General features: G+C 46.6%; 1 long non-coding RNA gene across 1 annotated transcript; it reads right to left on the minus strand.

The window, feature by feature from the left end:
• Positions 1–6,965: 6,965 nt before the first annotated feature.
• LOC144175076 (uncharacterized) lies at positions 6,966–57,697 on the minus strand. The gene is made up of 7 exons (XR_013323604.1): positions 57,562–57,697; positions 55,195–55,255; positions 42,043–42,224; positions 33,831–33,908; positions 27,086–27,217; positions 21,390–21,503; positions 6,966–7,394 (listed from the first exon to the last, which is right to left on the minus strand). It is a non-coding gene; the product is annotated as an uncharacterized LOC144175076 (long non-coding RNA).
• Positions 57,698–60,948: the final 3,251 nt, after the last annotated feature.

A 60,948-nucleotide genomic window follows, 5' to 3' on the forward strand; every position in this document is an offset into this window, starting at 1 on the left:
AGGCATGCGCGTTCGTTTGTCGTTAGTTACGTCCATTACATCACTTTCGTCATTGTCGGGCAAGTGTTTGCGTCAGCTAGGAGGCAGCTGTGGAAGTTGGCTGTTCAGTTTCATGCGTTGCTTTGGGCTCGGAATTCGGGTTTCGTGCGGGTGCGATAGCATTCGGGAAACGTATGGTCTTCCGGGGCGGTGCCTGGCATTCAAAAGTTCCTTGAGGGATCTTGAGGACGATTGGCCCTCTTTCTGTACCACTTCTTACAGGTGGTCGCGGTGATTATCGACTAGTGAGGTCATAAAAGAAGGTTTATCTTGCTTCTTTGTTCTGATCAAGCCTCTGGAAACGCGGGAGAGGGCGATGCGAGGCACTTAGCTGCGCACTCTCGCTGACTCTTGGGCTGCCTTTCCTAAAGCTTAATCATAACGTAAAAGTCAAGTAGCTAGAGGTGAGCGCCGGGGAGATGAATGGCTGGTGGAGAGAGGGATTCAGAGTTCTTGTTTCTGTGTACCAAGAGCGGTGCGTGCCAGGGCCTCTTCGGAGCTTTTTGCACCGCAACTATAAGATGCGCCGGGAGCTTGGCCTCTGTTGGCTGCCCTGTTCATTTAGGCCAGAATTTTGTCCAATAAATATTGTATGAAGGCTTTGTTAAAGGGGCCATGAAGACAAAATGCAAGTTTGCTTTATTCGGAAGATTTCGTGTTTTATAGTGTGCTTTACACTTGTCCGGATGCGAATGATGTTTTATTCAATGACAAATTAATCAATTCAGGTTAAAAGTTTGATTTTCCCGCTAAATCGTGTGTTTTCGTGGTCTGCAATGACATCACAGGAAACGACCGCTCTGCAGCCGATTGGGAAGCCTGGTTTACCGTTAGTGAACCTAGATGGCGCCACCATATCTTGGCAAGCTGTTTGTTTTCCTTTGGTCTGTTTTTGTCCGTATTTGTACCTGGCTTGTTTTTGTTCGGGGAGATAGTTGTTTCTTAAAACAAAGAGCTCGCCCGACAAATATGGTCACGGCAGACACCGTTGCTTGCGCCTATCGGCCAGTGTCCCCTGAGACTGCTCCAAAGCCCCGCAGTCCTCTGCAGATAAAGCAAGCATAGTGCGCGCAGTACCAACTGCAGTACTCATCGATACTTCTATGTTCACGCGTGCTTTCGTAACTTCCACTGTTTGTCCCACCCATCTTATTGCTTTGAAAAGAATGTGTCCTAATTTAAGCGCAAATAGCTCGTTCGGCAAGCTTTTAAGCTCTGCCTAATTTTCGTTTGCTTTTGCTGGCCCTCGCCAATCGCAGAGCTGGCTGGTATGCCATCATAGGTTCTGTTGCGGGAAATGAGCGAGTGAGTCACATAGCCATTCCCTTTTTTTCCTAATTATAAGCTTATTTGAGCGAAAATTACTTTGAAACTGGTGTCAGTATGATTCTAACGAGGCAGTCTTTTGAATGAACCAAACCTGTGTTTTGTCTTGATGGCCCCTTTAAAATCTATGTTTAGCTACCCCTTGCACTTTAGCATTGCACTTTAACGCCCCCTCAATTTGGCGTCGTTTGTGGTTAAGTTTTCACAACGACTTTCTCGATAATTTTGTGTGCGTTTATGTGCAAAAAGAGGTTTGATAATAAAGTTACGTTGTTTTATTTTTACTAAATTGGTGGCACTTGCTGCCTACGAATAAATGATTTGCATTGTTTCGTGTGAGCCGTTTCAAGTCGTCCGAGTTGGTTTTTTATTCTGATTCTGAGGGAAAGCATTTTCGTTCCGGGCGATAAAAATGTTCAATTATTATATTCCCAACGGGAAAGTTCAAACACTGCATTTGGTGTAAACAGGGAGCCCGTATGAGTAGGCAAGAAAAGAGATAGAGATTGAAATATTGAGGGGCAACAGTTATCATGACATAAGTTGAAATTTAAGCATCAAAACCAGGCTCAGTACTTCACATTTTCTAGTAACTCAAATATAGAGAAAACTCTACAACACTGCTAGAAATAATAATGATGACTGCAACGTGAAATCGCTATATGAATTTGTCTAAATAAAGTTGGATATCGTAACCACTTTGCAAAAGTAAAAGCTCCAGCCCAGTATGACTGAATAGTTGTTGCTTGATCTAAATATTTATTTTATTTCTTTGCAAAAAAGGTTGTGCGAGTTATGGCTGTTATGATTTATTAAAATAGAACGTATTTAATACGGAATGTTTCTTGTCGGTATTTTTCTTCAGGGATATGATAACGGTTTGTATAATTTGTGAGGGGGATTCTTAGGGTGTAAGGGGGTTGTAAAGTTTACGTAACCCCAGGATATAACAACCATGTGAAGGCTTTGTCACACCATTGGATTCCGAAATACGGCATTTAAAACTTGGTGAAAGGGATACCAATTTAAAATCTGAAGACGCTTAGTAGACCTCAATCTTTCTTCGAATCAGCTGAGTAATGGACCTCGAGGTCCTCCGGCTGCCAAGCCGTCGAAAGAGAGCGGACAGCGCACGTGTGATGAGAATGAGGCCTTTAATCGAACTGCTCCGCGTGCGGCGCGAGCGCGTGCCACCGCTCGGTCCGTGCTGGTGAAGACTGATGATAATGAGTGTCATCTGCTACAGCGAAGAAGAGAAAGAAGTTCCACACTCTCCCCCACCGACAGATGACGTAAGTGGGCCAGAGTTGAACGGTCTTTGTAGAGCCGAGGCGTTTCTTGCACTAGGGGCTTCGAACCCAAACGTTCGGAAGGAAAGCCTAGTAGAGTCTTACTAAATGGTTGTCGGGTGCATGTCATTCGAAAACTGCGGTTAGCTTGGGCCAAGAAGTCTGGTACTCCTCCATGTCGAATCTCTTCATTGGCGTACTGGGTCACGATTGCTGCAAAGTCCGCGTTCTTCGGCAGAAGTGTAGGGAACTGTGCGCCATATGTGTCTTTGCTGAACGCCTTTCCCCGAACTCGCAATAAATCGTCGCGGTCGACAAAGAGTCGCAACTTCTCGATTGGAGTTTGCGAGAAAAGATGCTTCTAGCTAATACAGTTCCCCTCCACGTCAAAGTGATCCTCTTCCACGACAACGAGATAAGGCTCTGCCCGTTGTACTTCGGTGGTTCTTTAATCCAGAGATGTTAGGATCGTTTCTTTATCATTCTTTGTGTGCTTGGCATCTTTGCTTCGATGATGTGTTGGGCTCGGAAGCCCCATCTTCGTAACGCCAATGTGATCCGCCGGGTGAACCACTGCTTTCCGCGGGAGCGCAATCTCATGTCGTTCGTCCATCTCCGGGAGTGTTTTTTCAAACCGTGACAATAGCGTTTCGGTGTCAGAGCTTTGTTTGTCCTGGCAATTTACGCCGATGCTTTGAAAGACTGAGTCATGGTTCAGAAGTTTCAACTCATCGTCTTTCACCGTCGCTGTAAGCACAGTAATGCTTGCACAGTGAGTCCTGTTGCCTCCTAATGGCATTGGTCCTTGAACCGTCCAGCCTAGCAATGTTTCCACTGCTTTTAGCGTGGTGGTCAGCGATTTTAGATTGCCTGTTACTAGACTCCAGTAGTGGTCCGCACCACAACAATCAATGTTTTTATTTCGCCGAGTCGTTGTGCGCTGAGGGCTCGTGCGTCCAAGTGCATTTCGCTCATCATCTCGATGACTTGGTCGTCCGGTATAGGAATATGCTGGTTGCAAATCGCCTGAATTTCAAGTGCTTCAATCTGCACGGGCCTTTCTGTATTTTCCACAACGATGAGCAGGCGTACTTTTCGAAAGGTTCGCATCAGTTTTTGTCTTCCCAAAACACCAAATAGTCAAGGTCTCCTTTTCTATGAATTCGCAGCCTAATATCTTGGACGCATCTACAGTTATGAAACTGCGTTGGCTTCCACCATCGAAAAGAATTCGGTGGCTCAAGGATGCGGAGCCCGCGGCGGTTGCTGTAAAAGTTTGGAGGAGGATTGTGAGGCCAGTTTGCCGAGACACCAGGCTGACCGGTGTAGAGGCCATGTTGCTGCTGCTCGGAGCCTCTGCCGTGCACATGGTAGTTGCATGCTTTCGAGCACACTTGCCGCACCGCACTTGACCTCGGCAGTCCTTGGCCAAGTGGCCCTTCTTCGGACACCGGAAGCATCGACCTTCCTTGGCGAGCAGCTGCTTCTTGGAGGTAGGGCTCCATTCTTCGCAGTCGCATGCCTCGGAACGATGTTTTGTCGTCTGGCAGAACAAGCACCATTGAAGGCTCACTGAGCTCTGCAGAGATGGCACGGTGTGTGCGTTCCGAGATCGTTGTGTGGGTGGCTCTTGGGGTGTCACGGCGACGTCCGGTGTTGTCACAGCTGTTTGACGCTCCAAGGCTTCTCGACAGCGAACTTGATGGTCGAAAAACTCGAGAAGCTTCTGGAGTTCTTGTTCGGGTTGTGCCGTCTCGTTCTGTTGGCTAACTACGGCTTGAGTGGAGCTGGATGTCGTTGAAGTACACATCGGTGACTTAAAGAGTTCACCCGCCGCGGTGGCTCAGTGGCTAAGGCGTTGCGCTGCTGAGCACGAGGTCGCGGGTTCAATTCCCGGCCTCGGCGGCCGCTTTTCTGATGGAGGCGAAAAGCAAAAACGCCCGTGTGTACGAGATTTCGGCGCACGTTAAAGATCCCCAGGTGGTCAAAATTAATCCGGAGCCCTCCACTACGGCGCGCCTCATCACCTGCGTTGCGTCGGCGCGTTAAACCCCACAATCAATCAAATCTTGAAGAGTTCGTGGTCGGGCGGTAGCGTTCTAAAGAGAACCTCCCGTAGCATCAAGCAGTAATTAGCGGGACTGGTGCCAAGGGCCTTCAGACTACGTACATGCACTTGTATCTGATCATAGATATGTCGAAGTTGCTGTGAGTTGCTAGACGACGAAACCGGTTTCTGGTCCAGAAGGCTTCTGAGATGACCTTGGACGGTGATTCTTTCGTCTCCGAAGCGCTTCTTCAGGAGGTCAACTGCGTCCTTGTAGCACTCCTCGCTGGCCGGAAGCCCAGAGATGGCTGACGCGGCTGCCCCAGTCACAAGGGTGTTCAAATAGCTGAATTTATCTGCAGTGCTCAGTTCGCTGTTGTTGTGCACAGACGATGAAAACTGCATCCAGAAACGCTGACAGTTCTTTCGGTTCCCGTCAAACTTGAATAAGCCAAGCTGAGGCAGCTTAGACTTACTGGCGCTCGGGGATTCCGGGGGCCAAGGTCGCCGGTGCCACGTCGGTTCAAAGAGCTTGCGCGGCTCCGGGCGTCGATGAGGTAGGTCTTGTCGCGAGATCCCGGGTTTCCGGCACCATGTAATGAACCTTGATGTCCTCCGGCTGTCAAGCCGTCGAAAGAGAGCGGAGAGCGCACGTCTGATGAGAATGAGGGCTTTAATAGGACAGCTTCACGTGGAGCGCGAACGCGTGCCACCGCTCGGTCCGTGCTGGTGAAGACTGATGATAATCAGTGTTATCTGCTACAGCCCACAAGAGAAAAAAGTTCCAACAAGCTGCCTATTAAAGTTTTCGAAAACAGAGTTGTTTTCATTGCCTAATGCTAAAAGCGAAACGCGTGGACACCAACAGCGGTACGTATAACGAACGAACGAACGAACGAACGAACAAATCCTCTGCCATGAACACAGCTGATATTAAGGGTATGTAATTCCAAACATACATTGGCTCGAAAGCGGCGCTAGCAATCACAGCTTAGCAAGTGCCCCTGTATTAAACCTGCAGAAAAAATTGTTTCCGTCCTTATTGGCGTTATTACGCCATACTAAATGCAATAAGTTAAGAACACAAACTTGAGCACATGTGTTTCTTCCAACCGCGTGAATTTCGAATTATCAATTCATTTGATGTCCGAGGCCATTGGAGCTCGTTTGAGCTCTGCCTCCATTTGAGTACTGAGTCCACTTGAGGCCAGGCTGCATCTGAGCCCATATGAGTTTTGAGTCCGAGTGACCTCAGAGACAAAGTGAGTTCTGAGTTCACTTGAGTTGTAGCGGCGACCTAGCTCGCACACGCGTCTGGTGCCGCACAGAAGCAATCCCCAAGAGTGATAGTGTTGGGCTGCGCCATCACCGATGAGTGCAGCGCCAGCCATGAGCTGAGAATAAACATGGACCTTTGTTTGGGATCACCGTGCTATAGCGTTCAAACGGGTTCATTCTCATCTCTCCTTGGCTATCGCGACAGAGTTCTGAACCCGAGTGAATTGTGAGTTTTGCGCTCGCTGTGAGTTTGAGTTTAATTGAGCTCAGATGATTTGTTCAGCAATGACTGAATTTTAGTCGGAAGAAGGTAATTCCACAGAAATTGTGAGTTTGAGCGAGCCGGTTCAATACTGCCGAAGTATGTCGCAGACCCGAACGTTCTGGAGCTCCTACTTGACTCTATTAATGAGGCAATCTACGCGTCAATGAGCGACTTATTGGTAAGTGGTTATCTGCCAAGTCTTTCTTACGGAGAATCCAGGTATTGAATACAACAGGACTATCGTGCATTCGTGAAGTGGAGTATAAATGAATAAATGAGGTTTCTCGTTATGAACAGTTTGTTCAAGTAGTTTTCAAGTCACTTTGTAACATGCTTAAGGTTTCTTGTTATGAACAGTTTATTCAAGCAGTCTCCAGGCCACTTTGTATGATACTTAATTATTCACTGCTTAAATACGCAGAAACACATCATTCTATAAGCAATGGTCGTAAAACGTTTGTTGACTGTATTGAGTTTCAAATAATTCCCACAGCAAAACACTCAATCTTACCAGCAAGCGATCACTGAACGCATTGAACCCTCGTAGTGCACCTCAATCAGTGGACCCCGGCGGGTCATCGACTTACGTTTCGTAGGACATAGAACTTGCTCTGTTTAAATAGAAGCTTCAAATATATTTAACGTGTGTACGTATGCATTAGCGACTGGTTTGTCACGGTGCAAATCGTCCGAGAAAGCCTACCTTGAGTGCGTAGAAGTTTTATTTATTCCATGCCTGGAGATGAATGAGGTGTATTACAATTTTGCAAGGGGTGGTTTCCAGTGACGTTTTTCGCAAACTAACATCAAACAATCATTTGTGAATGCACGAAATATTTATTTCTGCATTTCAGGATTGTAGAAAAGGATTCTGCTCCTGCTTGTTTGATAAAAACGGTACTCTGCTTGAGTTCCCACACGAAGGCAAAGCACCATACAACGACAGCATTTATGTTTGCACAGCATGCTTGTGGTTGTGATTCTGAACCCCCAAAAAATGTTGATTTTCAGGCTAGCAAACAGGAACAGCTTCCACTTTGTCACGGCAGAGGGTTTCATTTCCTGACTTTTTGCATGTGGTTACGTTGTACGTTGCGTTTACCCAACCACGAACTGGTCCATCTTCGTACGTACCCGGGTGTACCACGTGCTGAAAGAAAAAAAGTATTTGCAATACAGTAGCCGACCGATGTTTCAGACCTAGAGGGGAACGAAAAATAGTCCGAATGAAAGAGTAGTCCGAAAAATTGGCGAGTCGCAAAAGCGAACTTTCTTTACGGTAAATAGAACTAACAAAGCCACGAATGGTTCCTTGCCTTACACTCCTCAGTGTGAGGAGCTCTGCTTGCATCTCCGCAAGCGTCACGTTTTCGTCGTGAACACTGAATGGCCACAACACAGCGCTTTTGATGGTACGCACAGTGCAAAAGGTATTTGGTGAGCCCCGTGAACCACAGTCACACAATGGCTACCGATCAAGTAACAGAACAACGTGCACGATGCCCCACACAGGACAAACCTGAGGATGATGTTGCTTGTAATTCGGCGTCATCTGGTGCCTCAAAATTTCTGTCTAAAAGAACTGACCACGTCTGACACGTTTCCGGACTTCGAGATTGCTTCCGCAGCAGACTCCATTGGGAAATATGGCCTCCAAGATCAAATTTGTGCAATCCTCATTCAATCTGAGGCTAGCCAGGTGGACTAGGATTTAGAATGGCGTCGTCCTGGAGTCGCACCGTGTCTTTGTTGCAGAAAATGGTTTCTGTATAATCGAACTTCTGGCTTTATGTTGTCCGAAATATCCGTTGTTCACATACATCACTCCTATGGAACAACTGGCAGTTCCTCGGGAAACTGCGCAACATCCAGCAGGTGTGAATATTTCTAGTCCGAAAAAACCGTCGGCTAATGTATTGCGCGTAATTGCCGTGTTCAGGACTATCCCGTCTTGTAGCACCAATTATAACAAGAGGTAAACACTTATCAAAGAAAGCAGATATGGTTAGGCTAGTATGTGAACTGGTGTTCAAGGAAAAAATTGACCCCGTATCTCCTCACTTCACGGAAATTTGGGGATACGATAGCCTTCGGCGACCTCTGCCAGGTGACTCGCTCTCCTCTCCTACCAATATCTCACCCTTTTCTCTTCGTGTCTCGGCCCTCCCATTGCACCACATGGCCTGGATGTATGCCACTCAAATTTCTTGGGTTCGCTCTGCTGCCACGAAATCTGCTAGGACCTCTTGTTGCTGTTCGACTTTGTGCTCCAGCGGCGCGATCCTGTCTTGAGCGCAAGTCATTTTTGTATTTTTTATCCCTGTTTTTCATCTTGTGATTTCAAAGACTATGACCACATCTATTTTAAATAAAAGAACACTCCTAGTATCAGTTGTGCATAAATGTTTTGCAACAAGTGCGCCTCACGTTTTCTCTATCTCAACAATGTTGATAAGTGTGAAGTGTGGTAGCAGATTTAGTACTGTAGAAAGGTTTGGACTAGATAAACATCTCAATCGAGAATTCTCTTAAAAGGACACTGAAGTAAGTTGTAAAAATAGCGGGACTACTAGCGCAACTTGTATTCTGGAGTCTATAGGCCCTGTTTGGACCCCTGTCACCGCGTTTAGGCGACTTTATTCAGTAGAAAAATCAATTCGAAAATGCTGCCCTCCTCTTTGCATCCTCCTTGCCGATTCCCTATGACATTTCATGTGACGTCAGAATAAGATACCTTCACCGGGCTACGCTACTGCACGGCTCGCCCCGATCCTCCGACAGAATCAGTCGGCCAATTGTTTAGTCGGTCGGCGGGTCGCCGCAATTCGTTCGCTCGTTCGAAACTAAGCCATGGCATATTTGTGCCAGGAAGGATATGCTTTTAGTTTGTTAGTTTGTAGACTGTAGCAATCTCTAAGTCCAGGTCACTCCACACAAGCGCACATGCGACGCTTCACTGACTGTTAGGGTTGTAGAAAAACATAAGGCCAATTGTAGGCGGGACAAGAGTAAGCGAAGTTATTACAGGCACTAAATAATTATAATCAACTGTAAATGCTGTCGTACAAAGTAAAACCAAGGTGCAGAAATTACTTTCATGTGCTCGGTGAACTAGCACAGCGGTCAGCAGCACGACCACACATCTGCGAACTCTTTTCCGGCTAAAGGGAGCAGTCGCAAAACTTGAGATATTGTAGGAATTTCGGGAAGGCGTACTGCACGAGCGCTATACAAGAAGTAGTCATCTAAGCTGCTTGAAATGCTTAACCTAATAAAAATGTAAACGGGCTATATATTGTCACGAAGTCAAGGACGACGCAGTTGTTTGGAAAAGAAACAAGTTTACTGGAGCGAACGTTTGCTCCCCTAACAACTGAAAAAATTCCCCCGCATTTCTCCGAGGGGGAGAATGTGAAAGTGCGAATGCACGGTTGTCGGCCCGCTTGCGGCGCTTGCGCTCGGCCCCCGCAGCCCACCGCCTAGCCGCCTTCTCTTCCATCGGGTTTGTAGTATCACGTGTACACCACGCAGTTATCAAGCCGCTATAACGCCGCTGAGTCGCGAACGCACGCCGCTGACGACGTAGTTTGAATGCGTTAAAGATATAAGGATGCTCACACTGATATCAGCGTGGCGTCCGTGGCTTAGTCGGTAGCGCGTCGCGCTGCGGCCGCAAAGTCCTCGGATCGAACCCTGGCGCCGGATGCTGTTTCTTTTTTAAATATAGAGGAGCACTGCGTTTGGATGGTTTGGGGTCGCTTATAAAGTGCAAGGACACAGAGGCGGCGAAGCTACGGTCATCAAAGTGACGTACGTGCGTCGGCGAGCGTCGCAGAATCGAATGCCCCGGCGTCCGCACTGCAGGCTTTTTATCTTTCGGCGCGCGTGGTTCTCGAAACGTCGATTCACATCGAGAACATAGTAGATCCAAGAAGATTATTCTGGGCTGTTCACGTTAGATCGGAATGCTCTCCCTATCACAACAGATAACACATGCGGCACAGAAAGAAAGAATGGAACACGCGCTTCCCTGGGCGCAGAGATAACACAGACGGGCGCAGCCGGGCGGTAAAAGCAAAACACAAATAAACAAACCCAATATATGGTTCGCGGCATTACCCCCCCCCTCTAAGAGTGCATCGGCCCGATGCTAACATAAGCGACAGTCGAACAAATGAAAATAAAAGTTCGTCATTGTCCGTAGAAAGGTTTTAAGCGAACCACGTGGACGACTTCAGGCCGCGTGCGTTGTCGTGATGTGCCGGAGTCACCATCGGGGATCACTTCGTAGGTAAGTTGGCCAACACGTCGTAGAATCTGGTAGGGACCGAAATACTGTCGCAGGAGCTTCTCACTCAGTCCGCGTCGTCGGATGGGAGTCCAAACCCACACACGATCCCCTGGTTGGTACTCGGCGTCTCGGCGTCGGAGGTTGTAGCGGCCCGCATCCACCAGCTGCTGGTCCGTTATACGAACTCGAGCGAGCTGGCGGGCCTCCTCCGCACGTTGAAGATATCCGTGGACATCGGCGTTGAGGTCGTAGTCTTATACGTGCGGAAGCATGGCGTCGAGCATCGTAGTCGGCCTTCTACCGTAGACAAGCTCGAACGGCGTCAGCTGCGTCGTCTACTGGATAGCCGTGTTGCACGCAAACGTGACATACGGGAGTACTTAGTCCGAAGTCTTATGTTCGACGTCAACGTACATTGACAGCATATCTGCGATTGTCTTGTTCAGACGTTCTGTTAGTCCGTTCGTTTGGGGGTGGTACGCCGTCGTTCTTCGGTGATCCGTGTTGCTGTAACGTAATACTCCTTGCATCAGCTTCGCTGTAAATGCCATTCCGCGGTCTGTGATTAGGACTTCTGGGGCTCCATGTCGCAGCACAACTTGGCTTATAAAGAACTTCGCCACTTCTTGTGCAGTCCCCCTCGGAAGAGCGGCGGTCTCTGCGTAGCGCGTCATGTAGGCTGTCGCTACGACAATCCACTTGTTCTGTGATCGTGTCGTAGGGAACGGGCCTAAAAGGTCCATTCAAATCTGTTGAAATGGTCTCGATGGGACGGCGATCGGTTGCAGAAGTCCGGCGGGTCTTGTCGGCGGCGTTTTTCGTCGCTGGCAGTCACGGCAGCTCCGGACGTAGTGGGTGACGTCAGAGGTAAGGCCGGGCCAGTAGTACCTCGCCTTGATTTTTCCAATAGTGCGGGCTGTGCCCAGATGTCCGGAAGACGGGTCGTCGTGGCACGCTTCCAAAATTTCGTCACGAAGGTCCGCGGGGATGACGAGAAGGTAATTCGCTCTTGTTCCGGGGCTGAAATTCTTCACGAGGACGGAGGTTCTCAGGCTGAATGCTGGTAAGCCGCGTTTGAAGGTCCTAGGAACGGCAACGTTGCATCCCTCGAGGTACTCGATTATGACGCGTAAGTCGTGGTCGGCACGCTGCTGGGCGGCTAGGTCGCTCTCCGTCACGATCCCGAAGAACGCGCCTGTCTTCATCAGAGTCTTGTGGTGGGGGGTCGACGGGGGCGCGGGACAGGCAGTCGGCGTCGGAGTGTTTCCTGCCGGATTTATAAACAACTGTAACGTCGACCTCCTGCAGGCGCAAGCTCCACCGCCCAAGACGGCCAGAGGGGTCCTTCAAATTGGCGAGCCAACACAGCGCATGGTGGTCTGTTACAACCTTGAATGGCCTTCCATACACGTATGGGCGAAATTTTGAAATCGCCCTTATAATAGCCAGGCACTCTTTCTCAGAGGCAGAATAGTTTTTCTCCTCCTTCGACAGACCACGGCTGGCATAGGCGATTACCCTTTCGCAGCCGCTTTGCTTTTGGACAAGGACGGCACCCAAGCCTATATCACTGGCGTCCGTGTACATTTCCGTTTCGGCATTTTCGTCGAAATGAACGAGCACGGGCGGGCTTTGCAGGCGTTTTTGCAGCTCGCAGAATGCTTTTTCTTGGTCGTTTTCCCAGCTGAAAGGGGTGCTATCTTTCGTCAAGCGCGTGAGTGGCTCTGCAATGCATGCGAAGTTTGCGACGAAGCGCCGGTAGTATGCGCACAGCCCGAGAAATCTTCGCACGCCCTTCTTGTCTTTCGGCCTTGGGAAGTTCGCAATGGCTGAAGTTTTTGCCGGGTCATGTAGGACTCCCGCGGCGTTGACGACGTGGCCCAAGAACTTGAGTTCCCCGTATGCGAAACGGCACTTTGCAGGCTTCAGCGTCAACCCCGACTTACGAATGGCCTCGAGTACCGACTGCAACCTTGCGATGTGTTCGTTCAAAGTCCGAGAGAATACCACAACGTTGTCGAGGTATACGAGGCAGGTGTGCCACTTCAGGCCAGCTAGCACGTGTTGTCGTAACTTTCTTCAGCTTCGACGCGAATGAGCCGCTCATTACCGAGTAGTCGGCTCCCGTGTCGATGGGGGCGACTACGTCAAAGCCGTCGATGGACAACTGGACGTCGGACGCCGCTTTCCTCGAGTTTCTGGTGCGTCGGGGCGTTGAATCTCGGCTTGTTCGTGTTGACGGTCGGGCACCATGCGTCGTCATTCTCGTCATCTTCTCAGCGGCAGGCTCTGTCGTTTCGGGTACGCGTCGCGTCGTATCGTTGTCGGGTTCGGGAGTCACGTCCGGGCTAGATCGAGTCGTTGGGCTGCAGGTACGGTGTTCGGTGCGGCATGCGTCGTTGGAGGGTTTTCGTTTTTTCGCCGTTCTGCAACTTCACCTCCAGAAGTTGCTGCTTTTAGTTTCCCCCGCGTGGGCTGGGGGACCTACCACGTGAGAAGTCAGCGGTGTTATGGTGGTTTGACGACTGGTACCGGTAGGGCGACGGCGAGCGGTTGAAGCAGGCAGGTCCTCGGTTCGTGTTGGACAGTTATTCGTCGATCTCAGTAGGGCGCTGGCCGGGTCGGGATGATGATGATGGTTGGTGTTTAATGGCGCAAGGCCGACGAGGGCAAAGAGCGCCAGAGAAGTTATTTAATGAAAACAAGTGATTACCACAAAAGGTAGGTATAAAATGTGTAAACTGGACATAGTAAGATCAATAAAGATAATGGTGATCGCTGGTGTATAGGGCCAGATGTGATTACGCATGATAGGAAATGAGGCTTAAAAACTTAACATCTGACAAATATTTAAAAACGCGTTTCACAGAAACCATGGCATCGTCAGCTAAAAAAAGAGATGGGTGTAGGGGAATTTGTCTGTAGAGTTCTCTGAAGTGTTTGTGTCGTGTTGTGTCAAGTGCCTTGCATTGTATGAGTGTGTGGACTACGGATAGGCCCTCCCCACACCTGCTACACAGGGGTCTTGGAGATCCCCGTGAGCAGGTGCGAGTGCGTTACATGCGTATGGCCTATCTGTAACCTAGCTAAGGTAACTTCAATGTGCCTGTTGTGTGAGTCAGTAGTGTATTGTCCCAAGTGTGGTTTTATTACGTGTAGTTTACTGTCTGCTTGTTCGCTCCAGTCTGCTTGCCAAGTTTTACGGAGTTGTTGTGTAATGTGTGGCTTGAGGTCTGTGTAAGGTAGTGTTGCCATGTCGACTGTGTTTCGGAGTGCAGCATTGGCGGCCATTTCATCCGCCACTTCATTACCGCCAATGCCAGAGTGGCCTGGCACCCAACACACAGTCACCCCAAGGTTTGAAGAATAAGCTACCATAATCGTTTTGAAGACAAGATTAATGACATGGTTTTTTGATGACTTTCCGGATGATAATGCACGGACGACGCTCAACGAATCTGTATAAATGACGGATGTAGGAATATGATGTTCAACTATGTGACTTACAACTAGAAATATGCCATATGCCTCTGCTGTAAAAATACTTGTATTAACATTCATTGTTCTACATGCATCAAAATTGGGCCCATGCGCAGCACAAGACACCGCAGTGGACGTTTCAGATGCATCGCTGAAAAACTCTGCAGCCCTGTATTTATTCTGCAGATGCATGAAATGCTGCAAAATCCCACTTCTTGGTGTCCTGTTCTTATTGTATTGTACGAAAGACAAGTCACATGCCACAGGACGAAGATGCCATGGTGCTACAAGATCAGTTTGAGATGATTTGAATGTGTCTAAGAGGGAGACGTCATGAATGGTCACCTCGTCCCTCACTCTCTGCGAGAAAGGAACAGGAATGGATGGGCTGTTTAAAAAGAGTTTAGTTGTGGACGTATCATTAAAAACCGGTTTAAAGGGATGGTTATTCATTGATGAGATTTTGGAGGCATATAGGAGGTCAACATAAGTTCGCTGGTACGCTAAGCACCATTTGTCGCACTCTGCAAAAAGACTGTGGACAGGACTGGTACGGAACGCCCCACAAGACAGGCGAAGCCCTAAGTGAAGCACTGGGTCGACCATTTTAAGTGCTGTTTTTGTGGCTGACCCATACACAACGCTTCCGTAGTCCAACCGTGACCCTACCAACGCGGCATAAAGTCGAAGCAGGAGTTGTTTGTCTGCACCGGACGCTTGGTGAGACAGGACTTTTAGAATATTCATTGTTTTTAGGCATTTTTGTTTAAGTCGTTTTATGTGGAATATGAATGAGAGTCTCTCGTCAAACACCACACCCAAAAACTTGTGTTCTCTTTTTACTGGAATCGAGTCACCAAAGAGTTTTATGTCGGGATCGGGCAGGATGCACCGCCTTTTTGAGAATACAACGCAGGTACTTTTAGAAGGATTAAGTTTAAATCCATTTTCATCTGCCCAGCGAGAAAGTTTATTTACCCCAAGATGGACCTGACGTTCACAAATGGATGTTACATGATTTGAAAGATATTTGAACGTCATCTACATACATCAAGCAGGATATGGTTGGTGGCAGTGCCTTTCGGAGAGAGTTCATCTTAACTATAAACAAGGTGCAACTCAATACGCCACCTTGAGGCACGCCATTCTCCTGCACGTGAACATTTGAAAGTGCCGAACCGACCCTGACACGAAATGTTCGTTCAGACAGGTAACTTGAAAGAGTATTAAGCATGTTACCTGTCACACCATAGGATTTTAAGTCTGCAAGAATGCCATAACGCCATGCCGTATCATAAGCTTTCTCTGATATCAAAAAATACGGTCATGCAGCACTGTCTGTGTATAAAGGCATCCTTAATGTAAGATTCCAGTGCAACTAATTGATCGTGTGTGGATCGCCCTGCCCGGAAGCCTGCCTGGCAGCTCTCGAGAAGACCATTGTACTCAAGAAAGTACACGAGCCTACGGTTTATCATCTTCTCGAGGAGCTTGCACAGGCAGCTTGTCAAAGCAATGGGCCGGTAACTGGAAGGAGAGGAAGAGTCCTTCCCTTCTTTTAGGAAAGCCACTACTATGGCCTCCCTCCAAGAGCGAGGAATGTGCCCCGAAAGCCAAATCTTGTTATATAGGTGGAGGAGTGTTAGAAGAGTGTCTGAGTGTAGGTGCTGTATCATTGTATATGTGATGTTGTCTGGGCCTGGAGCTGAGGGTTTACAAGTGCTCAAAGCGGTCCTCAGCTCATGAAGTGAAAACTCCGAGTTATAAGAGGAGGTTGCCTTATCATTATCAAGTAAAGACTTCTTTTCAGCCAATTGTTTGTGTTTAATGAAAGTGCTAGTGTAGTGTGCTGAGCTGGACACGTGTTGGAAGTGTTGTGCGAGTGTGTTAGCCTGGTCTTCCAGTTTGTCCCCTGTTGTACTAACCAGGGGCAGGCTGTGTGTCTGTTGTCCTTTTAGTTTGCGTATTCGTGTCGAGAATTTGCGGGAGTCAGTGTAAGAGTTTATGGATGTTAAGAATGAGCGCCAACTCTCTCGTTTTGCCTCACGGCGCACACGTTTTCCTAATGCCTTGGCCCGTTTGAACAAGAGGAGGTTTCCCGACGTGGGGTACCGACGAAGGATACCCCACGCCTTGTTCTGGGCCTCTCGCGCCCGCCTACAGTCCTCATTCCACCACGGCCTCCGCTGGTTCCGCGGGGCACCAGAGGCGTGGGGAATGGACTTTTCGGTGGCGTCGAGGATGTGCGCCGTGAGGAGTTGGGTAGCTTCTTCGACGTGTAGGTGTCCTATGGATGTGTGGTGTAGTTTGGATGTCTCTCTAAATGTATTCCAGTTAGCTCGTCCTTCATTGAACCTAATATGGGAAGATAGACTGCATGGGCCTTTACCTATGTATGTGAGTGAGGTGGGGAAGTGGTCACTACCGTATGGGTCAGTGCCCACACCCCACTCGAGGAGAGGAAAGAGAACTGCGGAGCCAATCGCCAAGTCAAGACATGAGTATGTGTTGTGTCCTATGTTATGGTATGTAGGCTGTTTACTGTTGAAAAGGCATGCTCCTGAAGATGTAAGGAATTTCTCTATGAGGCGACCTCGGGCATCCGTGCGAGAAGAGCCCCAAAGAGTGTTGTGAGCATTAAGGTCGCCTGTCAGGATGTATGGTTCGGGTAGCTGGTCAACCAGCGCCTCGAAGTCAGAGTTTAAAAGTGAAACATCAGGAGGAATGTATATGGAGCATACCGTTACCAACCTATTAAATATTATCGTTCGAATTGCCACAGCCTCAAGGATAGTGTTCTAGGTGACAGGGTGGCATGCTAAGGATTTGCGGGCGATTATGGCCACACCGCCAGAAGAGTGTGTGCAGCCAACCCTGTCCTTTCTGTATACCAGGTAACTATTCAAGAAATTTGTGTTCTTGGAATTCAGGTGTGTTTCCTGAACACACATTACACTTGGCTGATTAGCATGCAGAATCTCATAGACGTCGTCAAGATTATTTAGAAGGCCTCTGCAGTTCCATTGAACGATATTTTCTCTTCCCATTATTATGTATTAGAGCTACCGGAGTGTGACTATTTATGTAGGGTCTTTCGGGGCTTGGACTCTTGGACGGGGTTTCTTTACCTCCTCTGGAGGTTTAGATGGAGGGACCCGTTCCTTCCGCTGCGAAGCAGACAGGAAGGGTCCCACATCCAAGTCATCATCTGATTTGGAAGGGGTACCCGGCGTACCGGACCCCCCGGACCTGGCACCCTTTGCGGTGCCCTTCGTTTTGGCCGCGACCGCCGAGGGCGTCAGGAGCGCCCCGGGTGGCACAGGCGGTGCGGCGGAGGTGGGAACTGCTGCGGTTTCCTCCAGCTCCATCTCCTCCGGGCCCTCGCATGTGCTTCGGGCCGGTGGAGAGGAGGAAACAGAGGGTGCAGCAGCATCCCCAACGGACGTGGATGCCACCACAGCCGCTGCTGACTTAGCAGGCGGTGCGGTGGCGGGTTGGGCCGCCAGAGGCAACCCAGGGGGGGCGGAGGCGGGACCAAGTCCGACTCGTGGTACTGGGTCCCCGCCGAAACAAGACGCCGCTCCGCCCCCCGGCGAGCTGCGTCGGCGTACCTCCCCAAGGGGAAAGAGGCGAACCTCTTTCGCGCCTCGGGGAAGGAGATGTTCTCAGTTACTTTCACGTGGATGATCTTTTTTTCCTGGTGAAACTTCTCACAGCTACGGGAGTATGCCGCGTGCGGCCCCTGACAGTTTGCGCAGGTGAAGGTGGTGGAATCACATTTTTCAGTGGGGTGGTCGTGTGCGGCGCATTTTGCGCAGGTCTGTTTGCCGCGGCAAGAAGTCGTAGCATGCCCGAACCGCTGGCACTTGTAGCAGCGGCGCGGGTTAGGTATGTACGGACGTACACCACACCTAATGAAACCAGCATTGATGTGATCAGGAAGTTTTGAACTGCTGAATGTTAAGATAATGTGCTTTGTGGGTATTTCTACATTGTCGCGACGGATGGTGATTCTCCTGACAGCTGTTACGCCCTGATCCTTCAGGCCTTCTAGAAGGTCGGTATCTGTTTCGCTTAGCAGATCGGGTTGAGATATCACCCCCTGCGAGCTGCTGAGGCTGCGGGGGGGTGTGACAGGGATGTCCAGATCTGCCATGCGGGTTTGGGTCAGGAGATTTGTGGCCTGCTGCTGCGTCTTGACCTCAACCAACACTTCGTCTGTTCGCAGTTTCTTTGCCTCGAAAGATTTGCCAATAATTCCTTCAAGGAACTTCGAGACGAGGAATACAGATTGGGAGGAGACGGGTTTGGATTTGTCTATTGACTCAAGGACCAAAAAACGGGGATAGTTGTCATGTTTCGGAACTTTGATAGTTGGTAGGGGTGGAAAGAAAACTTCGGTGTGGCGCCTTTTCGGGGGCCGATCACGTCTGGGGGGGGGGGGGGGTTGAAAATTCCATATGATACATTGGAAAGCAGGGTGACGGGGGTACTTACTCCTTTGACCTTACCCTGGTAGTCAAAGAGGTCCCGGAGCTCCCTGCCTGGTAGACAGGCAGGGAGCCCATCGGCCGGAGCTTGACCAAGGTTCCGACGGCCACCGTTTACGGCTTCTATCCTTCACCTTAAAAACACCTCGCCACGGTTGGACACGGCTTATGTTGGGAGCTCGGGGTCCGCGGTGTCGCTGCTCACCGTCACGATGAATACTCAAGGTGCCCCGTGCGGGGTGGCCGGGTCGGGGGCGTGATGCGTCGACGAAGAAATTACGCAGTCCGAGTCTCTTGTATGGGCAGCGACGGTAGATGTGGTCGGCTTCTCCGCAGTTGTAGCACAGAGGACGGTTATCGGGAGTTCGCCATACGTCCGTCTTCCTCGGCGTCTGGTTTCGGGCTACCGGGGGTCGGGCGGGTGACAGTGGGCGGCGGTACGGCGGGGCCTCTTGACGGCGTGTTGGAGCAGGGCGGGGTCGACGAACAGCCGCGGAGTATGTCATAGCTTGTGGCTCTCGGGGTACCTCGGATGGCGTAGAAGTTCCCAACGTTTGTTGCACTTCTTCTCTAATCACGTCGGTGAGGGAAGCGACTTGGGGCTGCGGCGGCGTTGGGAGAAGTTTCCGCAGCTCCTCTCTCAGTATTGCGCGGATAGTCTCTCGTAGGCTGTCGGCCGGGATCCGCGTGCTGCCAAAGTCGTTCGCATTGGCCGCGCCAACACAGTTGCGGTCATACTGCTTAGCACGCATTTCGAGGGCTTTCTCAATGGTGCTGGCTTCGGTCACGAATTCGGCGACGGTTTTGGGCGGATTTCGGACAAGTCCAGCAAACAGTTCCTCCTTCACTCCGCGCATTAAGAAGCGCAACTTCTTTTCTTGCGTCATTTCGGGGTCCGCGCGGCGAAATAGCTGCTTCATCTCCTCAACGAAGATCACGACTCCTTTGTTGGGGTGTTGCGTGCGCGTTTTCAACAAATGGGCGGCTCTTTCTTTCCGCACGACGGTAGTGAAGGTCTTAGTGAACTCGCTTTTGAACTGAGCCCAGTTTGTCAAGGAGCTCTCGTGGTTCTCGAACCAAGTGCGAGCCGAATCTTCCAAGTAAAAGAAAACATGCCGGAACGTTTCTGCGTCGTCCCACCTGTTGAATTTCCGGACGCGCTCCAGTTTCTCCAACCATTCTTCTGGGTCTCCTGCGGGGGCTCCTCGGAATGATGGCGGTTCCCGTGGCTGCTGCAGAACGACGGGAGGATTGGCTTGGTTGGGCATAGTACTGGTTGCGACGTCTTTCTTCTTCGCTTTCTCCGGTAGTAGACCGACCTCGGGTGGTAAATCTTGCAGGCGGAGGCTGGCTCTTGTTGGACTGGCTTGGCGGCTTCCAGAGGTTGTAGTGGGCATGAAGGGTGCGTACCCAGCACCTCCACCAGATGTCACGAAGCCAAGGACGACGCAGTTGTTTGGAAAAGAAACAAGTTTATTGGAGCGAACTTGTGCTCCCCTAACAACTGACAAGAATACACAGGCGGCGAAGCAGCGGTCAACAAAGTGACGTACGTGCGTCGGCGAGCGTCGCAGAATCGAATGCCCCGGCGTCCGCACTGCAGGCTTTTTATCTTTCGGCGCGCGTGGTTCTCGAAACGTCGATTCACATCGAGAACATAGTAGATCCAAGAAGATTATTCTGGGCTGTTCACGTTAGATCGGAATGCTCTCCCTATCACAACAGATAACACATGCGGCACAGAAAGAAAGAATGGAACACGCGCTTCCCTTGGCGCAGAGATAACACAGACCGGCGCAGCCGGGCGGTAAAAGCAAAACACAAATAAACAAACCCAATGTATGGTTCGCGGCAATATTATCTAAATTATATTTCCGCCCCTGCCATCGCTGATTTATTGCCCAGTGTTCTGGAGCGCTAGGTACATTGTTTTGCAAGTTGCAATTGGAGTTCCCGATAGTGCATGTTTTTTTTCAAGGTGATTTATTGGTCTTTGTTGAAGGTTTGCTATTGTAAAGTGACCATTTTTGAGCAGTAACATTTATTGCTCTGCGACCTAGTTCGCAGAAGGTGTGCAGACTGAGACAAACGCGCTAGCGAGTTCTCGTTGGCGTGGTGTTGCCATTAGCACCGACTGCTTGCGGGCACAGTCCCGAATCAGCTGAGCGTCGGCCTGGTGCGAACACGCCTCTTGCGATACAGGCATGAGGCAGGGAAGCTCAGTATTTGGGGATAAGGGCAAAAAGTCAGTAAGGAATACATAAAATACGTACATTCTAACGGCTAGCACCCACTGCATACATTCGTATCACACAAAGTGGTTAGAGATTTTTTGTGCTGCGCCAAAGCTCCAAGGTACCTTTTTGCTCACGCACGGTTTTCTAATATTGCGTAGTACCCATCAAAATTGTTTATTACTGAATGGTTCCATCATTACTTTCCGCCCGTGTCAGTAAACCATAGCGGTCATTCCCTGTCTCTCCGTGTCAAATAACGACGAAGAAATTAGTTATTTTTCTCTTTCATGCGCAATTTATTGTTGAGTCTCTTTTATCATGTTTGGTCTTTCTGCTGGAGTGTCGCAAATGACCACTTCTGCCTATGGCCTTGTAAAAAGGCTGGCAGCATTAGTAAAATACATGTCGAATGAATGAATAAATAAATAAATGCTCTCGTTCAACCAACAAAATTTCCAAGCTTCCTGTCAGGTCAAGTGGAGCTACTTTGGCACTCGGTATTTCGGCACCGGCTGTTTTGAGCTGGAGCTTTGCGCGCACATCAATTTCCCGAGGAGCCTGAGGAACATCCCCACCTTAATTTTAAGCACAGAACAGTTTTAGAACAGGCATGTTCTTTTTCAAATAGGCGACCAAAATAAGCTTACCAGGCAGAGGGAGCCCTCTGGGTAATAGCCAAACTCGTCATGAAATGTCTCATTCCGTGGATTTGGGCCCCTACACAGGAACGCGCAACCAACGGGTGGATTCCCGTTCGTATCCTGAAACAATGTTTTGTGTGAAAAAGTTTTAGCCAACATTGCAACTCTAGTTCTCGTTTTAGACAAACTAACCATAAAAGCAGAGTAGTTACGAATCAGTTTCTTTTGGTTGAAAGCTATGGTTTTCTGTTTTTGTTCCCGGTATTACGTTGACCAAACAGTTCTTCAATACCCTGACAGAACGTGCCGAAAAACCAGGCAAGAAATAAGGAAATAGCTTTTATTTTTTGAGTCAACTAGATTTTTTAACTTGTATAACCCCCTGTTGGCTTCAGGCGTTCAAGCACACGAGAAGGATATTTACAATAACGAGAGACATATAACGCACAACACGAGGAACACCCAATGTCATTGTTTTTAGGCATATCACTAGTCTGATGGGAGTGTGATAAGGCTAGTATTCGTTACATTAAGGCGCATTGAGTTCATTACGGGAACATCTCTTAGCGCGAGCTGATTTGTTGTAAACTCTGTGTTACGCGTATTTCTTTGTGCTACTGGGTAGCGAAATTCAGAAAAAAATGAACCCTAAAATTAGCTCGTAGTAGTGAAAAAGAAACCAGGTTTCCTAACATTCGTACATAATATCCACTCCCGGTTTGAACAAACTCGAGAGACGTTCTCGTGCTCTCCGACTCCCTGTGCTGATTCACTGGTATGGAGGACTTCCATGACGCTAGAAAATTAAGCAGGATGCTTGGTGGTGACATATGCATCACAGAAAAGTCGTAGTACTGATACCTTACTTGAAGAAAAGGTGGACCCGTGGCTCGAGTTAGGTTAATAAATGATTAGCAAGACAGAGTGAGGGCAATACAAACGACACAGTACTACTTTCATTGTCGGCTTTTCGTAGGTCCTCCAGGGTTATCTGATTATTGTGACTGAAAGCGATCTGGTCATTATTAGACCAAAGGCCGACATATATCTCCAGTGCAGTTAGTAAATGGGAAACTGCGCAAAATGGATAGCGCACAAAATGAAGAAAAGATAGAGCTAATAAAATAGGAACAGCGGTGCAGACTGCTCCTTTAAGCACGTAATCCGTTTTGTAAACTGCGTGGAAGACGTCGCATATTTGCTTCCGCTGTCCCGCGCGAAAATGCTTTTAGGCCATTTGGGAATGTGTTTCAATGAAAATAGAGAAGAACACGACTGCAAAATTTAGCATCACGTACGTACATTGGCATAATATATAATCACATAAGTTGCCACTTAGGTCTCCTCTGTCGTGATTTCCGCCGCTGCGTCCCAATCTTTACGAAACAAAGGGGATTGCAAAACGAAAACATAAAATAATTAGAGAAATCATTGATCCCCGGAGATATACCTAAAAAAGAATGTTTTAGCATGCTCTTGTTGCCCCTCTCCCAATAAGATCTTCATTTTCTGCCCCCAGATTGTTATGCACGTGTTTGGGGCGCATGACAACGGGGCTGTGTGACGGCCGCTTCGTTTATCTGTAGCAATCTTGTTAGTCGTGTTTTCATTTCGATTCTTTTTACTGTCAACGAATTTATGTGACCTTCCGAAACATTTGAATTCAGTTGTTAGTCAGAGGTTGTGGCTGTCGTTTTCTTCTGTTATGGCTTGTTCCCCTCTTTGTTAAGCATGAACCAACTTCTCAAGCCTCCGTCCTAGCAACCTCTATTTCCATTGAGGTAAGGCAGTATACGCGGAGTATTTAGGGTAGTCGGACTAGGACCCTTCCAGCGAATAAGTAACACTTTGAGCTTGTATGAGGCGTACTTTGGTTATTGTTGGTAGAGGTCGAAGCAGACTGATATTTATGACGCCTAGGGAGATTAAGATATTCGAAATGAGGCAAAAACACAACATGATGTGGTAAGACTTTTGACTGCGGCAGCTGTACTCATTATGATAATGGGCATGGCGTGAGGGTAGTTTCGGTGTGTGCTACCAGTGCAAATCTTCAGGTGTGTAAGATAAATTTGGGAAGAGCTTTTTATGAATGCATTTCCGTATACAAAAACCGCAGATGGCGCCCCGAGTTGCACGTTGCATTCAACGGTCACACACCAATATTCTCAATCGCCTAAAGCACCGCGAAGAAAGCATACAAAGACGCCATCGTTTCAAAAGGGCCCCTAAGTGACCTTATTGTATGAAGACGACACCTTTGTCAGTTCAGGCGCGACTGAAGCTCAGTAGAAAGTCGTTTACTGGTGTATTAAAAATGAAAAGCGTGTTTTTGCAAAAAAAGAAACATTTTCATTACAATTTCAATACAATCTCCGCGTAGGGCTACAGTAGATCCAGAAAACTTCAACTTTTTGTTTCCGCCAAAAATGCTGGAATAGAAAATTGCTTTATATATGCTTTCACAGAGCTAATAAAACAGAAAGGACGGTGCAAGTCAGCACGTAAACCGTTTTGTAAACTGCGTTGAAGGGGTCGTATATTCGGTCTCGCTGTGGCGCGGGAAAAGTATGTAGGCCATACGGGACGACAGAGGGGGAAAAATCATGACTAGAGACAAAGAGTACGCTGCCAAGCCAAATTTAGATTTTTCGAATGGGAACAAAAGAGACGAGGGCAATTTGGGATAACACGTAAAGTGAGTAACTAGACGAAAGCCGAATTGTGGAGATTTTGCCATCGCGACCACGAATTCGGAGGCGGGGGAAGGGCGATTGAGTTGTCTTCGTGAAGCAGTTTCTCAGGGACAGGTTTTGTGGGTATTTTCAGTTCTTTCGCACTGCTCCAAAACAGTGCATATTACCCATATGATGCTATTTTACTTCAAGCTATTGTTTTAGATAGTAGAATTCATAAGAACGAACTTTCATGTTGGCGTCCCGCAAAAATGGTGGCCATTGCGTACGCTGCTGAGAAAAAGCCATTTAATTTTCTTCAAAGTGCTTTTAGCTCATCGTGGCCGTGCACTGCCTATTGCTGCGCATCGGGGTGTAATGACAAATTGACGTGCCACCGATATAACAAGCGGACGCAACTAAACACCGTGAACCAGGACTGAACGACACGGACACGGAATCTGTAGGGCTACGTGGTGCTGCATAGCTTGAGTAAAAAGCGATTATGCTTTGAACAATAGCAACAAGGACTAGACAGACAAGAACACCGGACAAATCACAACAAAAAACTGATTCGGTAACACACATTCATCAGTTATACACGTGCTTGTTTGAAAAGAATAAGTACAATAGAAGAAACCTAACACACGCGTGATAACCACCGTACAAGGGTTACGTTCAGCGCATGCTTAGGTCCTACGGCGACGGGACTTCTATTTCCCACTTTGATGAGGTGACGGATGGTGCGCTGACGTAATGTCCTCTTCCAGACACCATAAGCTAGGCTTCCAAATCTCTCGCTGCCCCTTGTCTCTGAGACCTCTGGAGGTTGACGTTTTCCTATATTTCGGCGCGCATTCATATCTTGGAAAACGCGGCTATAGTCAAGCAGAAAATTTTAATGGGCAATTCTTCGCGCACGATTCTTGTAAAATGTCAATGGTCTGGGAAATGTGAAAACTTCTTACTCGGCGGGCGTAAAAATGACTTTTACGAGGTTTATCCACAAGCGAGTGTTACTTGTTAGGGCAAAAAAATCTGACGTCCCTCCATACAAAGAGCAATTAAAGTGGCCGACGGCTCAAAAAAGGGTAATTGAGTTTAGAAATTAATTGGGTAAATTTGTTCTTTGGATTCATTCAAACCAGAGAGCGGTGAGATCTGAGGCTGTTGCCGATCCTCTAGATCAGGGGTTGGCAACCTTTTGAAGCGGAGAGCCAACTTGCATCAATCCTATACTGCGGGGGCCGGAGGGTAAATCGAGGTGGTGGGGAGTGAAATTAGGGGAAGTGACAATGATGTACAGAACTTGAATAGGGGAGACGATGCCAAATGGAAGAGACCTTTCTCTGTTCGTAACCACGTTTAAGGTGAAAACTGCCATTTAGTCCTCGTTATCCAGATAGGAAACGACTAAGGGAGGTTGGAAGTTCTGACAACGTGCCGGGACCGCATATCACTGCCCCGCGCGGGGCACGCGGCCCGCCGGCCAAGGTTGCCGGCGGCTTCTCTAGATCGACAGAGCTGAGCGAATCTGTCTGACTAATGACGGATCTAAAGAGCGCGTTTAAATCTTCAACGCTGACACCTGTGCTGGAAATGTGATGAGGCCCACGTGATTAGTTTGAGGATGTTATTTACAGAAGTAACGATTGATGTAGTAGCAAACTGCGTTAGCGCCAAGGTCCTGTTTGCATAGCGATGTCAACGTGGGCATATGCTCAGTAATAGTAATGAAGAGAAGAAAGGCGTGTGAGGAGAAAATTTTAAGTGTGAACTTAATGAATTCCGTGTGGCTTTCCACTTTAAAGCGTGCATTAGAAACTCGTTCTGAGGCCTACATATGTAATCTGAGGATGCTGATTGCAGAAGTAGAAAGTAGGGGACTAGCAGAGTAACCCCATGGTAAATGTCCTTTTTCCTTTGGATTGAAAACGTGGGTATGTGCTGCCGGGATGACAAGAAAGGTGCAAAAGAACAAGAGGACAGGTTCGGCGATCTAAATACTACAAAGTGCTTACGTGTTACCGGGATTTTCTCCACGATGTGTCCAGTGGAAATCATGATTGTGGGTCTTGCGCGTGCTTCTTTACGTCTGAGAAGAATTAAATTATTTTCTCGAAAACATGCAGTCTTTAGCACTGGTTCACCGCTTCGTCTTGGAGTTTATAGAACTTCGCTCTTACTTGCGCAGCCATTGAGCAGTTGATCGCTTTCAGAGCTCAGTTTCTAGTTTTGGCGCAACGTCGGTCATGCAGGCTTCATACGTACGTCGGACGATGCTTGCCCAAAATATCTCATCTAGCTAAACGTACCAGGGGTATCTGTTTGAGATAACGGCAGCAGAAAGAAGATTACGCCCCCTTTTGTTGAAAAATTTGACTAGGTAGCAAAAACGTGGTTTGCCGTTAAAGCGTTTCCTCTGTTGGAAAGTAACAGTGTAATTTTATAATGTATATTGCAATATAAAATAACATAAAGCCGCAAGCAAGTCAGTTCTTGCAGCAGACTGCAATGAAGAATGATTTCTTTGAAGACAAACAGTACAATTAAGCTTGCTCAAATTAGGTATAATTTTCTGCACCTGTGAACTATTCGGCAGCTGTTCTATACTGTTTGCTACATTATCGAATTACCACGTTCGGAGTACCTGCTCATTTGGCCATTTTCTTAAAAAATGTTTTACGGCAGCGCCGGGTCTGGTGTTGGCCCTACGCCGTAAAGGGTAGCTGTTCTATAATTGACACCTAGGTGATAGCGCGTCAGGCAGCGTCGCGGTGGGCCCCCGGGACTACGCCGTCAGGGCTAGCCGCCTTGCTGCTGCCATACTCCGAACTGCCTCGTCCTCTTCTTCCTCGGCGATCCTTTCCCATGGGCAAGCTCTCCGTCATTCATTCATCGGATTGTCCAACACACTGCATTGACCCTTCACTACAGCTTTGTTGCGCCATAGCAAGAACTCAAACTAACTTACCAAAGAACAATGTGGGGATTTGGGTGTGTAAGAATGACCTTTACATTACTTACGTTTTTAGGAGTGCGAAGATTATCGTACTTAGCACCAACACAACCCAAAGGAATGTCATTCAGTACGCAAATGCCATTGTAACACTCGCCATGTTTAGAGGTCATTTCTTGATTGTAACCCAAGCCGAGTGCCTGTAGTGCGGTATTGAGAAAGCAAAAACTACTATCATTTTACATGTACATTAACATATAAATTACTTCATTGCAGCATTTACAGATTGTTGAATTATTATTGCGGTTCTTCCCCTTTTTTCACTGAATTATTCACTTTGACGCTTTCGACGATGCTGCACGATTAGTGCAAAAAGTGCTGATACCTAGAAATTGAAGAAATTCCGCAATAAAGACTCTAGAAATATTTAGCTATGACATGCAGACCTTGTGATAACCGGAACAGGGATGTACAGTCTCTATTATCTTCGTTATTTTGCAAGTTCTGACATCATGCCCTGATACCATTCCGATCTTACGTTTGCTCGTCCATGGGTGACGGCTCCATAGGCATGCCCGGCTCAATGGATTATTTTTCGAAATCTTCTCTCGTATTGTATATTAAAAGGCATTTTTCATTCATTATTGTGACAATAATAGATAATAATTGATCTATCAATACATAGAGATGTTTGTGCACAGATGTGTGTATGCGAAGAATGCTGGCGCAGTAGCAGAAAATCACATCCCGGAGTTTATAATTCCTTTTTTAGCCGTCAGCCTAAACAACTTATGGTGGCGTTACTACGGGCAGTACCTCGTTATTAACCGAATATGGAGGAGTAAATATAAAAGTTGGCACCAAAAGAAAGCAACGTTGTTTTTGTTTCCTTTGTTGTCGGAATTTTATATGAGTGGAAAAGAGCACGCTTTCTGTGAAAAGAATAGCAAATTTTTAAGCAATATCTACCAGTTATATCGTTTTTCGTATGGGCAGAGAAGCAGAAATGACAATCAAGTTATGTTTTTCAGGCCTGCTGCACGAGTGCTTGAGTTATAAAGTTTAAAGCTTGTTGTGCGGCATTGGCACTTTCCGCATTCGACCTACACCAACACAATATGCTACCCCAAAACAGTTAGCTGAAAAATTCCTGCAGTAAGTCAAATAATTATCTACAAATGCGTAGCATTTTTATGCCGCTTGTCTTGAGCGTGCGTTTTTTCCAACCAAATTTCTACGTTTTTCGAAATACTGTCCCGCCAAATATCTCCATTTACGTTATTCTAACGATTACAGGTGGAACTTTCGTGAAATGCGCTATATTCTGTAAATGCAGCGCGGCAAAACGTTCGCCATTTTCTGTAATTATATTACATTTTCCTAATTTGTTTAGTTTTTGAAAATTTCGTTCTGCTAATTATTGCCATTTACACCAATATAACTATTACACGCGGAAATCTCACGAAATCTGCATTAGTGTGGAAATGCCATGCGTTATACGGATTGCCATTTTCCGTAATTTTCTAAATATAAATTTGTTGTTTAGTTTTTCAAAATTTCGTACCGCCAATGATCTCCATTTTTGTTATTACAATAATTACATTTGGAAATTTCCCGAAACTTGCATTATTGTGAAAATGCAGGGCGTGACACGTTTTGCCATTTTACGTAATTGTTTTATGTATTTTTTTGTCAAAATCTCGTTCCAAGAATTATTTCGATTTACGCTATTATAACGATTACAGCTGAAACTTTAGCCAAATCTTTATTATGGTGGAGATGCCATGCGTTATAGACTTTGCAATGTTTCGTAATGTTTTAATACTTTCTTATTGTTTAGTTTTTCATAATGTAGTCTGTACAATTATCTTCATTTATGTCACGTTACACAGGACCGGGGTAATTGGAGATTAATGGGAGAGGCCTTAGCCCTGCAGTGGGCGTAGCTAGGCTGGTGGAGTACATTTGAAATTTTTGCAGTAAATTTGAAACTTTTGAGTACATTTGGTACATGTGAAACTTTTGTAAAATCTGCATTATTGTAGAAATGCAAGGCATTACATTGTTCGCCATTTCCAGTTTTATGTTATACTTTCCTTATTTTCTTAGTTTTTAAGAATTTCGTTCCACCAATTTCCACCAGCTCCCGTTTTTGCTTGCACTGTGTAGACTGGCTCAAATTAGCACATTTTTCATCGTTTATCCGGTTGACAAATCGGTAATTATTTTACAAAGCGTGAAAGAAGAAAAACTACCATGCGCGGTTTGCGGCGGCCGCACAAACTAAGCTGTGACGTTGAGAGGAGGGGGCGCCGTGATTGGACGATGCCCAAGGTTAGCAATCAAACAAGTTTCGGTTTCGGTTTCGGTCTGTAAAACAACATGTTTGACATTCGATGGCGTCGTTGGATGGGCATTCTCAATATCCCAGTTATCGTAGTACCGCGCTTCTGCCATGTTGTCGGCTGTAAAATGCATAAGATAAGCCTCCCAAACGGCTCGGAATCGTAGCAATCACTAGCCGAGTCCTATGCAGTGGATGAACGCCCTCCGCGTCCCCGCAGACGCTCAAATGCATGCGCTTTTCCCCCATATTAGGAGCTTGCCTCGCTCATGCCTGTATCGTAAAAAGCGTGTTCGCACCAGGCCAAGGGTCTGTTGATTCTGGCCTGTGCCCACTGCCCGCAAGCAGTCGGTGCTTATGGCAACAGCACGCCAACGAGAACTCGCTAGCGCGGCAGTGCCAGCCTGCGCCAGTTCTGTGGACTAGTTCGTGGAGCAATGAACGTTGCGGCCCAAAAAAAGGTGAACTCAGTATAGAAAACATCGGCGAAAAACGAAAAAGTTAACTCATAAAAAAAGCATGTACCCGCGGCGATTCCAACTTGTGACTGGCAAAACACTTGCGGTGACATACCTTGCACCCCAGACGACTAGGCCACAGGCGGCCGCTGGCGGCGACGGAAAAGATAAGGTATATAATGTATAACCAGTTTACACTTTTATTTATTTTAGTATTTCAAGCAGCTTAGGTAACTATTTGTTGTATTGCGCTCGTGCAGTAAGCGTCCCCCGAGTTTCCACAATAGCTCACGTCTAGCAATTGCATTTCGTAGACGGGAAAGCGTTCGCAGATGTGTAGTCGTGCTGCTGACCGCTCTGCTTGTTCGCCCAGCGCAAAAAAGTGCTTCCCGCACCCTAGGTTTACGCTGTACGGTAAAAATATCAGTTGATTTTATTTCCTTAGTACCTGTATTGACTTCGCTCACTCTTCTCCCCCTTCAAGAGGCCTTATATTTTCCTACTGGCGTACCAGTCAGCGAAGCGTCGCATGTGCGCTTGTGCAGCGCTTGTGAAGCGACCTTGACTTGGAGCTAGATACAGTGTACAAACTAACGAAGTAAATAAAGGCGCATTCTTCCATTCCCAAACCTGTTGTGGCTTAGTTTCAACTGATCGAGCGAATTGCGACGACCCGTTGGCGGCCGGCGGACTAAACGGTGGGCCCACTGACTCGGTCACGGAAGGTCGGCGAGCCGTGCAGTAGCGCAGCCAATTGTCAGCTCCTCTCCTGCTGACGTCACACGAAAACGCCGCAGAAAATGGGCGAGCGTAAAGAGAGGAAGACAGCATTTTCGAATTGATTTTTCTACTAAATAAATTCGCGTAAACGCGCACAGAGTGGTCGAAATAGGGCGGCCCAGGGACTCCGGACTACAGTTTTCGCTCGTAATCCCGCATTGTTTACAAATCACTTCAGTGTCCCTTGGACATTTTTTTCGGAGTTTTGTAGTAGTGGTAGGTTTGAAATGTTCGAGTGTCAGGGTCGACAATTGCTATGGTGTCAAACGTAATTGATCACCTGGCTTCGACGTGAAAGTAATCTTGAATAGCCTTGTGTGAAAATTACGTAGAAATCCGCTAGACAGGGGAAGAGAATTATCAATCAGTGAGCAGTATCGGAGCAGTGCTTTGCAGAGGTAGATGACGGTGGTTGGACTGACTGCCTCGATGTTACCTCGGGGAACCAAAAGAAGGGATATCGTGGCTATAGGCGTGACTGCCTATCGCCGCTGGATGGCTAATTTCCCCATTGGGTAGAGGCGAGCTATCCGTGGTGTGCAGATGGATGATAAGGAGTAGGTGAAGTGGTGATCCTCATTGCTTCGATTGTGGTATTCATAAAACGAGACCAGTTCCCCGTTTTCATGTACCATAATTCAACGTGGTATGTGTGATTGAGCTGGAGGAGAGCACTTACGAGTATTCAAACCACCTCTGCGGGAGAGCCTACCCCCGCTTTTATGAAGATGCAAGGATCTAAATTCAATATTTCAAAGAAGCGACGGGGTGTTTCGTGAAGCTTTTACGTTACTGATCCAGCGGTGGTAATTTTCATGCCAAGGCTGCGCAGACAATTTCTGTTGGAGGCTCGCCATCCAGGTGAGCGATATGGGTGGTGTTGCCGTTTTGTCACGTCTTCAGATGGTCGACACCAAGTAGAAGTGAGACCAGCACGTTTGCTTTTCATGACAACCATAGTTAAATCGTCTGACGAACTTGTTGCCAATAGATGTCTGCTAGTGTTGACCAGAGGGTGTCGTCATATCCATTAATGACGCACTTGACATGTCTTATAGCACGTACAGCGCAAGGTAGCGGTAAAAGATGTTTGTTGCAAACTACTGTTGCCAAGGCACAGCCTTTCAGTACCCAGTGACATTTAGTAAAGAAGAATATAACTTGTACCGACAGTCTCACCGGCTATGTTCGTTGTTTTATTGAAGATGATAAATGACGCCAGAGAAGTCGGGAATCGAATCCATGCTTGAATCTGGTGAATAGCTTCGCGGCAGAATGCAGTGGGCTATCTTAACATTTTCCGCAAGAATGGAGAGAATACAAGACATGCATGCTCCGCCCAGCACCGAAGTAGAGCGGGCTTGCAGGTGGTACACGGCGCCGATGTGGGGGCGAAAATAGTTTTAACAGGATGGTAGTTACAGATACGCTTAAGCCACCATGTGAGCCTTGATGCTAACATATTCCCTGTCTACTTAGATGAGAGATATGCAAGGGTATGTGGTATGTAAGGACCAAGCGTCGCAGATGGCTGAGCACATCATCTGTTTTTCCTGTGTTTTGGGCGTCCATAACTTCAGCATTCTTCATAGACGTGTGTACAGGTCCAGTGGCTCAAGCTTTGTAGGCAATGTTACTATGACCTGAAGTGAATGACCTGCGTAGCTCTTAAATGAAACGCTTTGTATCGGAAGCGACCATGACCCCGTGCCTCGTGTGCGGCTGCCCGTCGATTATTTCGGGCTTTTCAGCTATGTTATATGGGTAAACTAAACAAGAAGATTCCTCTGCAGTAATAGGCCAGTCTGCCGAAAGAGGAGGGACCAGTGTGCATTCAATGCCAGGAGGGGGTGGCATTTTTCGGAAGAATGGCTTTAATTCCAGTGCTGTGAGTTCGTGCAAGGAAAGCCACGATGCAAGATGGACATCGTCCAAGAGTTTTCGCAAGCTGCGGCCTGGTTTGGTTTCCAGAGATGTGCGCCATATGGAGGCTATCATTTCTGAGGGGCTAAGTGGTGCACTCAAGCCGATACAACAGGTATAATAAATGCGGCGTTAATGAGGTCGAACTTGTTCTGTCAAAAGAAAAAGTTCGATCTTGTTTTCTTGGTTGATAGTTTGTGGGCAGTAGTCTCGTGCACGTGATGGCACGCTGCCCATAACTAGAGTAGAAGTAGGGCTAGCCTAGTGCAGGTTTTAGATAGGCAGAAGATTGCCGTTTAGGTACCAGGGAATTTGGGATGAATAATTCATGTCACCTGTCCTTCTGTTTACGCAAATACGTTAGGACTGGAACTCGCACCTATCAATGACCTGGGAGTATCGATGAAGTCTGTAGCACTGGTGCTACACCAAGACTAATATAAAAGGGGATATAGTCACCCACCAAACAGTGAAGGCTGCAAGTACCGTGAGCCACCACTAATGTACGTTCGTAGAGCAGGACGGTAAGAGGGGTTGGGCTTGCTGATGGCTGGATAGTTATTGCAAACCTGAAAATTCGCTCCAAAAATGTTTGCCGTGCCAGCTTCACCCAAAATTGTTCTTTTGGGGAGCCCAGCATTCATGCGGAGTGTGAAAGTGTCCAGGCACCAATATCGGGAATCCCAGGACGTTGCTTCGGGGAGGTGAAAGCCAGCCTAGGCGAATTTGATTTGCCTGGCCCCTGCTTCGATGGGCGTAACAAAAAACGAGGAAAGGCGTGCGTTCGGGCTAGTTGGTATTCCATTACGTTCATCTCATGCGCACAAAAACACACGGACACAGAAGACAAAGACAAGCGGTTGTCCTTGTCTTCTGTGTCCGTGTGTTTTTGTGTTTTTGTGCGTCTAAGACAAAAGTTATAAAAAAACGAGGGAAGGATACATAAAAAAAATTTTGCAAAATTTATTGTGGTTCTTTAATCTTGCTTTGACGCGATAAACTGAGGTAATTGTCGAGTGGTGCTTTGATGCTTCGTCAGCGTCTCAGAAATACGTCATGCTGCAGGAATTTGGAGACTGAAACTTTGCAATGTATATGTTAATAAGTATCTTACGATAAAATGAGTAGAATAACTGGAACAGGGTTTTGGTGTAGGCACTTGGAGTTAAATGAACTAACGGCGAGCAAAGTTATCCTAAAAGCGCGACTTCTATTAAATGCATGTCTTAATTCATAAGAGAGCAAAGGTCGCAAATATATTATCTGCGGATATTTTGCGGTACAAAGGTGAGAAGCATAAATACGTACAAAGCAGGGGGTCCCGTTTTTGTACCATCCCAATTTTCCTTCATCACAGCTGCATGTGCAGTTTGAAACAAATTCGGCCTGCATAAAACAAAAAGAAATCAGTGATGTCCGAGAATTTTGTACATAGGCGAAGAGAGTAGCATATGTATTTTTTTGCAATCTTTATTTTAGCAGCGATGGAATAAAAATAAAACAATCTCAAATCGTTTATAAAACAGTTAAACTAAAATTCGACCAGCATTTTCTGCGAAACGGTGTGTTAAGGCAGAGTACCTCATCTAATAATGAAAACCGCCAGCTCGTTTATTGTTCTGTTTAGCTTGTTTCGCGCTGTAGAGTTTTGTGGTTTTTATGTCGACAGGGCGGTCATAGTATACGACATCTGGAAAGTATATCCACTGGCACGCATTTGAGGTTTCATCATTTTTCTAGGAAGGGCAGGGTATCGCGTACTGCCCGCACATCAAGGGGATATGCGGGAGCCCTTGTAGCAGACTGAGAGATTGCAGCCTGCGAAGTATTGTAAAGTATGTTTCCGTCTTCGCTGACTGAGGAGCATCTTTTTCAGCTGGCGGGAAGAAGAGCCCGATAGTTTGGTGAGCATACGGAAAGGGTCAGTGCAGTTAAATGTTCTCCATAGGTAGACGGGATCTGCAAGGTCACTCAAAAGTTAGTCACCGGGAAAGTATAAAAGCAGAAACGCTACACAGTGTCTACAGAAGTCATAGGTAAGCGTTTAATTTGTTCCACTTCGACACTTCCGGCCTTAGTGGTGGCATGCATCCATCAATTAACGGTAGTGCTTGGTGGCGGCTCGTAATGTGCTTCAGGAAGGCAGGAATGCACTAAAAAGGGTACCGAGCAGAGTGGCAACATTGGCGTACATTTTATTGATGCCGTTTATGGATGTTCAAATTTTGTCACTTCTATTTTTTTATTTTTTTTTTGTTCACGGGGCTTGGACGAACGCCTTTAGGTTCTGAATGAGAGCGACAGTTGGTTCACGTAGCTATTCGGTCGCACACACCTAGGATTGGTCGTTCAGGGGGAGGCACAGTGTGAAATAATTGATGCCCCCTTGCCACTCTTTCTCATTACACCAGTTTTTTCACACCTGATTTTTTAAAAATAAAAGTGAGGTGTGCGGTATTTTCGAGGGTGGAGTGAAATTTCGCTTAATACGGGCTCGGCTCAGATTCGTAGCGGCTTGCGCATGATACTTTGCAAATAGTTTATGTAAATAAATTGTACATTCGTAGTATACCATAGTCTGTCACCTGCCTTCGATCACCGAGCCAGTTCTCTATCACGAAAGATTGATCAATGTAATCTTAACATCTTATAACATTGCTGTAATAAAGAACCAATAATGTATTTCAAGTCATCTGAAAGAATACTGAAAAATGTACGACTTCTTGAAATTGCCAAATAGATGCCTAAAAATATTGCCTATTGCGCAATAAGATTGCAATCTAGAATGCATAGGCCGTATTCTGAGTTGCTTTCGGGATTAACAAATATTTATTCCCTCACATAATCCTCCCTGCCTATTGGCGGATCTCTTGAATGACTACATACTGGCAAATGTGGAGGAACAACTGATTGATTGTGGGGTGTAACGCGCCGACGCAACGCAGGCGATGAGGCGCGCCGTAGTGGAGGGCTCCGGATTAATTTTGACCACCTGGGGATCTTTATCGTGCGCCGAAATCTCGTACACACGGGCGTTTTTGCTTTTAGCCTCTATCAGAAAAGCGGCCGCCGCGGCCGGGAATCGAACCCGCGACCTCGTGCTCAGCAGCGCAAGGAGAAACAATTTCAGTGGAACTGTGCAAGTTTTATAACCACATCGTGAACGTAGAAACATTAATTTTTTATCAACAGACAGCGTATGCGCGTAATCTAACCAGACAGCGTATGCGCGTAGTCTCCGGTGCTTTCCGTGCCCGCTGAATCAGACCGATCTGCTCTTCATAGCAGTTACTGGCCAGAAGCGCATCCTATTGCTCTGCATTAGGGCTTCTGATTTTGGGGACATCCGTTGTGCTTTGGCGTTCCGCAAAGCACGCAGTGTTTTCTGTTCTTCCGAAAATTAATGAAGAACTGAAACCGCCGTACGGTAAAGAGTCTAATTAAGAAACTGTTAAAATATGAAATGCCGCAAAACTAGTTAAGCTACCTATTTATAGTGCCCTGGAAAGATTGAATGAAGAAATCGGACTAAATGCAAACTTCTCAAATGCGAGCACAAGCGCATGTAAGTTGCCAGAAGATCCAAGAAAAAGTAGAGCACGCGAAATATTTACAACACGACGGTCGGGCGTGACGGCAATGCTTCGAAACTGGCTTTTTTTAGTCTCCCTTGCCCGCAGCAAAATTCTGAGCAAACTGAACCTATTGGGTTGCGTCAATCAGTGTTGCGATTAATTTGAAATTCACGATCAATTTCCATAGAAAGGGATAGACCGGCGTATATGAAGACTCTATCACGACGTCTGGGGATTTTAGCACAACTGTCGTTCGTATCGGGCCTGCCACTGATACCTTGAAATTCCGTGAAGTCGAAGACGGGACATCAGAGGTAGACTGAACAACGCAAGCAGTTATACCACACAAGAAGGTCTTAAACATTGAAAAAGCGAAACCACGAATTAGACGTACGAAATCAAATAAGAAACTGTTTACTGAGAACTAATTATACAGCGAGAAATAACAAGCAGTGAACACTGGGGCGACCTTGTCTAACCGCACGCACACAGCAGTTTTCGTAAATACGATTCAGGAAAGTAAGAGCTACTTCTAACAACGAAAACAAATTGGTAGAAATTTTGTACGACACACCTCATAACTCTTCGGCTTACGACGAGCAAGACGTTCCGCGGGTACCAGAATCAGAATACTCGCATTCATTCCTAAAACACATGGCAGTGGGTGGCACGCGCTTCAATGACTCACTCGCACCACAAACCAGATAATTCGAATTATAAGCAGACTGTCAAACCGACGCCATGGCCTGGAAGAAAAAAGCAACCACTCGTCTCCTGCATGCGCTTATTGTAATCCGCAGAACCTACACAAAACATTGCCTCGCAATCTACAGGCCATCGCGAGAGCAAGTATAAACCCTTTCCTGACGAGTCTAAAAGAATGCCCTGAATCCTCCACCCATTACTTGTATGGAGAAACTACTCGTTCTGCAACTCACAACATGTAAAAGGACCTGTTGTAGCACATCTCCTACAACAGGTTCTCCTAGCACATCTACAACCCAATGAAAAAGACTGGAGTTTACTCCCACCAGCGGGCAGGTTCTCGAGCACTATGGGTACCCCATACAAACGACAGGCTATAACCACACGATGACACCCACAAACACAAATTATACACACAAAGATGGCCGCGTATCTGCTCCTTTTGCTGCAAATGTCGACGAAAAACTATAGTCAACTGGCGGCCCTGCTATGTAAACGACTCCCTTCCATTTCCCGCTCACCTCTTATGCTGTTCCTCTCCCGTCTCATTCCTCCCAAGATAACACGCTACATGTTTGCTCAAGTCAATTTGCATTTATCGCGTTCGATTGTCCCAGGCTGGGTGCCTTGATGACAGCGCTGCCGTACAGCGGAGGCGCGCGTGATCCGAGGCACCCTACTACAAAGTTTAGAGAACCATGTTGTCCTGCTGCACGTGCATTCTAAGCAGAATGTAGAACCTACGTAAGGAGAGCTTTCGTTACTGCTGCCGTTTGATTTCTTCATATTTTGCCAGGAGCTATAGTGGTGCGGGCAACAGCAGGCGATGATTTTCTGTAGTTGATGTCGTATGTCATTTGATATCGCAAAAACCAAGCATCCATACATTTTTGTTAATAAAAGAACCCTGCAAATACCACTGATGTACTGAGTTTCTGCCTCCCATTTGCGTAACGTCTTGCTCCTGTTTGACAACTATAAAGATTGCCAGCCGGCTTAGATGTTTAGATTTGGCTGTTGGTATATAGGTCTATTGCGCAGATTCAGTTTCACTTTGGCCGGGTGGCTGAATTGAGTGACAGACTAACATACATACAGGCAGACCAAACTTTCTGCGTTTAGGTAGCCCAAGAAAGACTATCTTCTCCAATATTAACGTAACACCCTCGCCCAGAAACCTGTACCCTGATTACGACCAGGGGAGACGACAAGCCCATGCCTGTGTGCTCCAAATCAAGTTCCAAAAATACGAAAACTTCGGGTTCAGAGAAGCAGCCACCTATGCAGGGCTGCCAGCTCAGGACATCAGCATTATTTATAAGGACATGCAAGAAGAAACAGCTGTGACAGAGAATACACAAAGCTCTCTAAAGGACAGGAAAGAGCATGCAGTAGCGCCGGTAATGACACCAGTTCGGCAAAAAATTGTGTCTCACCCTCAAGCAGCCTTCCACAACTTCGGCTGCGGCGGAATATTCAAAATTGCCTAACAAATGCTGATCAAACTCTCACCCAGCTAACTACCCGGGAAAGTAGTGGTATCTGGACACCATACACAGCCCCCTAGACCGGAAGGAATGAGCGCATGCATGATCCGATGTTCTCACAATAATCGATGTTCGATGTTCGAACATCGACATTCTAACCGAACCGAGCATGACACTAACTGAACATGACACCATGCCACACCACTGTGTAAGCCGCTAAATCGCTTCGTCCATAACGCAAAAATCCAACGAAACACGAGGCAGTACGCCGGAGCCTATTGCAAACAAATACATACCAACGTCTCGGCCTCGTGGCTGCGATATACTCTGAAATCGACCACCAACAGAGATTTTCACTGCGTGCTTTCGAAAAAGCGCTGCTTTGTAACATGTCACATGAGCCTGTCCCGAGACTAAGACAATATCAGTAAACGCCAATCCAACAGAACAGTGAAAAGCCGTGTCTCTAGCTCGGACCAGGAATACCAGCGCAGACTGGTGTATAGACGCCTAGAGATAGCCGCAACTACAGGTGCACTGGAATGACCGCCCCTCTCACTTCGGATGCCGAAGATTTACTTTTGGACGCAAATAAAGTTTTGCCTTCCTGTCCTCCTCCGGCAGAGCGATCGTGCAGGATACCGGGAAATCATGCGTATAACGCTTGTGTAGCACAATCACGCCGTTGCCTAAAGAATAAACTCACTAAATTTAAGCTTTGTTCACACAAACATATAAAATTATATAACCATCACGTGGAAATAGAAACTCGTCATATTCAGTTCTTCAACAACATCGGCCGTGCAAACAATCGGTGTTGTTTGTAGGCAATGCGTTAAAGTAGCGTTCACATTTTGATCGGTAACGTAGTCGCACAACCCTGACGCTTCCGTGATTTTACGTGCAAGGAAGTTTACTTCAGACAAATTCAAAAAAGTAATATGATGTCGATTTTACCGTGAAGATATAGAAGAGATGACATGGCACACATGTCAGCATATATTTTATGCACGCATCTGTGACAGCATAAATTACTCGTGAATAATAAACATTCTCAACGAGAGTATGGTGGGAATATAACTGCTGCGGGGAGTATTGAAAGTGACATTTGAAGTGCCTTCACCTTTGTAATTTTAGATGGGACAGGCGGTGGTTCCTTCGCTGCTATAGTACTACGAATTCCCCCTGGGAGCCCTTGAACTTCCGGAAAACCTTCATGGTCACGGCACTCAAGTACCCCTGGGCGCCAGTGCGTATGATGCCCATCGGTACTTGCTGTGACGATGAAAATTACGTTGCGCTTTATGGAAGCCTAATACTGGTACCTCTTGAGAGCCATAACAAGTGAAATGAGGCGCTGATTGCAGAAATATGTGCAACAGCTAGCAAAAGTATCGCAATATGAAACGAGTGCACCAAAATTTACTGACGTAGAATTGGCGGATTCTTGTGGATTGAATTGAGTTGGATTCCGGGAGGAGTTCGTGTCCATGAAAAAACTGGTGGCTGTTTTGAAGAGTTGTACAACTTTGACCCCATTATAATGCGAAAAATATTTTAGGCTACTTTTCACAAAAAACGATGCGCGCTATAATCGTGCAAATACGTTATATTTTTCAAGGCCCCTGAAATTACTGCAACGCCGCTGCAATTAAGCAATTACCTTTTTCAAGGTTTTGCTTAGATAACCTCCATATCGTCGCTAACATTATAGTTGGCGTGGTACATAACGCGAAGATTGGAATAGTCCGTCAAAATAAGTTACTTGAAGACAGCGGGCAAATGCCTTTTCGTTTCATATAATATCTGCAATTTGGGAACAAGATGATACAATATTTTTGTTCGAGATCCCCAATTACCTCAAAAAACTCAAAGCTCAAACTACAGGTCACCACTAACTACCATGCTATCAAACAAATACAAAGGGGGGCCACTTGTCCGTTCTTCGTATACAAACTGCACGCCGCTGGGACAGCTGGGGACATTATACTAGCGCTATAGGACGGCCCACAAAAAGATAAAAAACTCACACATCTACACGAAGCGAATAATGGCGAGTGAGCGAAGCACTGGGCATTGTTCTTAACGTAAATCACCTGTGGCATTGCCCACTCGCGAATGTAAATAAGTGACGACGCGTGTGTACAGTATATACAATTCGAATCCAATCCAATCCGATACAATTCATTTTAATCCAATCAAATCCAAAGCAAATCTAATCCAATCCAATACATGCGCAAAACTGTGTACACGGACGCGAATCCCGGACAAAGCGAGGTCCCAAGGTGCTTCGCCCCTAATACACGGCACGAACAATTGTTCTTTATGTTTCCCGTCCTTTAGCGCTAGTACAATGTACCCAGTATCCATTACAAACTAGCTCATATTTCGGCCCTTACCTCCCTGGGACAGGTGTTGCGGCATGTGCGTTCACACATTATTTTTACGCAACCTTTAATGATGCAGCTGCAGTTCTTTGTCTCGGCTAGAAAACGTGGAGAGCATAGAAGGGTTTGTCGTTGGTTGTACTAATTTTCGTTAGCACTTAATAGCCGTCAGTAACAGTTCAACATGTGGCATAAAACCCACACATCACACTACTGGCAGGACTATAGGGCATGAGGTGGACAACCCGCTTATTCGTATTGCGCGCCAAAGAAAAGGGCATTTTTTTTGGAGGAGCTTTGCTTCATCAATACCGCGCAATTCACCCGCAACGCAGCAGCTCCTTCGTAACATTTAGGCATTGATATGATGTAAATCGATTTCTCGACTCCCTAAACTTTTTTTGTGACAGTAAAACAAAAGGGATGCTTTGGTTTCGCCTAGAAATCCAAAATCTCCACTTCTGTTTTTGCTGATCACATATCCCGCAAATTACCATGCCGTGTATTTGTGGCGTTTTGGAACTTAGGTGCCGCCACGCCTTAAGGCAGCGTTATGGTGCCCGGCACAGTTGAAAAAGTTTAAATGGGTGTGCAAGGAGGCATTGTTTTCAGACATCGTGGATATAACGAAAATGTAGTCTAAAAATTGCGCTTAACAATGGGTACTGAACGATGTGATATTGATAAAAGTATTTAGTCGTGGTGAGGGAAAGAATATCTAATTGATAATTGATTGATTGATTGATTGATTGATTGTAGGGTTTAACGCGCCGACGCAACGCAGGCGATGATTCGCGCTGTAGTGGATGGTTCCAGAATAACTTTGACCACCTGGGGATCTTTAACGTGCGCCGAAATCTCGTACACATGGTCGATTTCGCTTTTCACCTGCACCAAAATGCGGTCGCTTGGCCGGGAATCCAACCCGCGACCTCGTGCTCAGCAGCGCAACGCCTAAGTCACTGAGCCACCACGGCGGGTAAGGAATATAGGGTCTGTCAACGCATAAGCCCGGGAACCTGTTTTTGGCACATTTTAACCGAAAAACAGGCAAAGACAATTGTACAAAAATAGTGTTATAGTAAAGGTACCAATACGAACGAATTTTCTAGGTTTAAACACTGGGTGCCCTATTAAAACCATATCGGTTTTTGTATCATGAGTACGTGCTCTAAAGAGTAGTTTTACTCGCATGTCGGCATTTCTTGCTTACACAAAAAGACTTGTTTAGGCACGCAGAAGTGGTTCACTATAAACGGTGGACGCTTTTAATGCTGAAATGGGGCTTAAGTATGAAGTTCATTGTGTGATAGTAAGAGAGATTTTCAGAAAATAAATGGTAATTACTGGTAGGGATAGTACTTACAAACGTGTGGTTCAAAACCGTGTGATTTGTTGGTTGAGGGCACTCGGGATGTTCTTCTGGCAGTGCTGTCAGGGCAATGCCATTTGAAGATACAGTTTCTGCAGGATTAGCCTGAAGTTGTGAAGATTGGGGGGCATCTTCGGTATCCTTTGAAGTAAATACTGCGTCTTGAGAAGCTAAAACTGCGGCATGAAAAAAAATTTTGATTATAGCATGGGTAGAGCGAACCCTCACGACTCCCATTGTAAGCGTCTTTGATTTGCTGGGTTGATATTGCCATCTTTTGTGAATACGTCAATGTCATCCCAATTTCCGCTCTGAAATATTAAGGAGCGGTCCGGCAAAAAACCCGTTCGATGGTGGGTACAGAGAAAGTTTTTTAGTACGTTCGATAGTTTTATACTAAAAAAATTGTTTGCAAAACTTCCACGATATTTTTATATTTATGCTGAAGGGAATAATGTGAAACCTTTGGGCTGTGGAACAGCTTGCTGCCAAATATTCAATGTCAGCGCTTGAAGCCAACTCACACGCAATTCATTTGTTTAAAGAACGTCTAAAACCAGTAGAAATATTGATTTAGGAACAGCAATATTTAAGAACAGAAATCATCATTATCATCATCGCGAGCTTATCTACCCCCCCTTCAGGGCAAAGGCCTCTCCCATTATTCTCCAATTACCCCAGTCCTGTGCTAACTGCGACTAATTTATCCCCGCAAACTTCTTCATCTCATCTGTCCATCTAACTTTCTGCCGCCCCCTATAATGCTTGCCTTCTCTAGGGATCCACTCTGTTACCCTTAATGACCAACGGTTATCTCGCCTTCAAATTTAATGGCTTGCCAACGTCCATTACTTCTTCTTAATTTCTACTAATATTTCCTTAACACGCGTTTGTTACCTGACCCACTCCGCTCTCTTCTTGTCCCTTAATCTTACGCCTATCATCTTCCGTTTCATTGCGCGCTGAGTCGTCCTCAATTTACGTTGAACCCCTTTAGTGAGCATGCACGTTTCTGCCCCGTAGGTGAACACCGGTAAGATGCAGCTGTCATACACTTTCTTCTTAAGGGACAATGGTAGGCTGCCATTTATTATCTGAGAGTGCCTGCCAAATGTACTCCACCCCATTCTTATCCTTCAAATTATCTCTGACTCATGGTTGGGATCCGGGGTCACAACTTGGACAAAGTAGATATATTCGCTTGTTACTTCCACGGCCCAGCCACCTATCTCGAACAGCTGTGCTGTCCCGAGGTTATTTGCATAATAATTTTCAGGCCCACAGTTCTACTATGTTTGTCCAGTGCGGTAAGCATGCTTTGCAATTCCTCCCCTGAGTTACTTAACAAGGCAACGTCATCAGCAAATCTGATGTTACTCATTTGTTCTCTATAACCCTTACTCCCACCTGTTCTCAATCTAATGTTCTGAATACTTCTTGTAAACGTGCTGTGAATAACGAAAGGGAAATTGCGTCTCCTTGTCTAACGCCCTTTCTGACAGGTATTTTGCTGCTCTCCTTTAGAGGATGATAGTAACTGTGGACCCATTGTAAATATCCTCTAGTATTCTTACATAATGCTCATGTACACCCTGGGTCCGTAATGCGTGAATGACTGCTGAGGTTTCGATCGAATCAAATGCTTTCTTATAATCTAAGAAGGCTATATATAGGAGTTCAGTATACTCAGCGCACTTCGCTATCACCTGATTGATTGCGTAAATATGGTCTATTGTTGAATAGCCTTTACAGAACCCTGCTTGTTTTTTGGGTTGACTGAAATCTAATGTTGCAGAAACTCTGTCAGTGATTACCTTGGTAAGTACCTTGTAGACCACTGACAGTAAGCTGATCGGCCTGTAATTTTTCAAGTTCTTCATGCCACCTTTCTTATGGGGTAGGATGATGTTCGCGTTCTTCCAAGATTCCGGTACACTTGCGGTCATTAGGCATTGCGTAAACAGGTTGGCCAGTTTTTGAAGTACAATTTCTCCGCTATCCTTGAAGAGGTCTGCTGCTATCTGATCCTCACAAGGTGCTTTGCCCCCTTTTATTGCTTTCAAAGCTTTCCTTACTTCTTGTGTCGTTACTGGTGGGATGTCTATCTCCTCTGAACTACTTTCTCGTTCGGCATTATCCTGGATGTCCCAGATACTGCACAGATCCTTATAATTTCTAATTGTAATTTCATTTGGTGGCAAATAGAGCCCTATATGTGTAAGACCAAATCCTAGTGGGAGTGTATTTCTGTACTTATAAAAGAATTTATTGTGATTAAAAAAGGAGCTCCCAATCACGTAGAGAAGGCTCATTCCACACGGCGACCAAGCCTGTAGTTAGTGCCTCCGGGTGGAGTGAGCGGAAAGAACGACAAGTAAATCAGGTGCCAAGTTTTTTTCCGTTTTGCGGTTTTTGTCGAGTAATTTGAAGTTTGTGCCAATATTTGTCGCCTATATGTATGTTGGCTGAGACTAGATCTGGTTTCTTTCGAAACGCCTCTATAAGCACTTACATTCGGCTTGTTCTCTACGCTAAAAACATTATTTCGTAATGTAAAATACAAACAAAGTGACCTACGTGAAATTGCAAGGATGTGGTTTGGTTTGGCTTATGAAGCAAATTTTATATATTGAATAAGATCATGTATGTGTTCAGATTGTTTTCCTTTGTATTTAAATGGTGCAGTACTGCGGCCTGTTTCTGAATTTCGCTTAACAAAGCTAACCAAACTTGTTAAGTCATACATGATTAGCCTCGTCACAAATTGTACGGACAGAAATTGGTGCTGTTACCATAGGTCCCAAAGTGGCGAGCAAATACAAAATAAGGACAAGAAAACAATAAAAAGTAGGAAACCAGCGAGAAGTGGCTAACCTAACATCGTCAGTTGGATACAGGACGCAGGAGTTGAAAACAAGCCTCCAGAACAACTTCGCGCTTTCAACCGGTGTGAGCGAGACCAGTATGGACATTCTAATGGACAACCTAACAACGGGTATTACATACTAAGCGGAACCTGTAGGAGAAGCAGCTTGTAAAAGGAAACTGGTAAATAAAAGAAACAAAGGCACTCAATACAAAACGCAAGGATATCGCAATTGTCGAGTATCAAGGATCAAATTGAATTAACAGAGCTGTTCATATTGATTAACAGGAGTAGCATGAATGACCTCCGTGCTTCTAACATGACAGTCATCCAGAGAGAGGAGGAAGCGTAAAAGCAAATAATAAAAATCTAGCTAACGGAATTGACACAACGTACGGACTCAGAGTCGAACAGCGCAACATTACGGGCAACGTCAATTAGATATGTAGCGAAACCATTCTATACCGGGATTTACGGCAGCGACATTGGACCAGCGAAAACTACTGATCCTACAAGGTTATCTTACCATGTACCGCTACTAACTAAACAGGAAGTAGGGGAGCGCCCAAGGAAATGAAAACAGGAAGATCTGCAGCTGCCAATGACATAACTGTGGCTTCTTTGAAGGAGGGAGGCAGTATTATCGTAGAAAAGCTCGCTAGCCCATTTTTCAAATGCTTAAGAACACTGAAGTGCCTATATCATAGAGAATTCCTAAATATTTCTTATTCGCAAATAGGGAGATAGCAGATATCTAAAAATTTACAGATTTACAGCTTATTCTCAGCGGTGTAGCCGGTATTAAATTGCATGGAATGCATGCAGGCAAGATACCTTGATAAACCCGCCGCTTTGCAGCGACGGGCTGTACTACCGAGACCACCCGCGGTGAGAAAACGTCCGGCCTGAGGAAAACCCTCGAGACCGGTCTTCGCAGCCAGATGCCATGCACCGGTCATCTGACATGGGTAAGGCGGGAACGCATGACTCTCAAAAAACAAAATACGCTCACCTGAGTGGAAATAGGTGGCCACCTCTCAGCCATCATCGTTTGCTGGCTGGACCACGACCAGGTCCAACAAGCTGGTTGGGGTGCGGGGGTGAAAATCATGGAGGTGGGCGCTGCCCGAAGCGCCAGCACTACCCACTGGAGTCCCACCTGCCGAATCGCAGGGACAGGACGAACCCATCGTCTCCTAATCGGGACACGCAAGATAGGAGTGCACCGCCATATTTGTGGCCAAGCGTCTGTTGCTAGGCGACGTTGTGCGCACGGCCCACAGATCAGGCACCACTCTTCTCCTCCGTGCAACCGTGCGAGTGCTCCGTCACTCGTTACGTCGGGCTCCGTGGGATGGCGGTACTTGTCCATGCTAAGCACGACTGTGAAACACGTGGCTGTGTTTCATGTTACAAACTTTTCCGAACGCAAAGTATTACCTCGAGTTCAATGGGAGTGCGGTTAATAACATCTCTGTTGACGCCACCGCTTAAAATCGGATTGGAACGGAGCAGATGACGCACGCCGGTGTTTTCTTCGGCGTGCGGCCGCAGTGGCCGAAGCCGCACCGTGCCCGTGGCGCATCGGCCATGTCTGTGGCCGTTTCCAGCGTTGCCAAGCGAAGAAATTGAACGCTAAACTTTTCAACGAATACCGTCTATACAAGCTGCTTACCAAGAGAATGGTCAACCGCATAAGCGATAGTTTAGAACTAAAAGAAGTCCTACAACAGCCTGGGTTTAGAAAAGGATACTTTAGAATCGATGACATCCATCTATCTAGTAATAATAAACCAATTTACATGGTATTTATAGGCTTTAAAATGTTTGACTGAGGCGTCGGCGCTGAAGTAGTGGAAGCATTGGAAGACAAGAGAAATGAGCAGACCTACTTAAGTATCTTAGATGATATATATGAGGAATGCACGGGCAGGATAATCCCTCACATGAAACGCGCCAAGTTCGCGATCCGAAAGGTAGCACGACACGGAGCTTCCATGCCGCCAAAACTGCTCAGAAGTCTTCGGGCAATATTTAGAAAGCTTAAGTGCGAAACTACGCAGCTACAGATAAACAAAGCCATTTAAGGTTTGTAGACGACATTTTCTTCCCCTGTGAGTCTGCAGAGAACCTGCCGAAAATACTAGAGTAAATAGAATCGGAAAGCGCGGCCGTGAGGCTCCAAAATAAATACAGAGAAGTCAAATGTAATTATAAAAGAAGTATCATCGTTCGGCCCGCCTTAACTACCACTGTGCGAGTTTTCGCATTTTGTGGAAAATTAGGGGCTCGATGCTGATTACCCTGCTACATTGAGCGGCATATTGTATCCGGCGGAGGGGTATAGCGGAATTATTCTCCGTAGTTGGCCAAAAAATGTTCATTTCTAGGCTCAGAAATTTACCCATTTTCTCCAGCTTCCCAAGAAAGTTCAAAATTTCCAGCAATTTCCTTTTTGCAGCTGATAGATTTCTTCGTGGATTCCTGTTCGTTTAGCAGTAGTAAAGCGACTCAGGCAGCGGCGCACCAGGCGCTGTGCCGCAGCCTGGGTCACATACATATCGCTGCCTGATGTCTCGACAGGCATGGCCATCCAGCCAGCAGTGCCTGCTTTCTTGCTGCTGCCGGATCCTTCTGAACTATCAGCTTCTTATATGGTTTCCGCATGATCCATGATGCCTCTGTGACAAATAATCCACGACCCCTCTCTATTTCAATAACGTTTTCCACAGAACGACGACGACATTTCGGACATTGCGGAAGGGTCACTTTCTGGAACGGAAATGTACGCTGAGGAGGCCAACACCCTTGCAGACAATTCTACAATTCTGAACAGTTTCATAAAGTGCAAGCTTCAAAGCGCCATCGAGGCTAGAGAAATCCAGACAAATAATCTATAACCAACCACTACCCGTCAAGGAAGTGTTACAATCTAAAGCTCCCGACGGTGAGTGGCAAGTGGGACCAAACTCCCGGCTCAATCGCTTGGGAATCGACACACGGAACACTGATGCTACCGAGCGCTTGTTCACAATATCTAGCATTGTGGAAATCCTGGTGAAAGCATATGAACCACGTCGAGGCAAATCTTGTGTCAGCGTAATTTGGGGTGTTGCGCAAGACACTACAGCCCCTGAGATTCTTCAGGTATTGCGTAAAATATTCCCAGGATAATGAGTCTGTAGACTAAACAAAACACCCAAAAGTGTCCAAATAGTATTTGGCGTAGATTCCACTCCCGGAAACACGGCAAAATAGTTACACACGCTACAGCGTCTACGGGCATGATGAAATGCCCCGTCCATCCCTAAGCGTCTGCAACTAAACCACGCGTAAGAAATATGCCAGCTGTTAACTCTATGCACTGGGTGTGGTGCCTGCCACGACCGTATCATGTGCAAAGCCGCGAATCTTCGTTGTGCTAACTGCGGGAAGAAACATGGCGAAACGTCTGGAAGCTGCTCGACTCACCTTGATGAGCAGACAATTTACATATCGAAGACAGCCCGGAGGACCGAATACAAGTCTGCAAAAGCAGCTGTACAAGAGCATCGGGCCACTGCACGCAAGAAATCTTCAAGAAGGCAAGCACAGGAAGGAGACGAGCCCAACTGCATGTACTTCGATACAGACTAATTTCCTTACTATTCCTACAACGTAAGGCACCGCAAGATGCAGAAACTGCACAAACAAAAACGGCAACTTCTCCAGCTGCTATATATCTTCCAGCATCAGCAGATGCCCCTTCGCCAGCTCCGGGAGCAGTGACAATGCCCACGACTACGGGTGCACCTGCATCAAAACCAGTTGGCACAGCGGAGTTTTGCAACTCTCGCTTGTATTTACTCGACTCAGACCTGGAGCGCCACTTGGCCATTAACATGCCACTTCCAGATGCCAGCCTAATGCATATAAGGGTACGGGGTGGTAGCGGGAACCATCACTATAGGTGTACAATGGTGGTAGCGGGAACTATCACTACAGCTTCCTCCATTATGGAGGAAATTCAGCAAAACACACCAATTTTCTAATGGAATGCTTGTGGACTTGGTCATCGGCATCCAGAGTTCCGCAGATTTGTTCAAAAACACCTGTTTCGTGTTGCCACCATCTCGAAGTCCTGACTTTGCACAGAGATATGGCTATCGAGGTAAGAAATCCTAAATTCATCAACTGGCGGGCAAAAGCGAGACTCCTGCTATGTGTGAGAAACGACGTCATACTTTTGCAACACAATGTACCACCTAACACGTTAAACGAATGTGCAGCCGTTACGGTGCGACATGCGAGCTTTCACTTTACCGTCATCATTGCATCTATTCCGCCCTAGGCATCGCTGAACACACAGCGCCTGGAGGACAAAACTTAGCACGTACCTCCGCACATCCTCATAGGGGATTTCAATGAGCATCATCCATCACTGGGAAGCAAGGAAACTGTGGCCAAAGGGTGTCGCGTGTAGGACATTGAGAACCGATTCTGTTTATGTGCTATTAGCACTGAGAAACCAACGTTTCATCATGGACAGCTGTCAACTGTCATTGACGTCATGATAGTTTTCTCAGCATTATGAACGACCGCAAGCTGGTATGAAGATATTGAGTCCCATGAAACCGACCATGTTCCAAATTGGTTTTTTAGATGGTTTGCTTGCTGGTTGCTGTAAAACAGCGTTTCAATTTGACAAGTCATGAAGCTTCACTGCGGGAGTCGAAATCAGCGTTGGCGATTTGCCATCATACGGTGACGCTATTGACAGAATCCGAAAACCCCGAAGGTTGTGCAGAAAAACGGTGAGCCAGTCAAACGAGTATTCAGTGGCTGAGGCCCAGTATGACATTCTTAAGGCGATATATAGAAAAGAGAAAGCTGTGGGCGTGAAAGACGTCCGCTTTAGAAGACTATGAGGTCAGAAGCTCGGTGTGACGACGAAGATGAAAGCAGCGTGGCGAAAACATTAGCGCACAGTACTCGTGGGGCGACTGCGGGCTGCAGAAATTGCCCTCAGTGTGGCTGCGCCCATGAAAAGAAGCGGCAACCAAACCGAGGGGAGGGCGTGGACCAATGGGAAGTGGCCTCAAGCAAGAAGTTGGACAGGTTAGGCTGGAACGGGGAGAACGCCGGGAGGAGTGAACGGAGCAGGTTAGGGGTGCGCGACGTCCAGGTGGAAGACTCGAAGTTCTTCGGGTTTTCGGCACCCGAAATCGAGAGGGGTCTACCTGGTGCTTTGGAATCCTGAAGAAGTGGCGCAACTTCTGAATCGTGGAGGAGGGCAACGTGGGCGTACTCCACTCTTGGACGACTCGCTGCCTGCTCCCCGTGGTCGACCGGAGTGGGCGGTTGCCTCCTGCTCGCTGCTACAGGGCACCCGATCGTGAGCGGATGCCCAGCAGACGATTTTCTACAAGGACCATGGTGCTCTTTCCTCGTCGACGATCCGGTACGCCCGATGGGATGGCGTCTTCGTGGCCCGGCGATGCCTCGCCTGGCATCGTCATTAGTATCCACGTCGCCCAATGGACAGCGCCTATTCGCCTTGAACATTTAGTGGGTAATTTTCGTTGTGCTTTCTTTATGTTGAGCATTACTTAGGGTTATGCGCGTGGTGTTTAGCTTTGACTTGTAATTGTCTTCTTCAAGTGTGTTTGTTCAAGAATATACATGTTTCTTTGTGCCCTCACCAAGCGCCCTCGTCTAGTTATTGGCAATGTGGGAAGTCTCAGTCGTCACTAAATGCCTGAAAAGAACCTGCGAGGGCGTTTCCCTCACAACGACATACGGGCGGCCAGACGCACGCAAAAGCTCATTCATAGACGTCTGAAGAAGCGTGCCAAAGGTATATGGGGTGGCGTTTAGTTCGAAGGTCGACCACAGGAAGATGCTGACAAGGATATGCAGCTAAGTATGCGGTCCCCGTGCAACGCAAGTTCAGTTGTACCCTTTTAACTATAATGCTCCCAGCATGAACGGTAGGGGCTTGGACTTCACAGAAGCCTTTTGGGCAAAAACTACTGCCGCACCTGGGTTCCTATGTACGCCTATTTTCAGGGCAGTGAACCCCTCACCAACCCACTCTATATGGATGAACCATTTTCTATTGCGGAACTTGAAGCTGCTCAGTGCTATGTTGGCAAGGTCTCTTCTGTAGAACCTGACGGGACAAGTTATGCGGGGGTTATGCCATCTAGGCACCAATGCAAAGCGAGGGACCCTGGCAGTATTCAACCGCTTTTGGCAGACCGGCAGACCTAAACCTGTTGCAAAGCACGCTCGCGTTATGGTAGTTTATAAACGCGCCAAACGGCCCACAAATACTGATTACCACTCTTATAGGAACATATCCGTGTCTGTATCTAATGGTGAGACATTCCGACATAGCGTGACCCGCGTTGCCCCTGAAGGTGGCGTATTGAGCCCTACTCTTTCTCATATCTCACTGATCGGCCTTCAGGGATGTCAGGCGAAATTGGTTGAAATCTCCATGTACTCAGATGTTATTTGCATATGGTTCGCAAGCAGCAACAGGGGTGTGCACCGGTCGAGGCTTTAGCATGCAATAAGATTGGTTGAAAAATTTCTCGCCACACGTGGCCTTGATACATTACCGACCAAGTGCGCCGAAATCACCATCACAAAGCGGGACTTCACCTACTACCAGCTAATGGCTGCAGGTTACCGATACCTCGCGTCAACGATCACATGTTCCTGTGTGTTACCTTCGACCACCACGTGACATGGACGCCGCAGATTCATAGCCTAACACAGAAGCTTACATCATGCGCGCACATTTTTGGCATGCTTCCCAATGGCCCTGATGGATGAAGCGACAGCTCTTTTAAGGCTATACGACGCCCTCTGCGGAGGCTTGCTTCACCATATTCTCCCAGCCCTGGCTCCTTTCTTCAATGTAAATTTCAATGTGCTGGAGCATTTGCATGCCGAAATAGTGAAAATAGTTCTTGGAATTCCCAAAATGGCCTCCATAGAAGGAACCAGGACAGAAAGTAGATGGCTTGCGCCCACTGCTTCGCAGAAAATTGAAGAACTTCGCACACGACTCCCCATTGTGGCAAGGCAACCTGCGCATTTTCTAGCTGCCACCTGTGTCTCTGAAGTGCAGCACAAAATAACTTCATAGTACCAGCCTCCAGACTCTTCTCCTCACACTCTTTGGCGGTCTCTTCCAAAGCATATTGTCACCAGTCTACCTGGATTTAAGCGAAAGCGCACACACCGCCCCCGGCTTTAAACTTTTCGCCTTGAAGCATGTTAACTACAGATGCTTCACTCACGTGTACACTTGTGGTTTAGTGACGGCTCGTCGTTGGCAATAGCGATCTAGATCTCTTTGTCACTCACTATTCTTTGCGCCCTACTTACCAACAATGTGTCTACGAGAGTTAATGAGGTGGCTGGACTGGGCGCTGCTTTCGGGTATATTTAAAAGCAGCCGGTGAATCAATGGACTGTCTTTACAGACTCCACGTCAGCACTACAGAGATTAAAATGGCTATCAAACGAATTGCTGGCCTACGAAAACAATATTTTTCATCCACCACAGCCTGGAACTGTGGTGGCTCCCTGCACACCGCGGAGTTCCCGAAACGAAGCAGCTGATAAAGCCGCCTCATGGGCTCACGGTCTCTTTATACAAGCGCTGCTGATCACATTCAGAAAAACGATGCGAAAATTCTCGCATGATCGGGTTCTCGAATATCACAACCCGCCTTGAAAATTCTGCAACAAGCGAAACTACTCCCAGAACTGCAAATAATTTGGACTCCAGGTCACGAATCCCTCGGGGGTAACGGAGCGGCACACGCCGCTGCCCGCGCTCACTCACACCGGGCCGTTTCTCACGAGGGCCGCGAACCCCCATCGGAAGCAACAGTTAAGCCCACCCCGCTGCAAACATACGCCGAAATACTCGCCCACTACAGGAACGAGTGTCGCAAATACCCATTCCCCCACCCGAACCTCTCTCGCGATGAAGCTACTACCTTTCGGCGCCTACAGACAAACTCCTACCCACATAACACCCTGCTACATGCCATGTATCCCACCCAATACCCTGCCACATGCAACTCCTGCCCCCACCCAGGCACCCTGTACCACATTGTATGGGAGTGCCAGCAATCCCCTTCCCTCACCCCTAACCCCAACCCTACCTATGAGCAGTGGGTGGAGCTGCTGACCAGCTCCGACCTTCCACACCAGCGACGATTAGTGGAGAGGGCACGGATGGCCAGCATAGCCCAAGGCATCCCGGACTAAGGAAGCCTCCCACCGGGCGGGTGCCCTAACATCAGCACCTGGTCTCCAATAAAGTTTATTCATCATCGGGTGCATTGAAAATGCAGATGTCGGTATGGAGGGACTCAATGCAGGAATTCGCACCTCTGAACTAAATGGACTTCACGTGCGCATTAAGGATGCCCACACCTGAGCAAGATCGAAGAAGTCACTGTACAAAGAGTGGGCGTAAACGTGCATGCGCAGGAATTACCTATACAAAATTCAGCAGGCGTCTTCACCTTTTTGCTCCACATGTGACACACGAAAGGACATACACCATGTCATATGCGTGTGGTGAAGGTACATCATGCACAGGTAGAAACTCATATTATCTTTGGGCAGACTGCTTCGGGCAGGACCCAACTTGAGGGCGCATTGGGTGCATTGTTGGGTCCCATTCAGGCTGCATGGGCAAGCAAAGCTCTATTGGTGGTCCTTCTGAGATCAAAGCTGGACAGAGGTTCGTAAAGAAAATTTTCTGTGTGCGACTGAGAATTTTATGCTAGTATTCTGACATCTTTTCGTTTTTGCAATTATATTTTTCCTCCCCCTATCACCTTGTGTAACCAACCATCACGACGGATCGCCTTACATCGCCGTTTTCTATTGAGTTTATACCGTCAGTCTCTCAAACTACTGCAGGCAATAATATAATGAAGGCCTTTAGATATTTAAGAAAAATATCTCAGTGGAAGAAATTCATAAATAGTTCGAGGTATACCATACCGCTACACAGTGCACAAACTGACAAAGGCGAAGAAAAGTGACGCCCACAGGTGTTGTGGGTGTAATGTTATGCCTTATGTATTGCCTCTTGGCCTTTAAGGCTTCAATAAATGAAATGAAATGAAAAAGTGTTAGCGTCTTGAATGTACTATGATGCCTAGAAGTAGAGCCCTAAAACTAAAAAAATGCTTTTGCTGGCTGCACAACAGATATTTCAGATTATCCACCCTTTCATTGCGACTATGCCTCTGGGCATATTGTCCCCCGGCAGAGCTACAATACCTTTGTTGTCAGTGAAATAACGCCGCTAAGACATTTCAAAAAGGAGTGCATTGGCACAAAATAAAAACGAAGAAGAAATGGACCCACTGTAAGTGTTTGAAGAGAGTAGTACACTATGCACTGAAAACAACCGCACAAATAGGGGCAATCTGAAAAGTCTTGATGTTCTTTTCAAAGACGAACGGGTATCAATATGGAGAACTTGAAATATGTCTTTAATTAAGCATCACTTCAGTATTGGATTCATCATACTGCTAAATAGTTGAATAAATAAAATGCGTTTACCTTCTAATTAACACGTCGATGCTAAAGCAGAGAAACAAACTTGGTTAAAAAGCATATATTCATTGTTTTACCTTTAGGCATGGCGCTACAAGCTGTGCTCATAAAAGGTGCTGCCACGGTAATTATATTTTTGTTACTTGTCACGTGGATCCAAGAAGGCTAAAGTAGCATTCTACACACCTTTGAAAACCAGAACGTGTGCCTTTACACATATTCGACAATTTTTGCGACCAGAAGCACGTCACAATAAAGTATCAAAATCGGTACCCTAAACGGTGTGTGTGGCCGTTACGTATGCTTAAAAAATTAGACATACACGCGTTAAAGTTTGTTGGCACAAACAGACAGACAGATAGACAATGAACGTTGTTGTTAAGTTTGTTGGGAAAATAATATTTTATCCGCATTAGCAATTTCAAAAGAAATTGGAGTCAGTGAGTTTGTTTCTTTGCGCTAGCCGTGTATTGAGCGTATCTATGACAAGTGGCATATAAATGCGAGGCTAAGCCTATTTTTTATTTTGTTGGCATTCACTGAAAATAAACAATTGGTTTGCTCAGACTGCGGTGACTACATCATTGTAACAATGATTTCAGAACTCTTGTCAATATATTGAGCAAAGCGGTTGGCAATGCTTAAATGATATTTCGCCACAGTTGAAGGTTTCAATTGGTGGAAAAAGAAGTACTCACCTATATTAACGAGAACCCAAGCGATTGGTGCTGAATGTAGTAGTGACATTATGTAGATTACCTGAAAAAGCAAGGGAACCGATGTGAGTCGTAAACACGGAAACACCATTGTACCCTAAGTAAGGGGGTATTCACGAGAGGGTTCGGTATGGATAAACACAAAAATTATATATTCGTGCAAAAAAAGGCTGCAGAAAAGTGCCTATTTTGTAGTTCAATCTTGTAATAAATTAAAGCCGTCGTTACCGTTACCAGAAAAATACCGAGAAATGTCCCGACCGCTCTTGAGCGGCCGCCTCAAGGGGAGCTCTCGTTGTCGGACGGCTCGACCTTTGAGAACACTCAGAACAGCCTTCGTGGCGTGATCTCACGCGTGCTCTTTTACACGCCAGTTCGCGCGCGTTCGAACCTGAAGTGGAGAGCACAGATGCTCAGTTTGGGTACAGATGCTGAGTTCGCTAAGCCGGATGCCGCGGATTTGAGCATATGCTAACGCGGTTCACTTTGGGAGAGATCTGAAAGGCTGCGGACGGAACTATCCGGGCCTTTCAGCCATAGGGAAACTTCAGCGCGAAGTTCGGAAATACATTTTAGGTGCTACAGCTCATGAAGGAAGAAGGGCCACCAGCTCTGGTGTTTCTCCAGCCTTGCACCCTTACTGCAAGCTGTGCCATTTTTTTATTTCTTAATGAAAGGTCCGATGTCTACTTTGTGGCCGATTCCTGCAGCAGTATATGCTTCAAACCAAATTTCTTGAAAGGAAGATTCCCAAGGTTGGTATCCAAAAAAGGTATGTCGTACAAGTGGGGCGGGTAACTTCTAATTGAAGTAATATTTCAGTGCGTGAACAGCACAGAGGCGACGGACGCAGAAAAGAGGGCACTGTCTTTTTCAACGTCCCACTTATTCTACGACCATCTTATTTGCGCTGCCAGCTCAATATGAACCATTACCAACTTGCGGAATTGACAGTCCTTCTGCAGTTTAATACTATAGATTGGGGGCACATTCTGAGTAACAAATAGCACTAAGGCCATAGTGAAGTTAGCGCAAACGGAGTCATGTGATAGCACCACAAAGGTTGGAGTTTGGCCTAAACGCTGGACTTCGTGGTGCCCAATAAATAACAGAGTAAGTGAGTAAGTGGACGGCGGTGCTGACGAGTGTAGCCGCCGATGTTGGGCCAATGAGGGGGGGCCGAGGAGCGGAATCGAAAGGCGATGGCGAGCTCGAACGTCAACTTAGTGCCGATATGGTAACGTGGAAGGACAAGCGGTGCAAGGAGAAATCATCTAAAATGTAATCATCTAAACTGTCATGCCATGGTGTCACCAGTGCAGTTTCACGGGTGAGCCACCGCCACAGAGTGGAATGTTTGATAAATTATTTAATTGGCAAGCCAGGGTAATCGGGTGTTCCCCATTCTGCTAGGTATGCACCAGGACTTCCGCACCACATTCTTCCGTCCCATAGTGTTTAGCTGCAGAAGATTTTGAGCTATTCTGCAATAAACGGAAGGCTGAAACTTCATACACTACCGCCCTACCAGCTGCTTTGCTACTATGCTCGAGCTATTTCACGTCACTAGGCTGCCTCATTGATGTCCAAAAGTGGTGGACGAAAAGTGGTAGAACGATAGGAGCGTGTTGGTGGCTCCACTTGTAGGATAGAATTAATAAAACTCCTTACGAACTCTGCCAAGTTCAAATCAACGTAGCGATGGTAGGTAGCGCCGCTGGTGCCACGAGCACCATGAAAGCGGGGACCACGTAAGCAGTGTATCCTACTTTGCGCGTCCTATCTCGGGTAAATTCATATTTTGATCATGCTAATGCCATCTGAAAGGAACATTCACAGGAGTGCTAGGAATGTTATGGTTTCAGGTAAAAATGTCTGGAGCACGCAGAAAAAAGCTTGAATAATGAACAACTTGAGAATGTGAAATCTCATTTACCATTTTTACATTCCTGTTATATCTAGTTTGATATAAAGGGTTCAATAACGAAAAACTCCCATGCGAGCCAAAAAGCAGAACTACCGCAAACATATGCAGGATAAAAATACAGTTTCTCGTGTACTGCACGTAGGTACAGTGCATGTACATAGCAGTTCTGTGACGCGAATATAAAATAACAAGACTACCCTTGTTGACTGACCATTTTTTGGCAGGAACGTTTTAGGGATGTAACTTACAACTTTGTCACCTACGTTTCTTCGCACTAAAGGAAAATAATTTCAGACGGAAGGTACTTTAAAAAATTATGAAGCATTCGAATCATCGCGGTCAACTTTCACTTGACCTGCAACATATGAACTCAATGTAGAAATAAATCAGAATGGGGCACACATAAGGTTGTTTTCCCTCACCAGCCAAATTGGAGAATCTCCCACTTTGCTAGTTTTGCAGATCAGTTTTGTGCTCTTGATGCTTCTTAAACAAGGAAAGTCGGCGTCTAAGTGGCCCAGAGGTGGTGATCTGATTAAAGTAAAAGCCGTGTCCATTTTAAGTAGAAGCTCTAGAACAAATCTAAAGGTCTTGAGACAGATGTGATGTTCTCTTGTTCTAAGTAACGACGTACTTCATTTTCATGTCATGTGTGCCTATTGTTAAAGCCTCTTCCGGGTGTTTGTTGTGAAACCTACATGTTAATGGTATGACTCATTATTTTGCAAGCTAATAAAAGTACAACTACCCAAAAGTAATAGGCGAGAGACACCATTAGAAAGACTAGATAACTGTAGCGCGCCCAACGAAAAATAACCGATGAAAGAGAGAGAGAACGATCTTTAATAAAACCAGCGATGTCGGCCGAGCTAAGCTGCCTGGCCTGCTACGACAGACGAAAGCGATGATGATGATGACGATTTTAATGAAGGGGAACAGATATGATTTTGACTATTTGTGCCTTGGGCCGTTTAGGTACACCTAAAAGGCTTTTGTAAAACGAGGAACGCGCTTGGAATAATTGCTAGGACCTAATTCGTCCCCCAGTTCTAGCCCTACCGATGACGGCCGACTCAGAGACACTGCGAGAAGGACTCTGTGTACTAAATCGCGCATAATCGTAAATGAGGTGTTGCAGATCTTCACGCACATCACACTGTGGGCATGGAGGCGAGGTGGATTGGTGGATCTTGTAAAAAAGTATCGCGTGTAAGCGACATTCAACAGCATACGGAGGAGTACGGCTTCATCATGCTTGGATAGACCAGCTGGCGTCTCAAAATTACAATGCTGCTCGATAGAGCAGAGGGACACGTAATGACGGGATACGCCAGTCCAAATCGATTGCTGAAAGCTCCATGGCACGCTGGATGCAAGTGCTCAAGCACCTTTCGTAGAAAATGGTACCGGTAATTTTGATCCACGTTGGTCATGCGCTGTGAATGCTGCAACGTCCGCTTTCACATTTCTAATTATCCCACAATGGTCAGGGAGCCGCTGGAGTGCTATTTGATGGTGCGCTTGCAGAGCTAGAAGAGGCAAAGCTTGTACATCAAGTACAAGCTGGTCTTCTGGGAAAGACGCCAGGCATTGCCTTGCAGCCCGCGAGTCCGTGAAGATGGCCCACGTGCGTGCCGGCTTATGAATAATTTGCGGCAAGGCCAGACGCAGAGCTGCAAATTCGGTAGCCATAGATGATGTTTTATGGCTGAGCATAGCACTGAGGGTGGTGCGTGATGAAGATACGCATACCGCGATAGTGGACAATGTAGATAAAACCGATCCCTCAGTTTACATGTGTGTATGGCCTCCATATATTGTGTAGAATGATTCAAGAGCAAAAAGCCGTAGAGCAGCAGAGGAATATGCCCCTTGCGTATTTTTCCGGGAACCGTGGTCACTATTTGAATGTGCGGGATTGGGCGGGAAGCACGCATTTTGGAGCCAGTGATTCCAGTCGGTCTTTGAGAGCAAGGGGATTGCACCGCGTAATAGTTTTGGAAGCATATACTGACTTTATGACTACGACGATGCCTTGTCTCAAGAAACATGCCATTGTGCTGAGATCACGAGGCCGGTAGGTTCGTTTAGATGCACGACAGCACTTCGGGGATTGCACGGGCTGAAATGGTTCAGTTTTTTCTGCTACCTGATTGGAGTCACTAACGTAGATGACAGTTTCGGAAGCAGAGTCGGTGAGTTCTGACATGTCATCCGTGTCATGCGGCATAGGTTGATCAGCGGGATTCATCACAGGGCTCACTTGTCTCGCGGGAAGCGACGACCCAGACGACCCAAGATGGGTGCTGCAGAGGCTTGTTGTAGCTGCATTTGGTTCGGAAGAGGCTGCGAACAGCGAAGCGGCGGGGAAACCCGTCTCCATGCTTGGGCCTGGTTATTCATCGGGCGGTTCTTCCGTGAGCGACGTTTCCGGTGACAAAACGAAGCCGCGCCCGTCTAAAGAAGAATATCTGACGCTCTAAATACTGCGTAACTTGCTGACAGGCTCAAAAAATGCGCAGTAAGACAAAAACAATGGAGAGAAATTATCTAAGGGAACTCAGCGGTAACTCTTTGTATTAGTCTTTTTCAATGCAGCTAGCTCAGTTTCAGCTAGATGCATTTACCCTTCACAGTTAAATCACCCTCTATTTAGGATGATTCCTGTGTTAATATAAAATAGCGCATGGTTGGAAATAATAATGTTTTTGGTTTTGTTCTGCATTCAAAACACATGTTTCAGGTTGATTACGATATTTCTTTTGACATCGTTGAATCAAAGCAATTGTTAAACTAAAAAATTTAGGCCACTTCGGAATACTTATTTGTTTAGTCGAAATTACCTTACTGCCCCACTGCGTCGAATAGCTTTTGAGAACTGTGGCTATGTATGTTGGGAGACAAGGACAAGTGATGAATCTGTCGCAACGTCTTACGGTAGCAAACATAATCATTGCCTCGTGGGAGTAAATGGCGGTGTGCTAGTTTTTCTTGTGTATGTTAAGGCTATGTTCAGACTACCGACAACAAAGACATATCGTGATCTATGGACGTAAGAAAATGGTGTATCAGGCAGTTCGATTGGCTGAAATGTGAAAGGATGTCCTTCTTTAAAGTTTTGACGACAGTTGCGGTAGCAGTCTGAACTCGAAATACCCTAGCGGCGCCAGATGAATTAGTGGTACGGACGTTAATTTGTGACGCCAGCTGCCATACCACTCACTGTGCCAATGATTGGCTATCCACGTTTTAGCGTTTTGGTGTGTCGACGTCACAGCGAAAACATTGGAGATGCGCTAGCAAGCCAGTTGTCAGCATCACACTAATCACACTACCGACAACAAAGACATATCGTGATCGATGGACGTAAGAAAATGGTGTATCAGGCAGTTCGATTGGCTGAAATGTGAAAGGATGTCCTTCTTTAAAGTTTTGACGACAGTTGCGGTAGCAGTCTGAACTCGAAATACCCTAGCGGCGCCAGATGAATTAGTGGTACGGACGTTAATTTGTGACGCCAGCTGCCATACCACTCACTGTGCCAATGATTGGCTATCCACGTTTTAGCGTTTTGGTGTGTCGACGTCACAGCGAAAACATTGGGGATGCGCTAGCAAGCGAGTTGTCAGCATCACACTAATCTTTCTGAGGGGGTATCCGGTTAGAATTATTTTCAGCGTTTACACTACGTATGCGTACCTTCAGTTTCACTACGTCTCAAGAAACGTGACACTCATTGTATGTCAAGCTGTAGGAGGCGGTTTATGACAATGCTGTATTAAGCTGACAGTTAGATAGGCTTGTCATTG

This window comes from Haemaphysalis longicornis, unplaced genomic scaffold, assembly GCF_048455015.1.
Source record: "Haemaphysalis longicornis isolate Haplotype H1 unplaced genomic scaffold, Haemaphysalis longicornis Haplotype H1 scaffold_3, whole genome shotgun sequence".
NCBI classification, from domain to species: Eukaryota; Metazoa; Arthropoda; class Arachnida; order Ixodida; family Ixodidae; genus Haemaphysalis; species Haemaphysalis longicornis.